This window comes from Cicer arietinum, chromosome 5 (genome assembly GCF_000331145.2).
Source record: "Cicer arietinum cultivar CDC Frontier isolate Library 1 chromosome 5, Cicar.CDCFrontier_v2.0, whole genome shotgun sequence".
Taxonomy (NCBI): Eukaryota; Viridiplantae; Streptophyta; class Magnoliopsida; order Fabales; family Fabaceae; genus Cicer; species Cicer arietinum.
Genome location: NC_021164.2, coordinates 70,608,856 through 70,669,923, shown reverse-complemented (window position 1 = coordinate 70,669,923; position 61,068 = coordinate 70,608,856). Strand labels below are relative to the sequence as shown.

Sequence of the window (61,068 nt, the reverse complement as noted above, 5' to 3'; positions counted from 1 at the left end):
ATCTCTTAAGTTAGATTGAGTGTGATGTAATTTTTTTTTCTAGTTTGAAATGTACTTGTAATAATCTTTTCTAGATTTAGATGTGGTTGTAGAAATTTCTTTCAAGATTGAAAGGTGAATGTTGTAACTTATCAAAAAGTGATCAAGAAAAATAATGCAAGACACAACGTTCTGGTGTTGAATACATTAGTGGAAAATCTCACACATTTCGAAAACTGGACATAATCCACCTTGGGTGAACCATAATATATTTTTGTGTGTTATTCTTATATATTCACTGTATTTAGCTTACAATCACTAATCACAATTCAACTGCTTATAAACTAAATTATTTGTTATTTAAACTAACACATCTAGAATACCATGGAGATTAACTTATTTCAATCAAGATTGTTATTGAGTTAATTGAAGTAAAGTGTAGGAATTATTTTTTTTTTTAAAAATCACAATTTAAACTTCCTTTTTTTATTGATATTGCTACTTCAAATTTGAACCAAATGAACACTTTAACAACATATAAAATAAAACAATGTTGCATAAAGACATAGAATAAAACAACATTGCAACCCATACAACAAAATCATGGTAAAACGCAAAATAAAAATTAAATCTATATAAATATAATTTATTTAGAATAAAAAGGGAGAAAAAATGGTGCAGAGAGGTGATCTTGAGTCAAAGAATAGCTCCGAACAAATACTCTATTAATTACACATCACTAAATATAATTTGATGATACCGTTTATTTGTTTGGAGACTTAGAGTAACTCTTGTACTCTTAATTTATAAATATATTTTTTTTATAAAAGAAGAAGTATGATTCTAACCTAACTATTGAATTTGGATTAGTCATAGTGAATTGAGTACCTCGATTGTTCATATTGAAGATAATCTACTATTTGCTTCATTAAGTGGTCCGTTAGATGTAAGACATCGACAATTTGACCTAACACAAGATATAATTTACGACTTTATCAAAGTGAATGTGTGTTTTGTTGAATAATAATATGGTGACACATATGAACTTCTAAATACGACATATCGAATATCTAATTATCATTTGATATAGACAAATATACAATTATTTGAAAGATCTTCCAACTCTGAGTTAACTATATGTGTTAGACTTTTATGATTAAAGTTTTGATTCCATGTTTATGAATTGTAATTACACTATATAATCAAGACGACGTTTGATGCAACATCTATTACAAATGAGACTTTGCTAGAAAATTATTATAAAGTTAAGAGGTTAATGTCAAAGTAGGGATTAGATGTTAAGAGAAATGATTGTTGTGTAAATGGTGTATGTTGTATTATGACATTGAGTTTGGCACAAACGATGGTTTCCTAATTGAATGTAAATTTTGTCAAGAAGTAAGATATTGTATAAAAAATATTATAACAAGTAAATAGTAGATAAATATAGTTTTATTTACTTATTATATCAAGATTGTAAAAAATGTTTTTAATAAAGAGATATGACATTGTGAAAATAGAAGACAATTAAGAGATATGGAACACTATGACAAACGGACTCTATATTTCTATAGGTGGGAGACCAAATTAGAAAGAGAAAGATAATATAGAGAGGCGAGTATAGTTTAATTTATTTATGAAAGTGTTGGGTGTATAAAATAAAAGCATTAAAAAATGATAAAAGAAGTAATGCATGTATACTGCAGACTATATAGAGTGTTTGAAGCATTCAAAATAGTAAAGCTAAAATAAGAAGATTGGTCGATCTTAATGAAATGAAATAGAGCGATTTTCACTACGAGCCACGCTTGCATGGTTTGGCCGCTAAGAACGCTCCCCCAGTCACAAAACACAAAACACAAACAGAGCAAATACTAGTTTATGCCAATTCTCATCACATCACATCACATCACATTACCCCATTCATATTCGCACCATGCAATCCTCTCGCACCGCTCTAAACGACGACGAACCGGCCGGTTCATCAACGAACCACATCACCCCCGTCTTGCGCTCTCTCTCAACCTGCAACCGACCCGGTCGAACCTCCTCATCAAACCGCGCGGTTCAACGATCCGCCTCTGCCAGGTTGGCTCGTCAAAATACCACACGTGAGGTCATGCTTAATGACCTCGTCGGTAACGGAATCTCCGGTATATTATATAAATGGGTTAATTACGGCAGAGGGTGGCGTCCTCGTTGGTTCAGCCTCCATGACGGTGTTCTCTCTTATTACAAAATTCACGGTCCTGATAAACTCATTCTTAATCGTGAACTTGAAACAAGATCCAAAGTTATTGGTGATGAATCCCTCCGCCGTATCGCTACCAACCGTCATTGTCCTTCCCGCCACCGCAAACCTGTCGGTGAAATCCACCTCATGGTGATCAAACGATTAATTATTATATCTATTGTTTTTCTTTTCTATTGAATGTCTCTGTAACACGGTTAACGTATACAAGTTAAATTCTCTAATTTCTATACTTATTTCAATTTTTTTAGTGAAAAGTCCCTATCTATTGAAATTCTAAAGAGAGTATAAACACTAATGTGTTTTGATTTTGTAATTATAAATGAGTTCTACAAATACTTTTCACTAACTATGGATATTAATGATTGGATTGAATTGCATGAATGGGGTAGGTGTGTTCGGTGCGTGAGAACAAATCAGATGAGAGGAGGTTTGGTATATGCACAGGAACAAAGAAGAGGATACATTTAAGAGCAGAGAGTAAAGAGGACAGAACAAAGTGGATGGATGCAATGAAAGCAGTTAAGGATATGTATCCACGATTACCCTCCACTACTGAAATCATGTCTCCCTCACTTTCAGTGATAACTTCCACTGACAAGTTGAGGCAGAGACTTTTACAAGAAGGTCTGAATGAGGTTGCTATTCGTGAATGTGAGGATATCATCAGAGCTGAACTATTTCAATTGCACACTTACATTGTAGCTCTCAAGCAGAAACAAGTGCTACTCGTGGACACACTTCGTAATTTAGAGGTCGTTAAGTTTTTATTCAATTTCATTCATGTTATATAGTTTGTTTATATTTTTGTAAGTTTAGTGATTGGTGTTAATTTGTTAAATTTGGTTGTTCTAGACAGAGAAGGTTGACTTGGAGAACACGCTTGTTGAAGACCAGAGACAGTCTAAGGATGAAGGGGATCCTTATCTATCAACACATGAAAAGTATAGTGGTATGTACATTCGTTTTACCCTTAATATCACAATAATATGCATTTTTGTTGTTTAACTAGTTCATCATTGTGTAGATGCTCACTTTACTTTTTCATTAATTACAATATGGTTGCTCGCCAATAAAAACTCTTATTCTAGAATATTTGAATTTTGAACACATGACAGATGGAAGTGGAAGTGAATATTCAGATGAGCATGATAGGAATGATAATTTTGAAGATGAGCACGATGCATTCTTTGATACATACGAAATTCTCTCAACAAGTTCAATGAGAAGTAATGGCTCATCTGATTATTTGAGATCCAACCATGATTCTGAATGTGAGGACACATCGTCCAGTCCAACAAGAAAATGTGATTCAAATTCACCAATTGGACTTAACTATCCTCATATCAATAGAAGAAAAAAATTGCCTGATCCAATTGAGAAAGAAACTGGAGTTAGTCTATGGTCAATGATAAAAGACAACATCGGAAAAGATCTTACAAAAGTTTGTCTTCCGGTTTATTTTAATGAGCCCATCTCCTCATTACAGAAATGTTTTGAAGATTTGGAGTACTCTCACCTCTTAGATCAAGCCAGTAAAGCGGTTAGTTTATATTATTTGTATAACATTAATTAACGTCAGTCTTAAATAGCAGCTATACTGGTGTTATAGTGTTTTAACATAACAGATTTTGAATTGTGATATATTATTTAGTACAAACCGTTATCAAATTACGGCTAAAACGAAATTATAAATAACGTTATTGCATAGTAAAATTTGAACAAATTGTTATTTCTCACTAATTTTTTTTAAACTATTTAATAGGCAGGGCAGCCTAATGTGTACACTCACATTTGTGGTATTTATTTATGGACAGGACAGTCTAATGAGGGTACTATATGTGGCTGCATTTGCAGTTTCAGGGTATGCTAATACTAGTGGTAGAAGTTGCAAACCATTTAATCCATTATTGGGTGAAACATATGAGGCAGATTATCCAGATAAAGGCATACGCTTTATCTCTGAGAAGGTATAACCTTATACTAACATGTTGATGAAAAATGCATTTGCACTTTTTTACAATCAAATTAGGCAACATCTATTCCTTGAAAAATAAAATGAGATGAGTCATCAATACTTTTGTCTGGTGTTCTAAGAGTATGTCACTAACTAACATTATGAAAATTAAGAATATTTTTTTCCTTACATGAATGGGCACTTTAATTTCCTCTATAAATTAGAGAATAGTTCCTAACCATTTTTTTCCTTTTCCTGTCTGAAGATTGAGGAAATGCTATTTACATTTGCATAACCCCGATTCATTTTATTTTTAATTAACTATGATAATAAGAAATAGAAATTGTTGATTATTATATAAGGTTAAATATGTTTTTCTAGTCTCTAATTAATAATATTTGTTCTTTGAATTTAGTCTCAATAAAAGAATTTATCCATTTTTGTCACCATCAATTTTAAAGAGGGCACTAAATTTTATTTAGGTGAAACCAAGGTTGGCTTTGAAAAATTGTGGGTTATCATCCAATAAAAATTAATTCATAAGTAAATGTATAAGTGGTACCTAAAAAATTTATATGTACTCCCCTTATAAATTTACTTAAGTGACATTTTTATTGAATGTTGAGTAAAAATGTTTAACATGGTAGTAATCATTTTAGAATAATAGACATGAGTGGTTGTAATGTGTTAACACTCTAAAATATTTTATACTGTTAATGTATGATGTTAAACTCTTTTATTTATTCTCTATAAATGAACTAAAAAACCTTATTTTTATTAAAAGTGATGACTAAAAATGTATAAACTTATTATTGAGACTAAACTTTAAAAAATCATAAATTTATAATAACTACAAACATATGTTTAAGCTTTGATTATAACTAAATTAGAAGGTAGAGTAGATACATCGTGGATCAATGTTTAAAAGTGAAACACTAGCCACGATCAATATTATTTTTTAGAAATATAAGTTAATAGTTTTCTCTATCTTTATATTTGAGACGACAACATTGATCAAACTATTGTCTCGTCCATAAAATAAAAGAGGAATGCTCTAAGAAGTATCATCGATCTTGTTAAAAATTTAAGTGATTTTTATAGATTAATCCATGATGGAATATAGAGTTCCCCTTCATTCATTATATATTTGGCATATTTCTTTGGTGGTTGAAGTGATCATACTTACACTATTCATCCTGATATAGGTCAGTCATCACCCTATGGTTGTAGCATGTCATTGTGAGGGTCGTGGGTGGAAATTTTGGGGTGATAGCATTTTAAAAAGTAAATTTTGGGGGCGTTCAATTCAGCTTGATCCTATTGGTTTATTGACTGTGGAATTTGATGATGGAGAAGTCTTCTATTGGAGCAAGGTATAGTTTTGCTTCATATATTCCAAGTATTTAAATTTCAACAATCTCCTCCAAAATTTTATATAATTAGCTAATATATATTCTATCATCAGGTAACAACATCCATTTACAACCTAATTTTAGGAAAACTCTACTGTGACCATTATGGTACAATGAAGGTAGAGGGGAATCGTGAGTATTCATGTAAGATCAAATTCAAGGAGCAATCAATCATTGATAAAAATCCTCATCAGGTACCCTTTTCTATATCTTATTAATAATATTACTTCATTGAAAAAAGGACATTAATATCTTTCTTTGATAGATATATAATTAAGGACATTAATAAGAATTATTTCATATGATTTATTCTATTATGTATAGTTCATAAACATACTACTAGTATGTAACTTGTGATCTGCAATTTAAGTTTTGTTGTAGGTTCACGGCATAGTGGTTGATAAGAACGGAAAAACAGTGGCTACTCTATTTGGGAAGTGGGATGAGAGCTTGCATTATGTAATTGGAGCACATTCTGGGAAAGGAAAAGGGTCCAATGCATCATTTAAATCACATATGTTATGGAAGCGAAACCAAATACCAGAGCAACAAACTAGATATAATCTTACAGAGTTTGCTATTACACTTAATGAAATTACAACTGGTCTTAAGGTAATTATTTGAATATTCAATCACTTTATTTTTTTTTTTTTTTTAGTCTAGTAGTTTAATGGTTTGACTCACACACTTTAAATAAACTCATACATTGAGTGACTTTAATATAGTATGTTTTTTTCAATAATAACATTTGTACACAATTTTTGTTATAAATGTGAGTATGAAAAGAGTGAACACATTACTCTACAAGATAATTTTTTTTAAATCATTTTTTTTATGTAAGTACATGTTCATTTATCTTCATTTAGTTTCGTTCAACTAATTAAATCACACCCAATAGTCATGCACATTTTTATGAAAGCTCTCCATATCAAAAAACATTTTCTATGAAAGCTTCGTATGTGTTTAGTACTAACATTTGAAGTACAAACAGGAGAAGTTACCACCAACAGATTCAAGGCTAAGGCCTGATCAAAGATGTTTAGAGAATGGGGAATATGAAATGGCCAATTCTGAGAAATTACGGTTGGAACAAAGACAACGGCAGGTAGACAGTTGTTCCATTTGAAAATTCATTAGATTATACTTTACCATTCTTTAAAAAAAAAAAAATATTGAATTATAATTTAGTCAATAAAAATTGTATTTAGTTTATAGACAATTAAATTATAATTTAGTCAAAGTTGACATATTTAACTAAATTACAATTCAATTATCTAAAGAGTGGTGGTATTAATGAAATGCATGATAGTGGTTAATATGTTCGTTAATAAAAGTGTCATACAAAAAATTTCAGGCACGAAATATGCAAGAGAAAGGTTGGAAACCGAGGTGGTTTGCAAAGGAAAAAGACAGTAATAGTTACCGTTATGTTGGTGGATATTGGGAGACTAGAGAAAAGGGGAATTGGAATTCTTGTCCTGACATTTTTGGCCAATTCTCAAGTGATGATAATCATGAATTCAACCCAACTTCATAAATTCTCAACTATTGATCGTATATTCATAATAACCATATTTATTATCGATACTTATTTGAGCATTTAAGAAAATGGTTTATTAAGGCCTGATGTGCATAGGTGCATGTAGAGAATGCAATGATTGTTCTTAACAGAGTACTTTTTCGCGTTATGAGATGTTTAGTTCTTAGTGGAGTTCCAGATGTAGTTGAATTTGTAATAACATATATATGTTCAAACAGATGATTATATAATTTTAAATTTTTGATAGATAAATATTGTGTTTTGTCAATTAGTCCTTCGTATATGTATTAAAATAATATAATATTTATGAGAAGCACTTATTTTTAAAATATTATAATTACTACAATGATTGATTAAATTCAAAGCAAGCCAAACTAAAATACATATATTTTCTTTCGATTTTTTTTATAATAAAAATGTAGGATGAGAGGATGAGTCATGAAAATTAGAAATAGGTCAAGTTAATCCATAGAAATTTACGGTTTAATTTACATCAGATTTTATCAGATTTTTTTTTTAAATAATAATATTGAAACATCTAAAATTATATTATAGGTTAAGTCTTTTAGATATGTCAAATCGATCTATTTAAATAAATATAAATAATATTTTTTTACTGTTATAATTATTATATTAAATTTTAATATTTTTTATTAAATATTTAATTTTTAATAATTTATATATATTAATCATATTTAGTTGTTAATCTATTTAAATGTATTATTAATTTACTGATATATTTATTATTTTTCTATAAAAGAAAAAATTTATTGTTGTAGTCACTTCAAAAATAGATTGCCATGATGGTTTATGAAGTGACACCACTATGGATTGCAGTGCTACATTCACTGTGACAAAGGTAATTTAATATCACCGGAATGAAAATCACACACTAAAGTTTAAATTTTACAGATACTTGTATTTTAGGGATACGATTTCTTATTGAAAAATAAAAAAAATTAAAATTTATAGATAATTATATTATGAAGATGTGATTTTATAATGCGTTATGTGGTTACATTTCGAAGATATAAAATATAACATTTTAATATGTATTTTTCAATGTGATGTGTAATAATTTTTTTTAAAAAGGTATATATATATATATATATAAACCACATTTTTATATTCATTTTGATATTTTAAAGTAGAAATATACACTCTTACTTAAGGCACGAGGACTAAACTCTGCCACAAAGACTTTGCGTTCTTGACTAACTACAAATAAATTAATATGAAAAGACTCATAAAATTTAAATTGCGTAAAAGTTCTAGAAAACTCAATTTTAGTTTTGTTGGATAAATTTATTGAATATTACGATCTTAAATTTAAATTTTTTAATATTGTTTTAAAATGAAATATAAAAAGAAAAATGTATTTAAAGAAAGATGATGCCTCTATTAGATACATTAATTTTTTAAATATTATTTTTAATTATATTTTATTCTAAAGAGAATATAAACTATATTTTATATTTAAATTTTTACATTGATACTCTATCGTAATTATTCGAATCGAATTTGTCACATCATAATATAATTTTTAAATCAAATGGAGTTATTTTTGTAGTTGTTGTTGTTATGAATTGTCATTAATAGTCAATGTAAAATAATTTTATATTAACAATACAATTTCTTTATTTTTAATTTATTTTATGTTTTTCGATTGTTAGGTAACCAAAGTGTATTTATTGATCTGTAAAACACTGATAAATGTTATATTATTATAAAATTATTTTATGAACTCGTTGATTTTAGATTCTAGGCCCAAATTGAATGTATAAGGTTCGTCATACACGGGAACGAATCACACACTTTTCGCATCATTTGACACCAGTATATATTAGTATATGTTTGCAATTTGCAAATACACATCCTCTTGCTTGATCCCAAGGCACGAATCAGAGTTTCAAATTTGTATTGACTTTTGTCATACTGAGATAAAGATTAAAATTTGAATAGAGCAACATATCATCCCATCACTCCGTTAGCGATTTTTAAATTTAACAAGTTAAACACCTCCATGATTATACGTGATGCCAACTATCAACTCTAATAATAATATTGTATTAATTAGACTAATTCTATAAACAATTTAATTAATAAAAATTGTCAATACTTCATAAGATTCTTCTTAAGATATACACTTTAAGAAATAAAATGATAAAAGATAGCCCACATGATAGGAATAGAGATGAAGATGATATAGAATATTAAATGAGTATATGAAAATAAATTAAACACATGTATTATTGTTGTTTAATAACATTTATTGCGAAATGATTTGTCTAAATTATATTTACTATAAAAGATAAAACAAAATAAAATTACTTTTTATAAATTGCTTTTATAAATTATAATGAGAACTTATAAAAATTAGTTGATAAAATTTTATGATTATTGTTACAAACTCTTAGATCAACAAATATTTAAGTGTGAGATTGTTTCACTTTAATTTAGTTACTTATATCATGAAATTAAACATATACCAAGCATATGCATATTTAGATAATCACGATTCAAATAAAAATTACAAGTCTATTTAATTGTTGTGACTACTTTTTATATCCACATAGAACTTTATCAATTAAACAAGTAATTGGATCCAAGTTTCCGTATTTATGATTGTAGGAACTATACCTTATAACTTTTACGTAATTATGTGTATGTATTTTCTATTGGTTCGAAACATGTTATAAGTGATTTGATAAATTTAAATCAACCAATCAAAAAGTAAACTCAATAATATATGTTAGAATATGCACTTTTAGAATTCTTACATAAAAATAGAAAACATTTTGGACACTTCTAATTCTTCAACTTTTATTTTCTCTTCTATCATTACTTTTGTATGAATAAAATTAATAATATAATATATATTTGAAATAAAATGTCAACTAAATAGATTAACGATTTTTTCTTGTAAATAAGAATGGAGGAGTAGCATATAATTCTCATTTCTATTTGGAAATGTGTATGGAATTTATTAGTGTCCACGCGTCATATTTGAAAAATAAAAATAGGAGAGGTTGGGTTTTTGGCGGTTTGACTTGCATAGCAACAAAGAAAATGCCTGGCTGGCTGCTGTACCTAGAAAAAGAAAAGAAGAAATAAAAGGAAGAAAATATCTACCAGCTGTTGGCATAAAAGTAAACAGAACCGTAGGAAAGGAATTGTAGGTGAATGAATAATAAAGCATACCCTATGAATCCATTCCATTAGATCACACAACAAAATTTGAGGTCCCGAGGAGGAGGACAAGGAAGGGACGATGAGAAATTAGCACAATCCACTACTCAAATTCACGTGGAATATTGGAATTAGTACATTACACTTTACACCACTACCCACAAAAACATACTCCACTCCAAATCTCAAACTTACAAATTATTGCTATTAATTAATTAAATTAAAGTAAAGAAAGAAGAAAGTAGTGCTTCTACACTCCTCCTCCAAAATTGCCAATCTTAGCATTTACCTGTTAGTATATTATTATTATTATTTTTCTTTTCTTTTGTTCAAACCACTCTGTCTCGTGACATTCCACGCTTCAAACGGTAACAACAGTAACCACCGGAAAATGTCGCCTCCGCCGCCGCGGTGACCATTCTCCTCCGAAATCGACGCATACAGAAACAAAAAGAAATGCAAGAGACACTGCTCACTGTATCAGAAGAAAAACGAGAAGGAGTAAAAGAGGAGATGGAAGTTGTAGTAGTAGCAGCACCGTGCCGTCGACCACCGCGAACACGGCGCGTGACACCAACAACAGTAGAAAAACAACTTCCAAACGGCGACGTATACAGCGGAAGCCTCTCGGGAAACGCGCCACACGGCAAAGGAAAATACGTATGGTCCGATGGATGCATGTATGAAGGAGAATGGAAGAAAGGAAAAGCGTGTGGTAAAGGAAAGTTTTCGTGGCCTTCAGGAGCAACTTACGAAGGCGAATTCGTCTCTGGTAGAATGCAAGGTCACGGAACATTCGTTGGTGTAGAAGGCGATACCTACAGAGGTTCGTGGATTTCTGATCGGAAACACGGTTTCGGAGAGAAATGTTACGCTAATGGTGATGTATATGAAGGATGGTGGAGGTTCAATTTACAAGAAGGAGAAGGTAGGTATATGTGGAAAAACGGTAACGAGTATGTTGGAGAGTGGAAATGTGGTGCTATATCTGGTAACGGAATGCTGACGTGGAAGAACGGTAACCGTTACGAAGGTTGTTGGGATAACGGAGTTCCAAAAGGGAAAGGTGTGTTTACGTGGCGTGATGGTAGTGTTTCAGCGGGGAATTGGGGGAATGAGAATGGGAATGAAAGGAATGTGAATAAGAGGGTCTCTGTTTCTGTGGATGGTTCTAAGAGTGTCAGTTTTCCTAGGATTTGTATTTGGGAACTTGACGGTGAAGCTGGGGATATAACTTGTGATATTGTTGATAATGTGGAAGCTTGTATGTTTTATAGAGATGGTAGTGAATCAGAGAATGGTGGTGGAGATTTTTCAGGGTTTGGATATGGAACTTCAAAGTTTTTGCCCAAGAGTCCTTTTTATTCCATCGACGGGGATGTTAAGAAACCTGGTTATACTGTTTCTAAGGGGCATAAGAATTATGATTTGATACTTAATCTTCAATTGGGTATTAGGTGTGTTGTTTTGTGTTGTCTACATTGTTGGTTTTAGTGTTTTGCAGTTTAATTTAGTGTGTTTAATTTGGCGTTCTCATGAAATTTTGGTGTTGTTTTTGTTTTAGATACTGTGTTGGGAAGCATGCTTCGGTGCCTCGAGAGCTTAAGCAAGGAGATTTTGATCCAAAGGAGAAGTTCTGGACAAGGTTCCCTCCGGAAGGCTCTAAGTTTACGCCGCCGCATCAGTCTGTAGACTTTAGGTGGAAAGACTACTGTCCCGTGGTGTTCAGGTGTCTGATTTTTTCGATATCAATTTTGTTTATGTTGAATGTTGATTGATATTCTAGTTTCTGTTGAATGTTGATTGATGTTTTATTTTGTTTCTTTTTTAACCTTTTTTATTTTGATCTCTAAGCAAAGCCAAAGCTTTTCAGTGCATAGTTGCATACTAATTACGTCCTTATCTTTGTGGGAACTTGTTTCCTTGTTGGGTATACAGGCATCTGAGGGAGTTATTTGCGATAGATCCTGCGGATTACATGCTTGCTATTTGTGGCAATGATACATTGAGGGAAATGTCTTCTCCTGGCAAAAGTGGAAGCTTCTTTTACCTTACTCATGATGACCGATTTATTATCAAGACATTGAAGAAGTCTGAAGTCAAGGTTAGTTGCTAGCCTTTTGAAGAAGCATTATATTTGATGAGAAAACTATAAAACCTATAATGTGCAAGGTGAAATCTCACTTTCCAGCTTTTGGCCACCATGCTTTTTTTATCTGTTTTTCAATGATTAGTTGGTGGCCATGTCAGGTGCTCATTAGGATGCTTCCCAGTTACTTTCAACATGTTTCTCAGTACAAGAACTCGTTAGTTACGAAATTCCTGGGAGTTCATTGTGTCAAACCTATTGGAGGTCAAAAGGTTTGGATTATCAAATTTAAATTTTGCACCAAACTTCAATACTATATGAATGTTTGTCATAATATAATGAATACTTTATGGTAAAACAGACTCGGTTTATTGTGATGGGCAATGTGTTCTGTTCGGAGTATCGGATTCATAAACGGTTTGACCTCAAAGGTTCTTCTCATGGTCGTACAACAGATAAACCTCGTAAGGAGATTGATGAGACTACTACTCTCAAAGACCTTGATCTTAGTTTTGTTTTTCGCTTGGAGCAGTCTTGGTTTCAAGAGCTTAAATGGTACAGAATCTTCACTGTGGCCCTGGTGGAATATTTTGTTTACTTTTAGCATTTTTATGATGTTCTTAGAGTTGGTATTTTGTAATGACTTTTTCTCAGGCAACTTGATAGAGACTGTGAGTTTCTGGAAGCAGAGGGAATAATGGATTATAGCTTTCTCATTGGCCTTCATTTTCGCGATGATGACTCAACTAACGAAACAAAAAATCCATCCAATGGGTTGTGTTCAGGTATATGTCTTCTTAATTCCTCCTATCCTGTTTCCACATTTCCTTTCATGTGAATTAATTGGAACCACAAGAGTTAAAATAATTTGTGGGATTATGGATTTGGCAGGCCAGAGGGACATGCAAAGCGACGGCATGCAGGACATGAAGTGGATACCTATAGGCCGGTATGCCCTCCTCTTTATCCCCATATCTGATTGTTTTTGTTGTTTCAACATGATAAATAAATCCTTATGAAATTGCAAAAATGAACTGCTAAGATTGTCCTCCTTGAATTTTCCTTTTATAGTCCCAAAGAGACAAGGTTTGGGGATTTAAAAATGCTGATACAGTTCTATTATTAGCGTAAGCTGTTATGTGAATTCCAATCCATAGTTGTTGTAGAAATTAAAGTCACTAGAGGGAATTTGGATTCAGGTGACATGGGCCATTTTCTATTGCTACATTTTATTTTATGAAAATATTATTTATTTGGGATATAGCATTTTGTCTCTACCACTTGCGTCCATTGCTAGTCATTTCTTTCACTTTTATACATGTGCCGTGTTCTTGAGCTTTAGCCTATCTGGACCCAGGCATAATAATACAAACAGAAGCAAAATGCTTCCACCCTAAACTAAGGAATATGGCCCATGTGCATGCAAATTACAAAGAATATATGACCACTAATCATGTAGAAAAATAAATCTGTGGCAGATGAATTAGCAGCCTCCATTCCTCTCTATCTATGATTTAGTAGTGGCATAGTTGTATCCCTTTCTGAATATGACCCTGTTGGTTGAGATGGACCACATCAACTTGTGTTGTCACTGCCAAGTTATATAAGTTTTGTTGACAACAAATGCTTGAGCTGTCGTTTGATCTTACAGAAAAGGGCAAAACCTTCTTTGCAAAGCTATTTGTTAGTTGAAATGATATTGAGGGAGCAATGGTGTTTGCTAGGATTTAGGCTTAGGAAATATATTTGTGGGCCAGTGACATATAAACATTGTCGTTGTTTCTGATATGCATTAGTTTTTTTTTAAAAAAAAATTCTAAGATATAATTACAGGGTTTTAATTACACTTGACTATCTAGTCTATGCAACAAAGGAAATTAAAAGTTACAATTTATTTGAAAAAAAATTTAACTCAAGGTTTAGAATCTAGTTACATCCTAATTATGCAAATATTTGATTTGAATTATCAACTATGATTCTTGATATACCAGGGGACCTCTAATCCGGCTGGGAATAAACATGCCTGCAAGAGCCGAGAGAGTGTGTAAAGCTGGATTGGATCAGCACACAAGTACTGGAAGTAGCAAATCTACCCCTTCAGAGAGTAGTGGTGGTGAGATCTCTGATGTAATCCTTTATTTTGGTATCATTGACATTCTCCAAGATTATGATATTAGCAAAAAGCTAGAGCATGCATACAAGTCACTACAAGTGGACCCCACCTCCATCTCAGCCGTTGATCCCAAACTATACTCCAAAAGGTTCAGGGATTTCATACACAGAATCTTTGTAGAGGACAAATAACATGCTTGGAGAGAGACACAATAGGAGAATTGAACCAGGACCAACTTCGGCATGGGGACACCTTAATTAGCATCAGAATATATGAGCTGGTACTGCAAACATTGGTGATTTAAAAAAAGCTCAAAAAGAAATGTTGCTGTTAACATTTTGGAAAAGAGGCTTTGGTATTTGTTATTGGTGGCTAAATTTTTCTCATAGCATTAGCCATTGCAAAATGGATTGAGGTCCCACATGCACGGATGCTTTTTTTTTTTTTTTTTTTTTTTTTTTTTTTTTTTTTTTTTTTTTTTTTTTTTTTTTTTTTTTTTTTTTTTTTTTTTTTTTTTTTTTTTTTTTTTTTTTTTTTTTTTTTTTTTTTTTTTTTGGGTTTTTTTTTTTTTTTTTTTTTTTTTTTTTTCCCATTAGGAGGGAGAGTTTGTCAACAATAGTTGTACTTGTACATGCAATGCATCATAGGGCATGTGATGAGAATTTTTTTTATTGCTTTTTGTTAATGTTGTGGAGAAGGGTATATAGGGAATAGAAAAATGTGTATGCATGTGGAGTGGAAGGATTCAAATTTGACCGTGGTGGGGATAAACAACTGTACATACAGTCAAAGATGGACACTGGAATTGAATTGAATTGAATGAATGATTTTATTAACATCTTTGGTTGGATTGGAGAAAGGATCAAAAGGAGATGATTTGCCTAGTGAGCAAGAAAGAAAAGTTCCAAAAGAGGACCCCTCATTCTGTCAGTTTCTACCTTTCTTTGTGGTGTGCATTCAAATGGGCGTTTTCACTTTTGCAGTGAGTAAAGCATAAAGCATAAAAAGAAGAGAAAAGCACAAGAAAGAGTTGGGTGTTTCCTTGGTTCGTGTTCTTTCTTTGTCACTCTATAAACAAAGTTTGAAAAAGCAGAATGACAATAATACAAGAGTATGTCCTTTTTGCTTCTTTTGAACAATACCAAGAAACGATCAACGCGACAAAGCAATAAATTTGGGCACGTAATATGAATAGGTTCGGTATGTGAGAGCGATGGCTATCCATGCCTCTTGTGCTTTTGTATTTTAATAATTCAAAAAAATAGAAACTTGGCATAAAAGAGAGGGTCTTTTCTATTCAAATGCACTCGAGCTATATAAGGTTGATTTTGTATTTTAGGTAAGAAATTGAATGACTAATTTTATAAAAAGTAAAATAAAATGGATGTCGAAGCATGTGTTTAGAAATATGTCATTCTTCAGTGTGGACTACTATTGGGCAAAAGCTTTAATTTGTTGTTTCTAAAATATGCGGCAATTAAATCGTCAGGAAGCATACCTAACACTAACTTTATTTAATATGTTATTGTGAGAGTTTAATTGATGAAGTGAAAGACATCCAAACATTATAAGAAAGATGTTATAGGATTAAATTCAGAAAAATTAATTTAATAATATTTTAAAAAAATTATTTAACATGATAGCTCTACTTTTTCATGCTTGAATATATTAGTAACCATTTATTTATTTTACGATGCCAACATAGGAGTTAATTTTTTTTACTGTTGTTTTTTTTCGAATTATTTGATTTTTGTATGTTATTTACTAGTTCACTTTTCAACACCCATATCTAAGATAAATAGAAAATATATATATATATATATATATATATATATATATATTACTTTTCTTGTACAAAACAAAGTTTTCTTTTTTTGAAAATGATGAAGTTTAAAGATGAAAATGAGAGTAAAAAGATTGAAAGTAATATTTAAAGAAAGATGATATAGGAACATCTACATATTTATTATTTATTTTTATATTGAATTAATAAATTAATTCTTCTGTTTTTATTAATATATTTATTATTTATTTTTATATTGAGTTAACAAATTAATTCCTCTGTTTTAATTTATAAGACTCTTTTTAATTTTTATTTTATTTTGTGTTTTGCCTTTTAGTATAGGACTCTTTACAAAATAATTACACATGTGTTTGATATGTTGTTCTTTTTCCTTTGATGTTTACTAATAAAGTTTTGTTAGGTGTTTAGTTAACAGATTAAGTTCAGATTAATTTACATTTTATATAATTAAGTAAAAAAATGAATTTTTGTGACAATCAATTAAGTTCTATGTATTAATTTACAAAATAATTTTTTATATTTTACTTTATCTTACAATTTCTCTTAGTTTTTCTTATAGACCCTCACTTAAAAAAATCAAAATAAATAATAAAGTCAATGTCATTGTTTCAAACGATAACATTTTGTTTTAATGGCATACTGCTTCATCCTATATATAAATATACTATGATGTGATAACTTTTTTTAAAAAAACAACTTAAATTGATTAGGAAGAGAGTTTGTCTTAAAAAAAATAGAAAGAGTATAAAAGTGGGCTATATTCGACTGTTGGGTGATCGTGCGCCTCTGGCCCGCTGTTCTGCGACTCTGCCTGCTGTGATTCCGAATCTGCCATGTCTAGTTGTATTGCTGTGACTGTGATGGTGTCTCTTCGTTTTTATTTTTTCCATAAAACATCGGTTTTGTTTTACACAAAAAATTGATTATATTATCGTATATGGACTATGGACAAATAAAGTCGAATACGAATACATGTGCAATCACTGAATTCACTTATTTTATTTTATTGGTTTAAATACCATATTTTACTAGTATTTCAAATCTATTACAAACGCGACCTGTACTAAGTAAGCATTTTGATATTTTTCAAGTTTACTAGAGTTACTATTTAAATTTCAAAATTGTATATACTAGTAATTCTGTAAAAGAATCACGAGCACACGGACACTGTACTAGTCAGTAGCAAAAGTGATAGATCACTAGCAGTGTATCTGATTCATTTTGAAAGGTGCGAGATAGATAAGAAATAAAAATACTATATAAAGTGAGATATGGAGTTGGTAATTCGCTCCTTGTGATGGTGAAAGATAACATAACAGATAGTAAATAATTATGAATGGCGTGGGTGGGAACAGGTGGTAACAGTATGGAGGAAGAGACACAGCAACAACAAGCAATTGACAACACCAAGGAATTAGTTGGCACTTCGCAGACATACATTGACGTGGGTGGCTGCTCCTACGAATACATGTTTCTGTCTTTCTTACGAGACATTTCAGTTTCACATTTCTGAATGCAACAACAGTACTAATTTGGGTCTGAGGTTCGGCATACGCATACCAAAGGGCATTGGCCAATACAAATACATACACCAATCTCTCATCAACTCCTCATTCAAAATAAAAAAATCTTATCTTATTTATATTGTGTAACCAAATATAAGTAAAATTAATCATTTATATATATTTATTAAAATAATTAATTATTCACAATTTTATTTATTTATTTCATTTAAAAATTCAATTGTATTATCTAAATACCATTCTTCTTATTTAATTGAAAAAAAAGTCATTATTTTCCCTGACTTTGTGTACGTTAGTAGATCTTGATATTAATTTATCTCTCATTATTTTGAATATTTACATGCAAATCATTAGAATTAGATAGACAAGTGAGCGTCTCTTTGAGAGTATTATTAAGCGTCAAATAACTAGTTTTTTTTTTAAACACCATATCAATTTTGCAACTTTAAATATTTTTTGACAAATTATAATTTGGGTTTAATGCACGTGTGGGTACACATTGACTGTATAAATAATTTTTTCAGTTAATTAATATTAACTATTTATTGTTTATTTAATAATTAATAAAAGTTACAATTATGTAATATAATTATATGATCAATGATTCATATTATTGTAAAATTGATTTATAGGTGGATGCATAATCTTTTTCTCTTATAACTTTTAGTCTTTATCACTTATAACTTAGCAACTTTGAAGAGAATAATCACCAATATTATGAGGCTGGTCAAAGTCATATTATTTAAAGAGAGAAGATAAGAGAATTAGAGGATAATAAAAAGAAAAATAAGAGACTAAAAAAAGTAGACAAATGATAATGTTAGTGTCTGTCTACATTCTACACATTAATATGTATAATAACATACCAGGTTTTTAAAAATATTTTTGTGTAACCATTTTCACGTTTAGTAATGGTTATAGTTTCAAAATGAGAAAGAAAACAAAAAAATAGAATAAGAGAAAGAAGATGAAATGAAAAATGAGAATCATATAAACGCGACCAGTTAAAGACTTAACCGTTAGCAAAAATAGGGGTGTCAATAGTAGGCCATTAGAGGGAACGAAATTAGATAGACGCGTCCAGCCCAATCCAATACGAAGCAAGTGGGTCCCATGGCGCCACAATCAGAAAAAATGACTTGTGTTACGTCTACACCGTGGTCTGGTATAGTAGCAGAGTCACGATTTCAATGGCCGCAGAAATTTGTGGCGGGACTCTATCCTTATCCGTTAAAACTGAATTGCAACGCCAACGGTTATTCCTCCATTCTCAACGAACAACCACCACCAGATTCCACTCATCCAAACCTCGTTTTTCTTTTCGCTCTTCAAATGCCTCCACCTTTCGCCGTCGCTGCTCCTCCGTCTTCTGCCGTGTCGCTACCGATACAGTCTCCGACTTCGATTCCGTCTCCAAAGCAGGCCAGGATCGTCTCTCTAAGGTTATATTCTAATTTGCCCTTCCGCTCTTAACTACTTGTAATTGAAAAACTGTAACTAAAATTGGAACTCTTCTTAACAACTTGAAACTTGTAACTGAAAATTGGAACTGTTCTTAACAATTAACTAACTAGGATTGGTTCAGGTGCCGGTATCTAATATAAGGAACTTCTCAATCATTGCTCATATTGACCATGGCAAATCCACGTTAGCGGACAAATTGCTTCAGGTTACTGGCACCGTGCCACAGCGAGAAATGAAGGAACAATTTCTCGATAACATGGATTTAGAGAGAGAAAGAGGCATCACTATTAAGCTCCAGGTTCCCGTTTTCGTTTTCTTATCTTCATCGAGTTTATAGATAATTTTATATTCTCATATTCACTCAACACTCATCACTATAGTTTCTATTTACATGTGATATATTTCGAGAAAGGTGATGTTAGAAATAATGTACTGTACTCACAATTTTATTTTATTTTTCATCGAATATATTAAGATTAATTTCCTAGTAAATTAGTTTACTGTAACTTTCAGCCTTATTTTTTTATCCTACCAAAACCTGTCCCTCCATTTTCATTCATTCCAAATAAAATGAGAGCTCTCTTACTTTTTGTATTTTCTTTCTAGACATGGAATAGAAAATTGATTATGATGTTCTGAGTATTTGTTTAGACTTTGGATTAGTTTAGTTTGCATTAAAAGTTATTTATCAATTTTTTGTGAGACAGTAAAAAATGTAATTAAAGTTTTTTTTTCGTTTCAAAATAATTTAAACCAAACATGCACTACGTAATGTAATAAATCTTATATGAGAAATGGATGTTTTTTCCCAGTATTTTGGAAAATATGATTTTCAAATTATTTCTGGGAATTGAAGTTTGTATGCCAATCATTTACCTAATTTTGATCATGGCAGGCAGCTCGAATGCGTTATGTGTTTGAAAATGTGCCATATTGCTTAAATTTAATAGATACACCGGGACACGTTGACTTCTCATACGAGGTATGTTAATGTCGTAATTACATACTGTTATATTCTTTATCTTGTAATATTGCAGCAACTATTTCTCTCTTCCTTTCTTCATGTTTCAAATTTGGAGCCATGATCAGTTACAACTCTTATATGGACTTGGAACGAAAAACTAGAGCCTCTTCTCTATCTTGTGTAGTAGTAATTTCAGGAATTTATTTGTAAATAGCATGTTTATGAAAATAAATTGTTCTCTATGTTGGAAACTAAAACCAGAGATAAGGTGACAATTTGGCTGCCATTCTATTTGAACCCCCTCTCTTTTCTCATTCTTCATCACAACTTATGCAAAACCATTCAGGAAAAATACTGTCTTTGGCAAGGATTTAAACTGCGGCCACAGTGGTCCAAAAACCTTGACGTTGTGGCCGCAATTGCTGTTGCAACCCCCTATTTAAAATTTTAAGTATTTGGTTATTAAATCAATTGGATTTCGAACTTACTATTTGGCCATTTGACCATGTCATATTTTTTGATTGATTTCATTTTAAGTATTGGATGTGATTAATTATACAAATCATCCCCTACCAAGAACATTCTTTCCTTCTTATTTTGGTTAGTAACAATTCATCAGAATATTATCAAGGTAATATTATGATTTTGACTATTCATCTATGGCTAGGTTTCTCGATCACTTGCTGCATGTGAAGGTGCTCTCCTTGTAGTAGATGCTTCTCAGGTGATGCTCCTTGTTTTTAGTTTTCTTATTTCCTCTCTAGGTTTATAAATTATAACATTTATGATATGAGGGTGCTCTTCTCACTGTGAGCTGGTTTTTGCTTTGTCGTGAAAATTTGTTTTTCAAATAATAGGGTGTTGAAGCACAAACATTGGCTAATGTTTATTTAGCTCTGGAGAACAACCTAGAAATTATCCCTGTAAGTATGCTGTTCTAGTCTTCTGCTCTTAACTTTTATTTTAATATACTGAGAGACTCATTATCCTTTATAAATGATAATTTTGAATTAGTTAACTCAAATGTATTTTTTATTAAAAAGGTCAGTTGCTCAATTGATATGTGCAATTGATATGTAAGACCATCTTTCAATCAATGATACAAAACAATTGTGTTCTATTATTGCCACAAAGCCCAAAGGATTTTTCTTTTCCAAATTGTAGATGGTTTTGTCTTCTTGTTTTGTTTCTCTAAAATTGTAAATTTATAAAATATGGTTAGTGGACATGCATGCACATCCATCTATTTAATAATAACGCCAGATATTCTGTAACAGGTTTTGAACAAAATAGATCTTCCAGGTGCAGATCCAGAGCGAGTTATCAAGGAGATTGAAGAGGTTTGTTTATCGATTAGACCCTTGATGTCATCATACTCTTAACCTTTGTGTTTCAAGGGGAGTCTACAATTCTTCTCGTTTATGTTTGTTATCTTATGTTGCCATGATTTATTTGTTATTTGACTGATGCAAATTTGTACCAATCACTCATTTAACATTCTAAACTCTCACAATTCCAAGCCTAATTCAAAGTAATTGGAGTGGTTATATTTACACATTAGGTGATTTGAAATTTGAGAATATGTTAACTAGGGTTTCTTGCATTAGCATTGCCTTTTACTTTATTCGTAATTCATGAATCATGCCTACCTATTCATTATTAAATTTATAAGTTGAATTGATTTCTTGTAGGTTGTAGGTCTAGATTGTAGCAGTGCCATTCTCTGCTCTGCAAAGGTCGGTGTTGTTCGTTTATGTCCTTGGTTTTGTCTTGTTTACCACTTCAAATTATATTTAATTCTGACTATGATACTACATATTCATATATGGTGTGCAAACAATGAAGTTACTTTCTTTTGTAGGAAGGAATAGGTATAATGGATATTCTCAATGCAATTGTTGCAAGAATTCCCCCACCTGCTGATACATCAAAAAGGCCATTGAGGGCTTTAATATTTGATAGGTACTCTTTAGAATTTGTAAATATTATTAAACCATTCAATTTGATGATGAAATGAAGACATTTTTATCACATGGACACTTTTTAAGATTTGGATGACACTGATACTATTAACTAATTTGGTAAGCCCGTTGATCTCAAAGTTGTCACATGGACACTTCAACTGTAATTGATTGACTTAATTAAGTCCAAATATCCCATTTTCGTGTCTGAGGTTCTGCCCATGATTCTTTTGTTTGAAAGTTTCGTTCTCACAAGGCTTAAAGTTCAAGGATCTTCTGTTTCATTTTTTGCAGAACTACAGATAGCTTCCATATAATTACTATACACAGTTACACACACATAGATGCTGAGTATTTTACATGCATTGAATATTCCTTTAGTTTGTGTGGTAGTTCAAACCTCCCTTGCATTTGGTGTCAGCCAATATTCATTTACATGTGCTATTTATCCTTCTGTTACTCATATAAATTGTTTCTATGAATCTTAGTGCAGTTACTACGATCCATATAGAGGTGTTATTGTATACTTTCGAGTTGTAGATGGCACTATAAAGAAAGGTGACAGAGTTTATTTTATGGCTAGTGGTAAGGTAAAGTACCTTTCTTATTTTATGATCCTTTCCTCTGCTAACTAAGATTAAGTTTGATGGGGATGAACTTCCTCAACAGTTGCCTATTCATAATTTCATTCTTTAAATCTTCAATGTGGCTGCAAATAAATTCAAATAAGTATAATCACTGGTGAAAACATGGTTGTTGCAGTGGCTCATAATATTCTCTAAAGTAATGTGATTATTAAACTACAGGATTATTTTGCTGATGAAATTGGAGTTTTGTCTCCCAATCAACTTCAAGCTGAAGAATTGTATGCTGGTGAGGTAAAGTAATACTTCTAAATGATTGATTTGCAGGACATATTTCATATTGCCTGCAGTGGTTACTACTATTTTAGTTCTATTAAGATGATGAGATAAAAGTATTGGTCATGGAACAAGATATCACGAAAGACGAAAGGGTTATTTTCATAAACTTTTTAATGATGATCGTGAATTATTTGAACTCAAACAAACTTAATGCTAGAGAGCAGGATCCAAGTTACTCCTACTACTGAAGAATTCAAGAATCTGAGGTAAAAAACATTGAAGAGAATGACTAATGGAAAGGTAGTTGAATCAAGCAATATATCTATTGAAGTATGATTGCATGGAACAGTCTATAGATCAAACAACATAAGATGGCTTACAAAATTGTTTAACAAGATTATGAGGTCCATGAAATAAATAAAAAGTCAAGAGAGAAATAAATGAAAAGTCAAAGATATAAAGTCAGAAAAAGAAATAAATGAAAAGCCACAGATATGGGAGAGAAATATCGGAAACATGATTTCTGCAGAAATAGAAGCAACATAAAATATATAGAATGCAAGTTTAGCAATAGATACAGAAATCCGGACCTAGAAGTGAAAACTGGAGAACATTTAGTACCACCGGCCTCACGTTTTATGTACCCTAGGTCCACCATACAAAGTGGTGGGAAGAGAGAAGGAGATCAACCATAGGATCCAAGCAAGGTGAACAAGACCCACAATGTTCTATGGAAAATAATAATAGGCTGTAAAAAGCGAACAGGATAGTAAACTTAGTTTTGAAGAGATGCGAATGATACACATCGATGGGTGGTTACAAAATATAAGTCAAGAATAAAAATACAATCATTAGAGAGAAAAGCGGGTAGTCCTAATTCCAAAAATGTGGTAGAGTTTCATCTTAGGTGGCTTGTACATGTGTGTAGAAGACATATAGAAGCAACAATGAGGGTTTAATCGGATAGAGATGAAGTAGGCCAAATATTAAGAAAATTGAGTAGTAAATCGTCTATCTTTGGACCTAGTACAGGGAAAGGCTTTGTGGCATTGATTGATCCATGAAGTTACTCACTCTGTGGGAAAAAAAACTTAGTGGCTGTTGTTGTTGTATTGTACTTTTGTTGCTCATATCCCTTCCTCCTTTCCATCTCTTGTCCCATGTGAAGCATGGAAATAGATAACAGATAAATGACTTTTAAGTTGACTGTTGACATAGCAAATATGATGAGACATAATGTATGACACTAATGTATTGTTTCTCAATATTTTTGTGTTTGTCTATGCATATTTTTCTGGCTTGACAACTTTGTTCAATGTTGAATTCGTTCTTCTGTTGCTTTTAACTTTGTAAAGAAAGATAAAAGATGTTTTAATTATTTCTGAAAATTTATATCTCGTCTTATTATGCTCTAATAGGTGGGCTATCTATCTGCATCGATAAGAACAGTAGCTGATGCCAGAGTGGGTGATACAATCACTCACTATACTAGAAAGGCAGACAATTCACTCCCTGGATACGAGGAAGCCACTCCTATGGTGTTCTGTGGCCTGTTTCCTGTTGATGCTGACCAGTATGGATATCTTGTTTGCATATCTTTTCTTTGTTGAACAAAGAGAATTGTATCATTATCCATGAATGTTGCTGGAGTTAATTTTTTTTTTGGTCTATTGGCAGATTTCCTGATCTACGAGATGCACTTGAGAAGCTTCAACTCAATGATGCTGCACTGAAGGTTGCCTTATACTGATATGCTGGAAAATAGTGCATCTTTTGTTTTTAAGCTTTTGGCAAGGGGGCATAATTTGCGTTTTTCTTTATATTCTATCATCTTTCGGTTGTAACTTACTCTTGAACGTTATTGTTCTTGTTTTAGTTAGAATATCTTTAACTATCAATTCACCTTTTCTTTAAGTTGTTTGACTTGATATCTAAGTTAATTATTCTGTTGCACTTTTGAATTAGGTTTCTTTCATGGAAGAAACGTTCATATCAAATCTGCTAGGCATAAAGTTAACTTAAATTATACTATGTACGATTTGAATGCATGGTTTCTCATGATATATTTTTTTATCTATCTCAACTTTGGAACCATACATCCTTGTTCCCTAAAATCTAATTTTATTGCCATTAAGCTGACATTAGTGGGATTTTTTTAAATTATTTGAAAAGTTTATTTTCTTTTCTGGTTTTCAGTTTGAACCTGAGACCTCAAGTGCTATGGGATTTGGCTTTAGATGTGGGTTTCTGGGTCTTCTCCACATGGAAATTGTTCAGGTTTGATTCTGTTGAAGCATCAACTCTTTGAATTGCATAGGAAATTCTTGAATGTTCTTATGTTGCTTAGTTTCTAGAGATATTGTTTTAAGTTCTGATTAACTTCAGAATCCTGGTCTTATATGTTCAAGCTCTTTATACTACAGGAGAGACTTGAGAGAGAATACAATTTGAGCCTGATAACTACTGCTCCAAGTGTTGTATACAGAGTGAACTGTGTTAATGGTGATACTGTAATTTCTTCTCATTCCTAAACTCCGTTTCTATGTAATACTTTCTTTTGGTGAACTGATCATAAAATTGAATCTCCTTTGTATTTTTCAATTGTGTAATATTGACACCACCAATTTGTCCAATTCACATAATGCTTGAAGGTTGAATGCTCAAACCCATCTTTACTTCCTGAGCCTGGAAAAAGGAAATCAATTGAGGAGCCAGTTGTTAAGGTTATTTCTTGCACTTGTGGTGTTTATTGTTCACCTTTTCAAAAATTGAAGCAGTTCAGCTTAAACATATTAATTTATAATTACAAGTATTTTGTGTACACACATATTATATTGTCTTTACTTGCAATTAATGTGTACAGATTGAGATGCTTACGCCAAAGGACTATATTGGTCCACTTATGGAACTGGCTCAAGATAGAAGAGGGCAGTTCAAAGAAATGAAATTTATCACTGAAATTAGGGCGTCGATCACCTATGAATTACCACTTGCTGAGGTAATTGTTTGCTTCAGGTCTTGCCAGTTTACCCTGTAAATAATGCCCTCTGTTTATGTAGCTTGGGCTGCCATGTATCTGAATTTCCTTTTGTATCAATTTTGTAGATGGTTGGTGATTTCTTTGACCAGTTGAAGTCAAGAAGTAAGGGTTACGCCAGCATGGAGTATACCTTTATCGGGTAAATATCTGAAAACCTAGTTTATTGATGATAGTCGTATGGAATTCCGTTGGAATACAAGATGCTGTTGAGCGTTGACTATTATAAAATCCTCGATTATATGGTGTAATCAAAGTAGTTTTCATAAATAATTACATGGGAAATTCCTTTAGTTTGAATTTATCATCATGGTAATGAGAGGTATGAATGGTCAGGGGCTAAGAGAATTTCTCTCAAGCAATTCCAAAACATTCCGATATTCAAGTTAGTATCAGGGGCTGATTCCAATCCAGGATTCCAGGAATATATGGGTAACAGCTGCAACTATACTTAATGACACTTTAAAAAGGAAATAGAAGATTCTATTTCTAAATTACCAACTGGAGGCCACTATTGGCGTTCAATCTTGAGTCATACTCGTACCCTCTTATACAACAACAAGCTTTATCCAATTGGGGATGTTTGACTTCATGGATCAATTGAAATCATTTATATCAAAATCTGAACATTCTGTAAATCCATTTAAAGCAAGTCATTCTTTTAATGGTTTCTCCTAGTGTTTCTTAGGTCATCCTCTAACTGTATGTACAGTATCTTCTATTTGATTCATTTTTCTCACTGGAGCCTCTATTGGTTTTCTTTTTCACATGACCATATCACCTCATTATTCTCATGTATGAAACTTAATTGCACAACATTCATTATTAATAGAGGCTGTGACCAAAAATTATAAAACATTTCTCCATTTCATCTATCCAACTTCAGTACTTCTCCTATGTGTGATATTACCATCTATCTCTAAACCATGCAATTTTTGGTATGATGTCATCCCAGTTTTCACCTCCAAAACATTACTAATTGTGTCTTATTTGACTCGCATACCATATACTTCTTACTTTAACAGAAACCTCTTGATTCCAAAGCTTCTCTTCATGACTGAAGTTCAGAAGTTTCTGGTCTTGACTCGTGTAATACTACTACTATACCATCTTGTATGTCACTTATTGTAGATACATTATTTCAGAATTCAGACACCATGTACTATATAGCACCATTTTACCTTTTTATATACCTTGTACTCTACTGGAAGAGGACGACATTTTTCCAATTTGAAGGGCATTATAATTATTATGTCTACATTTGTAAAGCTATCTTTGTCTCTTGTTAAATGAAATCATTGTGTTATGTGTGAGAAGGCTGTCGTTGCCAAGAATCCTCCTAGTGTTCTGATACTTTCTGTTATTTAATTTTCAGTTACAAAGAAAGTGATTTAATTAAACTCGACATACAGATAAATGGTGAATGTGTGGAGCCATTGTCAACGATTGTGCACAAAGATAAGGTAGCTTGCAAGTTCTCTTTTCTTTACTCTATTTATGGATTGAATATTTTGTATTAGAAATAAAAAAAATTGAATTGCAAGTTTTTGTATTAGACATTAATTATTTTTTTTTAATTTGACATTAAATTAAGGTGTGGGAGTGTTCGCCTTAAAGTATCTGAAGTTAGACATTAAATTTTATGTAAGTTACCTTAAGGCGAACACTCCTACACCCTCTACTTTGGTTGGATAGTGATACCCAACTGATGTGGCATCCTACTTGGCAGGAATCGTAGACAAAATAATTTGTATCAATACCCAACCAAACTAGAGGGTGTAGGAGTGTTCATCTTAAAAAATTGAACTCTATGCTTTCTTGATTTGATATTAGTCTATTTTTAGAAAACTAGAAGAGGTTTATCTGCAGTTAGCAGAAAACTAGAAGAGGTTTATCTGCAGTTAGCTGTCATCTCTGAGTAAAGTATGTTTCCCAAATTGTCTTGTTTTGCATGAGCAATGCTTCATGTGTTATGGACTGTACCTTTATAGTTAAATTTGGCTGCCTATTCATGATTATGTTTTTTATTTTATGCCTAAGCATTGTCAGAAAATCAACAGAGGCTTGTATTTTCAGGCATATTCTGTGGGAAGAGCTTTAACTCTAAAGTTGAAGGAGCTTATACCACGGCAGATGTTTAAAATACCAATTCAAGTAAGAAATGTCTATTTGTAGCATGTTAGTTCATAAAAAAAAAAATTAGTCTTTTTCTTCTATGGTTTTTCTGCTTTATATATGCCCTCCATTGTGTTGTTTACTTTCTCGTTCTCCCCCTCCGATTCAATTATGAAGAGTTGTTTAAATTTTGGTAATAGTCATGAAACTAACCACAATAACACATCCTCGGTATTTCTGTTCTAGGCTTGCATGGGAGCTAAAGTGATTGCTAGTGAATCTTTATCTGCTATTAGGAAAGATGTATTAGCCAAATGCTACGGTAAGACTAGTGGAAAACCTTGGGAGATCTTGCATAAATAAATAGTTTTAACCATAACGTTTTTGGTTTTTCCCAACGTTTTTAGAAGTTTTCTTGTCACTATGGTTCTCCATTTTAGAAAAGAAAAAATCTTCCTCCCAGTAGATATTTAGTAAATATGAAGGGTAACCTATTTACCTATTTTATATAATATTGTTGTTCCTTTTAACTTTATTTTCCTTATCCTGTTCTGACTTACGATTTCCTGGGTTGCTCTTTTTTTTTTTTTCTTTGATGATATTCTTCTAGGTGGGGACATAACGAGGAAAAAGAAATTGCTTAAGAAACAGGTACAATTTTGTATAAATTGACAAATACCATATTTTAATTTTCTCTCTTTTGCAGTGAAAATAAGTAGGTTTTTATTGGTAGTTTTGTTTCTCTTCAATAGTATTTTGCTCAAAAAAGATAATGTTTTTAGTTGCATTATAGCAAGAAGCAGAAATATGAAATTTATACATTCATAATTTTACCTTAGATTGCCCAGAATAGTACTAACGTCTTTCTCCAACCAGGCCGAAGGAAAGAAAAGAATGAAATCTATTGGTAAAGTTGATGTGCCTCAAGAAGCCTTTATGGCAGTTTTGAAACTTGAAAAGGAGGTAATCTGATCATGTTTGCATAAAAGTTGCAGCATTGTATGAAATTGTAAATATATTGGGAAATGTTAGAAATTTGTTGTATTATTTGGTTATTATATGATGCAAACGTTTCTTAGCGCATATGGAATTTTGAATTATTGATTCTATTTGACCTGAAAAAGGTGAAATATGTACACAAATGGGATGATGATTTTTTGAGACTGATGATGATTAAAATGAAAATGATAATAATATATATTTAGTATGCATATATATTCAATCTCAGGATCCAGCGAGTAACAATTTTTCAGTCAACAGGTTCTTAAAAAAATGTTAGGTCGAAAAGATTACAAACACATGTTTTAAAATATGGTTCTTAGGATATCATTATATTTCTGTCATTTTAAGAGAATAAATAATTGTCGGTAAAAATATTAGTTTCATTATTTTTAATATATCCTTTTATTTACAGTTGTATAAAAAGATACAAATTTGTATTATAATTAAAAGTTCTAGAAGACAACAGTAAATTAAATTAATTGACTGATTCTAGATCATTCTAATTTATATGATGTATAAAATATTCAATAAAAGTGGAATTTTATCACTTTTGGAGGATTCTCACTCAAACTTCAAAAGTATTGAAAGATTTATTTTATTGTATTTAAAAAAATTATACAATGTTCCAACTAATATTATTTCATTATGTTTTTTTATTTTCCAAATAATTACATTTCGCACTTCTAATTCTTAAATTAGGTGTTATTACATATTTTTGGACAAACGTGCTAGCTGCAAAATTCTTCAGATGTTGGTAAAAAAAATGCATCATTTTTTCTTGAAAGTGATAAAAGAATGTTTTACCATTGATATATATAGTCCACAATCAATCGCATGACGAACTTAAAGCTATGCATATATCCATCCACATTAACTCATTTAGTATATACATAACATTCTTAAGACTGAACACCAATTCCATCATGCCCCAACCCGAGTGGCCACTGCAGTCACATTGATGCTCGAATGAACGTCTATCGCCTCAACAATTTTGGACGATGATGTATCTATCTACATCGTGGAACTTCACCAAAACAATGCATCCTAATCAAGCCAAGGGAATCAGGGTGCCATAGTTGCAGCAAAAATAATGGCATTCAACACTTGCACAGAGTATGATATGTACACCCAGATATTCTACTCTTATGTTCAAGTGTCCTGTTACTTCTCTTCTCTCCATTAATTTCAAAAGCAATCAGTAAAACTGCAATTATCTAACCAAATCTAGTCTGTCGATTACGTTCAATGCTCGTTCTTTGTCAATATCAAAATCAATCACAGGAAGCTTTGACAAAATCCTATTAAAAGATAATTGCTTGCTTTCACTTGATGAAAGACTGTTACTCTTGGTCAGTCTGCACTTTTCACTCATTGTTGGCTTCATGCTGTCAAAGTCCAAGCTTTTACTGATTCCTTTTGTTTTTGTTTTCTTAATTACATCCTGCAACATGTTTTGCTCATCAATTGTTACAATTGGTAATAGGGCACTTGTAGACTGCTTATTTGTTTTTTCCGAGGTACCGCCAACAGAGGACTTGATGGCAGACCTGACTTTGCCAACATCACTGCCAACCTTGCTTTTGATGGCCAAGCGGTGAAGCCATAAGAGAAGTTCAAGAATATAATGTTCTACTTTGTCTTTATCGGCATAGTGAAATGTCTCAATCCTCATTGCACCACCATGGAGAACTTTCATATTCACCTCAGAGCTTCAAGAACCAGGAAGTATTTAAAGTCAGAAAAGATTTGAAGTACAGAAAATATAAAGGTGGAAAACATACACATTTTTAGTTCAAAATAGAACAGTAGGGACTAGCAGCTACTTACCCTGTGTTTGCCCACTCTCCTACCCAGCCAAAACCATGATGTGCTCTGAACCAATTTTGAAACACCAAAAGGAAAGGCCAAAAATAATTAGGTTATCTTATATGTAAAGTAATAAACTGATGATTAAAGATTATTTTCCACGTGGCCAGTAAGGAGTTAGTTGACAAAGAGCCAGAGATCTTACTTGGATGTGTTTGTGGCAATTGGAACCAACCAATGTAATGTTTTCTCCATCTCATTTTTTATATCTGCTACAGTTAGCTGTGTAACCCAGACAGTAACCACAAGAAAGAACAAAAAAATCAAATAAAAGAAAAAGATTTTCTTCTTCAGTAGGATGTATATAGCTCTAAGGGCAGAAAAAAATTAATTTCTAAAAATTTGTAAAGCAATTTCTTAGCATTCTAATTGCGTATGATGTTTGCCGCAAGTTTAACAAACTACTAAAGTACGCAGGCAAGTCATCTAAGAGAAGTATCGGAAAAAATAAATCAAGGGCATTTATTGAGGATTGATTGCGGTGGGTGGCTATTAAAATGTTAATTAGGTGGTTAATTGGGTAGTTGACTACCAAGTCAACTAAAATCCCTCTTCAGTGGCGAACTAGAGGCAAAGTGTGCTTCAACCTAAAACCTTTCTGTATCTATTCTAAATTGTCCAGACCCGTCATTTTTTCTGCCTGATTTTTCAACAAAGGTAATAATAATAGAAATTATAAGTGGTTAATCATACCTCTTCTACAACATGAAAATATGGTAATTTGGAACGCAAAGTTGATTTTATATTAGGGGGCAAGTTTTGATATAATGAATCCCTTGTATTTGCAGGCATAGAACTAGACCTGGCTACCTGAAAGCATTCAAAACCAAAACAATATTCACAAAGGCCTAAAACCCAAGAGTCGAGATCAAGACTTCAAAAAGAAATATGAATAATTTACACTCTAATCTTATTTATATTACAAACATAATCACTTTAAGAGATACACACCTTGATAATGGGCACACTATCACAACCCACAGATTAGAAAAATTCTGCCGTTAGAAAATGTTCATATAACTTTCTTTAAGTTTTGAAGATCATCCCATTTTCACATTAAAAATAATATTAATATCCACTTCTAAAACCAGGTCACAGACATGTGGCAACCAAAAAGGCAATTAGTACCAGAAAATTTTACAAGTGACATTTTCCACAAAAAACTGCACCATGTGATATCAATGGAAGCCAAATTTCTGAAGTTAAATGATCAGCTTTACTGCAAAACAGATTTGTGGTTGATTTTATCTCTTAAAAAAAAAATGATTAAAAAGTGAAATTTGCAGTTAATCCTTCAACATGAAATCTGAAATTAACAGAAGGAAAGTAACAGAGAAGTAGACAATTAGCACAGAAGTAATTCAATACTTAGACAACAATAAGAGAAGCATCTCTAGAAACTTCATTATACTTTCACCTGATTCAGGATAAGGTACAAAAAAAGAACAGTAATGGAATGAATTAGATACAAAAACATAGATTGACTTACAAGGGTATCAATTTGAAGCACTATATTTGCATAATGCAAAGCAAGGCCTGCAGGGCCCAATCTTTGACGATTGACTCCAATTATTGATTTGGGGCCATCTGCAGATACCCATGGATAAACAACATTAAAAGTGTGAAGCATAATACGACTTTCATTCCAAACTGAATATTATTTCTTATTGCTGCGATGACTTAACTTTCTATTCCTTCCAAATTTTTAAATTTATCAATAACAAAGTAAGGCAAACAGAATAACATGTCTAAGATTTTCACAGTAGCAAGCAAAGTGTTAATTAAGCCATCGCAATGATAAGAAATAATAATTCTTATTACATTAAGTGACACTAGAACAACATAAATCAAGTGTAGCAAACATTATATATGGCTTTTGGTGGGTACAGACCTGCATTCCCAAAAGTATTGCTTATCTCCAAATGTAAAAAATGGACAATGTCTACAAGCTTTTCAATAACCTGCAATCCATTAGATTATGAGTTATACTTAACTTTTCTTGGTTTTCGATTTGTGAATAAAATGCACAGGATGAACCCACTTCTACAATTAAAAATTAATTCCCTAGACTATTACCAATCTACATGTGGATCAGACACATCAATAGTAATAGAGAATTAAACAAATAGGGAGGAATATACTGAGGGATGAGATAAACACATCAAGAAGTAATCTTTTGTTACCTCCTCCAAACTTCTAGACCAGAGTGATTTTTTCTTTAAATGTTTGATTTGCTTCTTTTGACTTTTAATTTCTGCTCTCAAGAATGCGAGGTTATCACCTATAAGGAGAAGAACGATACTGAAGTTCAAATTATATATATGAGATAAGAGACTAACATGAACAAATACTGCTCAATATACGGAAAAGTCAAACTTATAGGTAGCTTGACTTTTTCTTCAAAAGTATGTAATAGCAAGCAATTGTGTAGCCTTTCAGAATTGCACTCTCATTTCTCAACAATAATACATTGTTCTGGTTCCAAAAAGTATTAAAAATATCAGTGAAAACCATATGTAGGTGATTTGGTAGTCACAGTCTGTCTATATAGTGTTACACATTAATAAGAATGACTTTGAAATTGAATGAGACCTGATGACAAATAGAGAAGGCATTAGTAACACAAAGACAAAAAAGGATACAGCTAGATATAGGAGAATATAGATATCGAGATCTTTATATCCGAGTCCTTGGTTAAAAAGTAGTTTAATACTAGCATACATCTTTTTCAATATTTCAGCACCAATTACATGATCAGTGTGAATGTAGTCCTCAGGTTCCACACATTTATCACAATCTAATTGATCACTCAACTTTGAGGGGGAAAAAATCAAATCAAAATTATTCTTCAGTTATAATTATAAGTTTATAACTCAAAAAGATATCCGGGTTTTAGGTTAAAAATTCATCACAAGCAAAAGTTTAAAGGTGCATATTTTATCATGGCCCATTGGTGATATTTTCATATTCCACAATTACCTCTTTCATCCTCATCTTCACCCTTACGCTCAATATCTTGTTCAAATCTATCCAACGCATGAAGTTCGTGGTACAACTCCTGTGTTCAGAGAAATATTGATTTTTCACAATTGTTTACAAATAAATCTCTCATAAAAAACTATGTTGAATAAAAGAAAAATGCATAGAGCAGCAACATCACTGTATACTAAAACCTAATAAAGCATTCCACTCGCAGCCAGATAAAAAACCTTGAAGATAGAGTAAATGCAAAACAGGATCAAGTGTAGATAAGTAGACGCTAAAAATGGTGGAACAAATAGGATGCTTTACACCTCAGGTTATTTAATAAAAGCATCACTTTATAAATACTGTAAGAATATTAGAAAACATTTTATAATATCTTTTATATTATATTAGAGTATCTTAAATTATTTCTTAGGATCAATTTATAATCATAGAGATATCTTAGAATATCTCTCATTATTATTATGACTAATTCCTTATTTATGATTGAGTCTATGTTTCTCTATAAATAGAGATTAGTATTGAGTCTTTTATAATCAAGTTAGCATTAAGCTATTAGCAATAATATTCAAACCCTTATTATTTTCTCTTCCTTTTTTTCTAAAATCCCACAACTTCAACACGGTATCTAGAGCCTATTTCGATCCTCCTTGAACGATCCCGCCTCTATTCCGCTGTCGAGTTCCCACCAATTAGGGAATATAATCATAGTTTCTCTTTTCTAACATTCCAACATTCGGTGAGATTTTTTTCAATAAACCTTGTCTCAATTTCGATTTACCCATTCTTTGTAGCTTTTCGTTTATTTTCAGCAGATCAGTCGCAGCACTGTTCATCGCACGGTACTGTTCAAAAAAAAAAATTTAAGTTTCTCCGCCATATCCCTTATCCGTTCTGATCACCAGCGGGTTTATCCTTAGTCTATTTAAACACATAAGCTTTCTGGCCGTAATCCTAAAACCTTTTTTTTTTCACGCATCAAAACCCTAATTTTCGATCTGTCAACTTTTGCCCCTCAGAAATTCTAAGATAAGATTGAAACTATTGTCACAAGTTTGAGTACAACTCACAATCTAGATTTTCAGTTTGTGAAATAATCTTTGTATTGTATACCTCAAAAGATGTCTCAAGTAATTATCAACGACAACGAAGTTGACATTGTAATTGGTGCCCTACACTGTGACCTCACAACTCTTATGAATGAATGAATGGAAGCCAGTTTTCTCTCGTTTCCACCTGATAATAGTCAAAGATACTGACCTCAAGGAAGAACTCCAAATTCCAAAGGATTTAGTGCAGATGTCTATACAAAATCTGCAATTGAGCAAGGGGTGGGTTCCTCCACTTCCATTCGCTTCTCTGGCTATGCTTGTAGATATTTCGGCTTTCTAGTTTCAAAGAAGAAGTATGTTGTCTGTATTGATGATGATTGTGTTCCAGCAAAAGATAATGCGGGGAATTTCGTAGACGTTGTGGCTCAGCATATTGTGAACCTCAAGACTCCTGCCACTCCTTTCTTCTTTAATACACTATATGATCCATTCTGTAGGGGTGCAGATTTTGTTCGCGGCTACCCATTTAGCCTTCGAAATGGGGTTGGTTGTGCTATGTCGTGTGAACTATGGCTCAATCTGGCAGACCTTGATGCACCAACTCAGGCTCTCAAGCCAGCGCAAAGGAATTCACGATATGTGGATGCAGTTCTGACAGTTCCTGTTATAGCGATGTTGCCAGTGAGTGGAATCAACATTGCCTTTAACCGAGAATTAGTTGGCCCAGCATTGGTCCTAGCTTTGGTGTTGGCAGAAGGAAAAATCAGGTGGGAAACTGTGGAAGATATATGGTGTGGATTGTGCGTGAAAGTTATATGTGACCACCTAGGCCTCGGTGTGAAAAGCGGGTTGTCGTATGTTTTGAGAACAGAAAGAGGAAATGTCATAGACAACTTGAAGAAAGAATGGGAAGGAGTGAAAATGATGGAGGAAGTTGTTCCTTTCTTTCGGTCTGTAAGGTTGCCACAATCAGCTACGATAGCAGAGGACTGCATGGTCGAGATGGCCAAATCGGTGAAGGAACAACTGGGGAGATGCATTACTAGTGTTGTTTTGATGAGAGATGCAGATGGTAGGTCATAGTGTTTTGGTTTTGTCAATTTCGAAAATCCAGACAATGCTGCTAATGTTGTGGAGGCATTGAATGGGTGTCTTGATTTTGATTCTGAGAATAGTGGGTATCCTGATTCTGGGAATAGTGGTCGCACAGATTGTGGTGTCCTTGGGAAGTGGACCGTGGGATCATATTTTTGGTGGAGGAAACTCTCCAGCCTTTGTCGTGGCAGTTGTTGCAGCCCTTATGAGTGGGCTCTTAGCTGACAGGTTTGGAAGATTTGCAATTCAATTGATGGGATTCTTCTTGGTGCACGATTATTCGCTCTTCGATGGTTCCAGATTACTCTCCAATTTGGATCAACGAAAATATGTGTCATTGTTCAAACAGCCGTTATCTCTCCTGTTTTTGATGCATTTTCTTACTTTGTTGATCGATCATGGCTTTGTTTCGTTAGAGTTGCGCTGCTTCTTCTTCAGTGTTTGTCATGCAATTTAGTTCTTATTAATAGATTATAATAGTGGCTTAGATTCCCACCGACGATCATTCTGGCGGTATCCCTTTTTCCACATATGAATCATATTAGTGATGACTTCTTCTTCCGTTGATAGTTATTTTGACCATCTCTTTTATTTTCATGACTTACTTTATCTTGGCAATTGGTTCCAGATGTACTGGCCTTGCCTTTCTCTCCTTGAAGCACGCCTCTCTCTCCTTGAAGCAGATTCAAGTTTAAATATTTTGAGTCTCCATTATTATTGGTTTGAAGCTTCCAAATGCAGTTTTTTAGAAGATCAGAGCTTGCTTTGTTCAATTGCTTGCCATGAATTTCTCTCAGGCTGATGATCAATCAGATTATCTGGCTAGGCTATATTTATAGCAATTCTCTCCAACTTCACATGCATCCTTGAGTTGCCTTTCCATATTTTTTATTATTTTGTGGAGCAAAACATTGTTTTCTTGTAGCAAGCTAAAGCTTAGTAAGCTTTAACTTGAGGGGGAGTGTTAGAATATTAGAAAATATTTTATAATATCTTTTATATTATATTAGAGTATCTTAAATTATTTCTTATGATCAATTTATAATCATAGAGATATCTTAAAATATCTCTCATTATTATTATGATTTATTCCTTATTTAGGATTGAGTCTATGTTTCTCTATAAATAGAGATTAGTATTGAGTCTATGTTTCTCTATAAATAGAGATTAGTATTGAGTCTTTTGTAATCAAGTTAACATTAAGCTATTAGCAATAATATTCAAACCCTTATTATCTTCTCTCCTCCATTTTTTCTAAAATCCCACAACTTCAACAAATAACATACTATATATTTCCAAAATTATATATAATAGGCATCCCTTCAATAACAAACGATCTGTAAGTACGACAATAAAATTAAAATCCAATCCAGAAGAAAGTACACCTAATCCTTCTATTGCTTTTATTTTAAAACATGTATAATTATGAAATTTTAATGCATACTCAATGCCACATTTACATGATAACAAGTTTTATTGTAGGATGATAACAGAAATCAAAATAAACTGTACCCGCCGGAGATTACTACATAGCTAAAGTAGTATGTTTTTACTGAACACAGAGCTAAAGTAATTGAATTCAGAAATTCCTCATTCATAATTGAGCATAAATCATGGCACGTGGAAAAGGTATCAAGACACAGAAAGTGATGGAGAAAAAGAAAATTCTCTTTGCAATTGATGTGTAATGCAAAATAGATTGAAAACCTTCTATCAGTCTCCCTTATAATACATTGTTTGAATAATTAAACGAAATGAATTATTCTAAAATATTTCCTATTTGGGAACAAACACTAACTCAACTGGTAATGAATTATTCTAAAATATTTCCTATTTGGGAACAAACACTAACTCAACTGGTTAACAATATTGAAAGAGGGGAATAATAAGCAATCATCTATAAACTTAATTTAACCCCTTGAGTAATTGCTTTTTATATTGAAAATACTTTTACCAATGATTCCTTTGTTTTTTTTCCATATATTTCCTTCTTCAGTGCAACTCTCAGTCTTCAAGCAAAACTAAGTTTTTTATACGGTGACATAACGAAATACACTCACAGCTGTAAATTGGACCGATGTCATCAATTGTTGCATTATTGATTCTGCCTCGTCTCTTGAGAGTCTTTGAGCATTTGATTCTCTGCTAATACAAAAATGTAAAATGAAAAAGATGGTTAAGAATAAATATATGAAAGGCAAATATGTTTTGCAGACAACTGAAAAGGCTAGATGAATGAGTAAGTACAATTTATATTACTTCTCAAAGTATCGGTCTAAGTTGTGCCACTGGGGATCCTTCGAACGATTTCCAAAACGAATCACCTCATCAGAAAAAACTTTCAACTCCTGCCTGACAACAAAACCAAAATCATATATGTCAGAATTCAAAGTATGATTATTTATATTTTGACCGTACAATTTCTAGGTTCATTGGTAGAACTTCTTGTCAAATACAAGTTCCTAGTATTTGAATGTAATTATTGTAACCTCATTATAAATAAAAGATGTGTGATCTTGTTTGAGACACACAAGAAACACATAAAACATATTTTACATGGTATCAGTAGTGGTTCATCCTAGGGTTGCTCTACCTTTTTGAGTTGTGCCATAACCTTTTCATTTTTTTTCCTTTTCAAAATTATGTGTTCCAGTTGTGCTTTTCCATTCCAGTTGTGCGTCTACTATTCTAGTGCAACCCACCACCACATAATCCTTTGGCGAACACGGTGACATTTTTTTTTTGCACCGCCAAACTCCGACGCACGCGTCGCCTCCTTATCCGGACGTGAGACCCACACGCCTCCACCAACCCCGCGTGTGACACATCTGGCCACCAATTTTTCAACGCCAGCCGTCGCTCAGGGCCTTACGACACATTCTGAGGTCCTTTTCAACTTCTGGTGATTTTTCAACATCTTTTCTTCTCTTTCACCTAACGTTGATCGTCGTGTCCAACACCGGATTTGCTGTTGCCTCCTCTTCCGTTTTCAGTTTCACTACGCTTCCTTTGATTTCGTGCGAAAAATTGGTAGGTGCTGCCAATTACGCAGGATGGGCAGCTGGCGTTGAACTTTGGTTTCAAGGACAAGGTCATAAAGACCAATTGCTCAAACAGTCCAAAGATGTCGCTGCCAAGGATCAAGACAGTTGGAAACAAATTGATGCCTCTCTATGCAGCGTTCTTTGGTTTTCAATCGATGTCAAACTTCAATCTTAGTTTCGCTCGTTTAAAATATGTTATGATGTTTGGGCAAAGGCAAAGAAGACATACTCCAACGACGTTAATCGTTTATACATTGTAGTCTCTAATCTTATTTCCATGAAGAAACAAGAAATGGATATGCAAAGCTACATAGCAAAGCTTGATAGTTTGATTGTTGACTTTGATCCACTTATGCCCTATACTGACAATGCCGAAACACATGTTGAACAACGTGGAAAATTCTTTATGGTTCTGGCCCTTGCGGGTCTTACACCAGATCTCGATTAAGTTCGCAACCAAATTCTATCTAGTGCTACTGTTCCCTCATATGAAATTGTTTGTGAACAATTACTGCGTCTTTTGGCCCCTTCAACTCTTGCTCCAACTCTTGCTTCTCTCAATGTGCCAGTTGAATCTACTGCATTCGTCTCTAATTCTTATCAACGAGGTGGTAAAGGAGGAGGACATGGACATAATCGTGGTCGAACTCGATGCAACTATTGCAACCGTTTTGGCCCGTGGAAGCACAATGTCGCACCAAAGCAAATCAACTGCAACTCAGAGTCGCCGATGTTGCTCAAATTAAGGCCTTTGACACAAGTGATCAAGTCACGCTTTCTACCACATAATATAATGAGTACATCAAGCTAAAGGCGCAAATGCAAACTACCACACAAGTTGCCTCTGTTGCACAGATCGGTAATCCTATTGTCTTTGTTACACAATCTTCTTCACTTGGACTTTGGATACTTGACTCAGGCGCCTCTGATCATATGTCTGATAATAAATTGTTTTTCTCATGTTTGACTTATATGGACACACTACCTAGTATTACTTTGGCTAATGGTCACAAACCAAATGTCAGGGTATTGGCCGAGCAAGTCCCCTACCCACACTCTCTTTGGACTCTGTGTTTTATGTCCCTAATTGTCCATTTAACTTAATATCCATCAGTAAACTCACTCGTACCCTACCTTACTCTATTACATTTGCCATTCTTGTGCAGGATCGGAGTGTTGGGACGACGATTGGAGTAGGGCATGACTCTCAAGGCCTATATTACCTTTCAGCACCTACAACGCTTATTGCATGTTCCGCCGTCGAGACTCCACATATTATCCATCAACGTTTGGGCCATCCTAGCCTTCAAAAGTTGCATCTTATGGTTTCGAGTCTGTCAAAAGTGTCTACCTTAGAGTGAGTCATGTCAGTTCGGAAAACATACTAGGAATTTATTTCCTGACAGAGTCAATAAAATAGTTGCGTCTCATTTTGCTTTAGTTCATTCTGATATTTGGGGTTCGAGCCGTATTGTTTCATGTTTGGGTTTTCAATATTTTGTTACTTTTATTGATGATTTTTCCCGATGCACTTGGATATTTTTAATGAAAAACCGTTTAGATGTTTTCTCAATTTTTCAAATCTATTGCTCAGAAATAAACACACAATTTGATATTCAGATAAAAATATTGCAAAGTGATAACGCTCACAAATATTTGTCTACGTCTTTACAATCTTTTTTGACTTTACAAGGTATCCTCCATCAAACTTCGTGTGCTCATACCCATCAACAAAACGGTGTCGCTGAGAGAAAGAACCGACACTTGGTGGAAACGGCTCGTATCATGCTCCTTCACAATAATGTACCTCCTTGTTTTTAGGGAGATGCAATTCTCACAGCTTGCTACTTAATCAAGTGCATGACTAATGCCTTCCTCTGTACTTGGAAAACAAGGTACCACATTCTATTTGGGCTTGATGGAAAGATTGATCGCTTAAAAGCTCGACTTGTGGCAAAGTGATACACACAGATATTTGGCCTCGACTATAGGGATACCTTTTCTCCAGTTGGCAAAATCGCATCCATCTGACTTTTTCTTGCCATAGATGTTATTCACCAGTCGCCTCTCCATCAATTAGACATAAAAAAATGCCTTCCTGCATGGAGAGTTACAAAAGGAGGTGAATATGGCACAACCACCAGGCTTCACTGTTAGCAGTACCTCTCACGTGGTATGTCGATTACATCGATCTCTATATGGCCTGAAACAATCTCCTTGTGCTTGGTTTGGGAGGTTTAGTATCGTGCTTTAAGAGTATGGTATGACTAGATGTGAAGCTGATTACTCGGTTTTCTTCATGCACTCTTCACCAACCACTTGCATCTAACTGCTTGTCTATGATGACGACATCATCATCACAGGTAATGACCAGGTTGGATTCATCAGCTCAAACAACATTTGTCTCAAAACTTTTAGACTAAAGATTTGGGGCCGCTAAAATATTTTGAGGATTGAGGTTGCTTAGTCAAAGACAGGTACATCAATTACACAGCGGAAATATGCCTTTGATATACTTGAAGAAACAGGCATGTTTGATTGTCGCCCACGTGATGCTCCTATTGATCCCAATGTCAAGCTCCTACCAGGTTAGGGGAGCCATTGCAAAACCCTGGTAGATATCAACGACTTGTGGGCAAACTTAATTATCTTATAGTAACTGGACCTGATATTACATTTGTTGTAAGTTTAGTCAGTCAATTTCTAAATGCCTCATGTGATAGTCACTGGAATGTTGTGATTCATATTCTTAGGTATATCAAGAATGCACCAGACAAAGGATTACGTTATGAAGACAAGGGTAACACCAAAGTTGTTGGCTACTCTGATGTTGATTGGGTAGGGTCACCATAAGATTGAAGATCCACTTTTGGGTATTGTGTCCTTGTTGAAGGTAATTTGATATTGTGGCAGAGCAAGAAGCAAAACATAGTCGCAAGATCGAGTGCAGAAGCAGAATATCGTGCTATGGCTGCAACGGCTTGTGAGCTTACATGGCTAAAACAGTTACTCAAATTAGGAGATGTCAACGTAATGAAACTAATTTGTGATAACCAAGCTGCACTTCATATTGCTTCCAATCCGGTCTTCCATGAGAAAACAAAGCACATAGAGATCGATTGTCATTTTGTAAAAGACAAAGTTTTTTTCAAAGAAATGACAACTTATATTGTTGGTTCAAATGATCAATTGGCTGACATATTCACTAAGTCACTTAGGGGTCCTCGAGTTGAATCTATATGTAACAAGTTTGGTGCATACGATATGTATGCTCCAGCTTGAGGAGTAGTGTTAGAATTCAATTAAAATTTCCTAGGTTCATTGACAGAACTTCTAGTCAAATACAAGTTTCTAGTATTTGAATGTAATTATTGTAACCTCATTATAAATAGAAGATGTGTGATCTTGTTTGAGACACACAAGAAACACATAAAACATATTTTACAGTATACAATTGACTTTCAAATTTTAAGGAGTTGTGGAAGTGCAAAACAAGACACTTCAGTTATTTAATTAATTCAATACTTACCTTTTGTCTGCGGCAACAATCCAAAGAAGCTCGTCTTTATCCTTTGACACTAAATCTTGCACAACTTCTGAATGAAGCACATCTTCTTTTAGATGCCTAATACTTTTTTTGGAGAGAGATTGCAGAAGATGAAAACCTTTGACAATAGTGTTTGCAACCTCAAATGCTAAGATGGAAATTTCATTCCCCTTTATTGCAGCTCCAGAAACAAAGCCACTCCCAGCATTTAAATTTGCCATGCTGCTCCCAAGATTGTCCAAAACCTCCACTGCCTTCCCCAATCCAGCTCTTCCCAAGCGTGAACTCACCTCCGAGACCTGAAATAGAAATATCTTAGTAGATGATATTATCATTTTTTTCGTATATAATTCCATTTACATAGAAGCCGACGAATACAGTTATAAAGCCTCCTCACACGAGCCCTTAAGGATTGTTTCATAGACAATGCACAAAGCTCATACACCTTTGTTAACAGATCAAAGACTAACTCTCTTAAAATCTCCCATAAAATTATATAACTTGTATGTCTAAAACAAAGCCGATTGGCATCCAACCACTTAAGAAGAACAAGCAACCTAATTTTGAGCCTCAAACTTTACATAAACAAGAACAATAAACACAATTTGAAATAAGATAAACAACATAAATCTAAAATTCCTATATAGTAATAAACAAGAGAAAAAGGAAGATTCACTATCAGCGTAAACTAATATTACACTAACAGTGAATAATAACCCTTTTTATCAGTGTAAAAATATTTCCACTAACAGTTTATGGTCATTACACCCAATAAACAAACCCTAAATCCCAATCAAAAACCCCCACCTCCAAAGGTAATTACAAGATTGTATACTCAAATCGCACCAACACTCAAATTTAGTGATTTTTTGAGTTTCCATAAGCTAAAAACCTTTGTAATCAATTAAGTGATAATTGATTAGGATTGATTTATAGGTAATGCACAAGCCCATTATGTCTTTGTTAACAGATCAAGAACCAACACTCCTAAAATCTTAAACTAAGGAGATGAATCCCATAAAATTATATAACTTATATGTCTGAAACAGAACCAGTTGGCATCCAAACCACTTAAAGAAGAACAAGCAACCTAATTTTGAGCCTCAAATTTTACATAAGAACAATAACACAATTAGAAATAAGATAAACAACATAAATCTAAAAACTCCTATATAATAATAAACAAACTCTAAATCCCAATTACAAAACCCCACCTCCAAAATAATTACAAGAATATAAACAAAAAATCGCATCAACACTCGTATTTAATGATCTTATGAGTTTCCAGCAGCAAAAAAAAAAGACATTACTAATCAGTTAAGTGATAATTAACCAGTTCAAAGAGGTTACTCTGTTAGGAATTTGAATCGCGTTGCTTCTATTAAGTGACACTAACAAATAATTAAAAATTATGATCCTCTTCGGTCTCTTCTAAGAGTTGAAATCAAGCGATTCTCACTAAACAAAATCAAATAAACTAATCACGCTGCTATAATAAATGATCCGATATTATCCTTTTCAGATATATTAATTAACAAATTGACAGTAGAGAAATGGGTTAAACTACCTTAGATACAGTAGCTTGCTTTGACCTAGACTTATCGGAGTATCGCGGAATTCCGTCGTAGAAAAGTTCGTCGGTGGCAGGATTCCTATCCGTGATGTGGTGTAACTGCGGCGGGGAGGTGAAATGAGCGGGATGATTAGTGTTAGTATTAGGCTTATGAGCAAGATCGGAATCGGCATCGGAGTTGGCGAAGACGCGGTCAACTTCAGCGGACCTAGAACAAAGACCTCCCATGAGTTGAGAAAACCAAACCAATAATTGAATCTTTGAATTCGAAGAAGTTCTTTCCATTATTCATTCATATTAGTTGGAGGATGCAGTGAATAATAGTAGTAGTTGTGGCGAAAAGATAAAAACTAGTGTCTAGTCTACTACTAGTAGTGATGTGGTAAGTGTTAGGGGTTGGAAAAAGTTTCAAACGATTTGCTTTCGATATATGAAGAAGACAACAATGAAAATGAAAGAATGAAGACTGGCTCGTGACTTGTCACATGGGTTTCTTTTTTAGAACAAACCAAAAGTCTACCCTGCGTAACCTTTCCTTTTTCCATTGGGCGCCACGATATCAAAACAAGAGGGGTAAGGGTAAACAAACCTTACAAATATATTTCATTCAAAATGTCTTCAAAAATTGTATGTTCGTCTTTTTTAAATATGAAAATGTGTTTCTTTTTTTTTTTTAATGTAAATCGTCGTTTACTTTATTAAATGAAAAAAAAATTATTTTTACGTAAATAATTCAAAAAATAAACTTTTTTTTAAATGTCAATATTATAATATTTTGTTAATAATTGTTAAAATTATATTTAATGTAAAAACTAAATTCTTAATTTCTTTATTATTTTACTAACAAATGTTTTTGAATAATTTTATTTTTTAAAATTATAATGTTTGAAGATATTCAATCTATCTTTTTTATTATAAATAAGTCTAGGTGATATTTTATTAAAAAAATTAAGTTGAATTTCAAAATTATCAAAACTTCATCGATTTAAGTTGGTTTTTCTCAACCTTTTATGCTTGATTTGTTCATAATTGTAGTTTATTCTAATGATTTATTATTCGACTACTGAAAACAAATAAAAAGTTGTCATAAAAATTAAAAATAAAAAAAATATATTAAATACTATTTTAATAATAATAATAATATTTATTTTTTATAATAATAATATTAAATAAAATAAAATAAATAAAATTTTACTTATATTTTGATTCATCAAATTATATTTGAATTTAGGGAGTAAGAGTAACTAATATTTTTGTCTTTAATTATACATATACAATATACAATGTATTATTTCATATATAGTAAAAAGAAAAAAATAAGAAATAAATTATGTATATTGATGTTACAAAAATACTCTTAGTATTAATATGTTAAACTTTGTCTTTTTATATTATAAGATAAAGTAGGAGTGTTAATAAAAGATACAATTAAAATAATAATAATAATAATAATAATAAATATACATTAAATTAAAAGATATTTATACTTATAACTCAATTGATAAAATATTAATATTATTAATTATGTCTCATATTTAAATTTTAAATTTTGCAATTATGCGTAAATTTTTGGAAAAAACTTATATTTAAGAATATATTTATAAAAAAAAGTTTTTTTTTTTTTTTTCGAAAGATGCTTAAAAGTAGACACATATTAAAGATGGGTATTGTTTTTGGGTTGCTTGTGAAGTTGTGACAAGTGCTAAAGAAATGTTAAAAATAAGTCTTACAGACCCATAAAAAAATATGTCAAATAAGTAAACTCTCATTTTATTTCTAATAAATATAAACATTTTTATTTTAGTATTTAATTAAATAAAAAATTTAAATTAATTATTAAATCATCAAAATATTAAATTGTTTAATTTTTAACGTTATAATGATTATGAATAAATTTAATGGTAAATTGTATTTCATAAACTTTTAAAATAATAAATTATATTTTTAAATTATTTTAATAATTTCAAGATTAATTTAATTTTTTTTAATTAAATCATCAACATCTAAAAAGAATAAAAATAGTAGTTTATCTAAAACTATAAAACTATATTATGATTATAGAAAGCGAAAGCCATGTGGGTTGGAGATATGGCGTGGCCGCGTGGTAGACGTAGTAGGGCTCATAGTTGACTTTACTGCATTCGGTCCAACCATTTTGTTACCAAGGCCAGGGCTAAACACAATGTAGTGTACGTTTTTTTTAGTACATGCTTAGGGGTAGCAAACAAAAATTTAATTTTTGCATATGAGTTAATTATGATTAACTACGTCAAAAATATTAATTATGTTTAACTAATTTAAAAAAAATACTGTTTGATTAATTCAAAATTTAAAGGTTGTTTGTTTATAATTAATAAATATATAAATCTTTACTCGTATTAGTCCACCTTTTAATTTAATTTTTTTAATTCAATTGATCTTATTATTTAAAAAGGGTAAACTACATACATATAAAATGTTTTCTATTTCAATTTAATAAAAAATTTAAATTATTCATCAAACATTAAAATAATTTATTATCATAAAATATATTAACAATACGATTTATTTTTTTTTTTAAATAATCTAAATTATAATTTACTATCAAATAATCGATATTTTAATGATTTAATATCTGATTTGAGAGATGAAAATAATCCATTTTTATATTTTTAGAAATTAAAAGAAAGGATTAACCTTGAAAACATTTTCAATAAATTCTTTTTTTTTTTTGGTTTCCGATAAACTTTCAATAATCTTCGATTAACTTATCCGCGTGTTTTGCGAGTCTGTCATTTTTGGCTCGAAAAAAGTGTTCGGAGTAAGGTTGGAATTACTCGTTGAAACTCACTCTCCAATTCAAAGTACTGTAACTGGTTTCGTAAAAAAAAAAAAAAATCCTAGTAATCGGTCCCCACTAAGAAACATAGGAAGGGGGCGCGACGAAGACAGAATCTGATTGATGCGCGACAAAACGAGAATAAATGAGTTTGAACTTTGAATTTGTCTCTTGTTCATTCATCGACGATCTTCTAAATCAAAATTCTAATCCATCTAGGGTTCCAAATTCCAAATCAAATTCCAAATCACACAATTCAGTGAATGCAAAACATCAATACATACATAAATAGATGTACTCCAGTAATTTGACTGGTTTCATATTAGCCGTTGTCTCCGGCGCTTTTATAGGCTCCAGCTTCATCATCAAGAAAAAGGGTCTCCAACGTGCCAGTCTTAACGGCACTCCTGCAAGTTAGTTACACTTTTTTCATCTCTCTTACCTTCTCAATGACGCCGTTATCTTTCTAACTAACTATCCGTTGCAGGTGTCGGAGGCTATGGTTATCTTCTACAGCCTCTTTGGTGGATCGGAATGTTTACCAGTCAGTACTACTTAACAATTTTTTTCAATTTTGCTAGTTACACCATTTTATTTCCGATTACACCCTTTTAGTGAGTTCGCGTAAGTTAGTTGGGTTTAACGGGAAACAAAAGATGAAACTAGCAAAATTGCAACTTTTTTTATTTTTACATTTTCAACTTTCAATTTTCCCCCCTTTTTGTTTCTGATTTTTTACGAGGATCCTCTCGTTATTATTACAGTGATTGTTGGAGAGATAGCGAATTTTGTAGCATACATTTATGCACCTGCGGTGCTTGTCACGCCACTTGGTGCTTTGAGTATTATTGTTAGGTAATTACTTTTAATTCTGCAGAAATTATGCTTGTTTACTTTTTAAGAACGTTTTTAATTTTCATTTTCAACTTTTACTTTGTATATGAGTGGTTGAATTGATGTGGCATTTGGTTATAGATTTTCCTTTTTAATTACAACAGAGAGATGACGAAAGCTGATTACCTAGAATGCATTTCTAGAAACATTGCAATATTGTGAAAGTTTTCTTAATTTTCAAAAGTACTCAATCTATATTTAAAATACATTTTGAATAACTTCTATAATCTATTCGCTGATGTTTATTTTATCGGTGAAAATGGAAGAAGCAAACACTAGAAGCCATGTTAGACAAAATCCCAATCCAGCATGTAGGATCACACGATTTTACGATCTCACACCCCTTCCCCTTTTGCTTTTTCAATTTTTAATTTTAACTCGATCTACTTTTGTTTGTTGCTGGTGGAAATGGCTAGTGTAGTGCTGTCTTGGCTCATTTCATGTTGGGTGAGAAGTTACAGAAAATGGGCATGCTTGGGTGTCTTTTATGCATAGTAGGATCCACTGTTATTGTGCTCCATGCACCTCAAGAAAAGTCTCTTAGTTCTGTGCTAGAAATATGGCTTTTGGCTGTTCAACCAGGTATGCTGCCGCTGAGGGTTTTAGCTGTTTATTATTATTTTTTTTAAATCAGATTTTCACTTAATTATGATATTGCTGCTTTCTGTTATGGCTTCCAGCATTTCTCTTGTACACAGCCTCGGCAATGGCTGTGGCATTCTTTTTGATTTTGTATTGCGCACCTCGCTATGGCCAAACTAATATCTTCATTTATGTTGGAATATGCTCCATAATTGGATCCTTGACTGTAAGTGACTCTTCCTATCCAGTTCACCTTGAACATTCTAGCATTCAGTAGTGGAAGTGACCTTTTGATTTACGCTTCTGAACTGATAAATCCTGTCTCAGGTCATGAGTGTAAAAGCGATTGGCATTGCTATAAAACTTACATTGGAGGGTGCAGATCAGTTTGTCTACTTTCAGACATGGATTTTTACAATGGTCGCCGTTTCTTGCATCATTACTCAATTAAATTACCTTAATATGGTTAGTATCACCCTTAGTATTTTTATGTGTATATTTTTGGGTATATGAAATAAAAGTTAGAGCCTTACTTTATCTTCCATTCTTCCCTTTAGTAGAATAGAATGATACAGCTCTTATGTGTCATTTTTCTATTATTATATTATGTCATATGTGTTTCATCTGCTTTTTATATAGTATGAGAAAGCATTTTATGTTTGTAGGAGGTGATCCATAATCCAAATAACATCATGTAAACCTCTAGAGTATGTGCTAATTTATGAGTGCAACAACATGTAAACCTCTAGGCCAAATACATCCGTGTAATGCTTGAACTGGGCAACCAAAGCTGATAATCTCGAAGTCCCAATTCCAGAATTTTCATTTACAAGATTGTTTTCCATGCATTTCAGTTGTCATAATTTGCTTGTTAGTTGGTCTGGGATCTGTGCTTCTATGTTGATCAACTGTTGCATGATTGGCATTGCAGGCATTGGATACTTTCAACACAGTAGTTGTTTCTCCTATCTATTATGCGTTGTTCACATCTTTTACAATATTAGCCAGCGCAATCATGTTTAAGGTTGGTATTTTATTGGAACAAAGTAAAAAATACATATAAGGATACATCTTTTTGATCAATTGCTCAACTATCAGTTGTAATCCTGCCTTCTGTATTCTTATCATTTAGGACTATTCTGGTCAAAGTATAAGCAGTATTGCATCGGAGCTATGTGGTTTCATCACTGTTTTATCTGGAACAACCGTATTGCACAGTACCAGAGAGCCAGATCCTCCAGCTGGTACAGGTAAAGGCTTAATGCACTTAGGCGAGGATTCCTTTGATGATGTAAGGTCTGCATAATTATATGTGCCTTTGCATTGAGCTGCAAACTTTACTAGTATTTGGCAGCCTGACCTGTGCTGAAGTATGATTATGACCAAAGTCTAAAACTTAATACAAATTTTAGATGATGTAAGAAAATTGCTTATATTTCCTTGTTCACTGCTTGCTCAATTTTGATATATGAGTAGCCATGCAACTAGACATTTGAGGATATCTTTTTCATATAAAGATGATGGGAGCCTTGGTGCAGCAGTTGGAGTCACTACCATGTGACTACAAGGTCACATGTACTTAGCTTCTTGTAAATGCATGATTAGATTGCCTACAATAAATCCACAACTGGTCTGGCCCTTCCCTAGGCCACACCATGACGGGGCTTTATAGCCTTAAGCAGTCATTTTTTTTCCAATTAAAGTACTTAAGTAACAAGGGAAACATTTAATGGTGAAGAGTGATGAAAATAATTATGTATTTAGTGCAATCAGTGTGTTTTTAAGCCTAGTCCTTATTATAGTAGAAATATTTGATTTTTCTTGCTTAAGATGCTCAAGTTCTAATATAGTTGATAGATCTATGGGGTTTTATTCTTCAATGGAAATTACTAATGTAATATAGTTTTTGTCATGATGGCTGTAAAATGAACTAAGCCTTCTAGTTTGAGTTAAAATGTCTTTTGTGGCTGTTATTCAGAGTTGAATTCCTTATATGCTTAAATCCATCACTTTTCCAATCAAAGACTTATTTTCATTTTCACTTTCTAAATTGAAAAGCACCTCTAGCTTCAAATTATAGTTTGCACAAATGGATATGAAGTGATGAACCCACATCATGGCAAATGAGCTATGCTAGAAAAGGAAGGGTGATTAAATTTCTAACAAAAATGTTTGGGTAGAGGGCACACAGTCAGCATTCAGGACAGACTGGGGTTTCTTAGCATTAGTAGATATATTTTGACGTGAGATTATAATTTGTTCACTATTTTCTAGATATGATTAAGTTGATCGGCTAATGATGTTTCCATAAATGCACATTTAACCCTCCCTTCTTAACAAACTGCGAAAATTTGCCTAAATGTTCATCACATGCAGATGTATACAGTCCCTTGTCTCCAAAAGTATCATGGTATATCCAAGGCAATGGTGAACCTTGGAAACAAAAGGAAGAAGATGGACCACCCCTTAATTTAATTACAGTTATCCGGCAAGACCATTTCAAGTGACGCTGAAGTCTTAAACTGGTAGAACAAGAAATTAAATCCATTATTGCTATCCTGCCATTGAGTTATATACATGACCGTATTTTCTAACTTCTCATTGTCTGAGCTTTTCGGCTTAGTTACACTATGAAAAAGAAATGTTGCTGGCTTATTATGTACATTATTAAGCAAAAGAAATGTAGCTGGTTATAGGGTTTGGCTCAGTGACCCCATCCATTTGGTTTAGCAACACAATGTACAGCAAGGCAGAGAAGAGACTGCTTTTTTCGTGTGGTTTTAATCATTGGTAGCATATTCAATGAAAGCTTGGGTTCAATCATCTGAAACTGAGGAGGTGATGTTTCTTCCAGTTTGTATTAGAATAGTAGTAGTAGTTGTTGTACTACTTGTTATTAGTTATGTACTTATGTAGTTGTACATTGTTTTTATGTTTTAGCCTCTTCCTTTTCCCAAATATATTTTTCTTTTTACCTTCACCCTTTTCTTTTTATCTTGTTAAGTTGACCAATTTATGTAAAAATCAAAGTTAGCTATTCTGTATACGCTAGTCAATGTAATTTAAATATTTTAGTGGTCGAACCTTATCGGTAGAATAAGGTTGCAAGGATATCTATAATATTTAAGTTGTTATACAACTATTGACCCCTCCAAAAAAGCTGTTATACAACTCTGCTTGGAAACAGTTAAACTTCTGAAACAATTTTTTTGGGGATGAAATTGTTTAAGTAACATGTTTATTTGTATTGTACAAAACAATTGCTTGCATATAATATAGCATCAAATATATGAAATGATTTTAATACTATTTGGAGGATAAGGAAGTACTCTTTTTATCCAAGTTATGAAAAAAATCAAATGTAAAGAAAAAATAATATTTTTTAAGAATAAAGCTATTTTTTGTGTGAAGAGTTAGTTGACAATGAATCGAATATAGTACGAAATTATGTTGTAACAAGTTAAAATAGCTTTTATTCTGCCAAAAGAAAAAAATAGCTTTTATGTTTTTTAAGATAACTATTGAGGCGTTTGAATATACAGCATAATTAAGTGTGTTTACTGTGCAAAAGAGGCGCAACCTGTTTTTCCAATTGAAGAGAAAATTATGATAAACTTATTTTTTTTATCAGAAATTATGAGAGATAAACTTCACATGAGTTGAAAATAACTTATAAAATTAAGCTATATATTACAAAAATAAGCTTAAACCAACGTATATCTCATAAGTTATTTTCAAAAAAATTGAAACACTCGAGTCTTTATCTCAAATGTCATAGCCGATGTGAATAAGGTATTTTAATTCAGATGCCTCCTATGAGACATGTTATCTTTTTACAATAAAACTCATTACATATTACATTCAAATACTATTTTCTAAAAGTCTATAACTACTCGTCAATATTTATTTTTTTGGCATAAAAAAACCGGAAAAGAGCCACACCATTATACAAGTTTTTATTTTGTTTGAAAACGCGTCTTGTCACAAGCATGTATGTTTTAAGGATATTTCATGATTGCAAACTCAAAAATAATTTAAAATGGTGCATTTGATTTTAGTTAAATATAAAACGCAAAGAAAACTTTCATCGAAGTGGCTGTAGTTTAGTGGTAAGAATTCCACGTTGTGGCCGTGGAGACCTGGGCTCGAATCCCAGCAGCCACATGAACAGTACCTTTTTTTTTTTGAGTTATGTTCGCTTTAATATAGTCAAAGTCATTGCAAATGATATGAAATAAGTTTTTTCAATAAAAAAGTCATGTTTTTCCAAATTAAATTATTATTTTTTGGGTACAAAATTAGATTAATTTTTGTTGTAACATTAGTAGACAATACTACTTTAGAGATAAAATTGAAAAATAATGTAATACTGAAAAAAAATACACTTTTTTTGTATACATTTTATATGATTGCTAAAATGACACTTAATTTGAAACAAAAAATACAGCTTTACAAACAAATTATCTTAAAGTTATATGATTTAAGAATTAGGAGAAATTATGAAGGCACAAAGATAATTTTTATATTACATCCATAATATTAAAGACTTATTATTAATCATGTCATATATATTAGAAATATTAAATAGAAGATAATCTAATTTAAAACCATTGTTAGCATCAAAAAGTGTTCCATGTAATTAATTCAGAGTGAACGGATGTTAAAAATCTCTCTAATTTTCAAAGTCGTACGACATTATCATCTTAAAGTAAAAAAGTTTATGGTTTTGTATGTTTTGGCTACATGATAATAGATTTAACAAACACAAGAAAATAAACATAAATTGCATTTTAAGGTACTAAATTTTTCTTCTTCTTCTAAACTAACATTAATTAAGTCGTTAAAACAAGTAATTTCACGAGCTTCTACAATTCTACTTAAAGATAGCAATACTGTCGTTAAAACAAGTAATTTCACAGGCTTCTACAATTCTACTTAAAGCTAGCAATATTGTCATTAAAATAAGTAATTTCCTATACTTCTATAATTCTGTTAAGATAACAACATTGTCGTTAAAACAAGTAATTTCCCAGACTTCTACAATTCTAATTAAAGATAGTAACATTAACTACAACTGCAAAGAGAGTTGTTGAATAATTTTAAATTTAGACGTACCGAGTAAGATATAAACTAATTACATGGAAGACATTAATAGTGCATCCATGATTACCGCCTTACATAACCATAGAGAAAATCAAGTCCAAAGAGTAACTATCATCCTTTCCTATTGTTGTGGTAGTACATCCAAAAACGATGGGACTCTCCATGGCATGAACTCCCCTTCATGTGATGCATTCTGATAGCATAGAACAACTAATTATGTAAGCCATAAATAAAGATAATGGTTTCTTTTTGTACTCATCTTCCCTAACAATCTTGAGATATAAGCTAATAGTAAAATAGAGAATATTTTGATGTCGTGTCAGCATAAAACTTTTTACAATGTCAACCAACCAAAACCACCATTTGCAAGACTTTTAAGCTAGAAATAATAAAAGTCAAACTATTTTAAAAATATAGAGAGGCAAACATTATCAATTGGGAATTGCTTGAAGAACTAACAATATTAAAACATGTAGTCAGAAGCTCAAGTATCATAAGTAAATAAGATACTTACTTTTAACCAAAAGAAATATCCACGTAGAAGACTCAGAACTTTGGGATGATCATCGCCAGCTGCTTCTATTTCCTCTGCAAGATCTGCAACATGAGCACATATCTAACACTTGCCAAGTTTCAAAATAACAAAAGCAAGTTTCTGTCCCAATTGAGTAAATTGTTGCATCACATTTTTGTAGAGGTTTATCCTCTTTCACCATAACTTATCATTTATCAAATTTAGTGAACTCATCCAAATTCAAAGTGAAAAAGAGTAATTTTACATAAGCATACACAAGTATTGGCAAGCACATCTGAGAATTTGTTAGTTCAATGTCCTGACCCATACCACTAGAGTACACATTTTGAGACATGGCAAGTACATTAACTCTAGTATGTATATAATATATAATGTAATGCAATTCTAACACAACAAGTTGTATACTATTATTAATTAAAGAGAAACGCCAAATCCTACTAACCATAAGTATGATCATAAAAAGACTTTCCATCATAATCTTCCTCATAGATTTTGATACGCCCACGGAGATCTTTATAGTTTTGGACCGGCTTTCGAACCTTAAAGTCACGCAATAGTCTCTGACACTCTTCTTCACAGTAAGGCCTATTAAGTTCGTTCAAGAGTTTTCCTCTAAAATCATCACCCTGAGAAGCAACACAAAGAGCCAACAAAAACTAGATAGATAAGGAAAGTGCATACACAACATAAAACAAAGAGAAAATGTTCAATACAACAACAGCAAAGTATTGTCCCATTGAGAAAGGTTGGCTACAATGACCCTATAATGTTCTATCATGTATTATATCTCTATATGCCTTATTAATCTCCATTTTTTTCTTAATAGTTTCTCTTTTAGATATCAACTCTCTTTGCCTCTCTCTCTAATGTTGTCTTTCCTAATCACATCTTGTCTAATTTTTTCACACTTCACGCAACATTCTTATATATGCTATGCTTATTTTATAGTCATGATTTATTTACCGTCCAACACTCCGTCTGTTCTATACAACATTGTTAGTCTTACTGTTGTACCATAAAATCTTGCATTCAATTTGAAAGTGCCGAATGATATTAAGGAGTTCCCTAAGTTCAAATCCGGAAAACTAACATAACCACTAATATAACATTTATATATAAAACAATTAATAACAAATTCATGAGTTTTAGATACTTACAACCAGACTTTGCACAGGCCTTTCTATTACAATCACATCATCATCATCAACATAATCATAATCTGAAATCTCATCTTTCACTTTCACTACTTCCATGCAAGATGGGGTATCAGATTGTTCACCCTTTTTCCCACTACCAATGTGTTGACCCTCAGTTTGTTCAAAGCATGCATCTTTCACATTTGAAGCACCTTCTCCATTCACATTCACAATCACATGATTCATTTTTACCCTCTTTCTTTTACAGTTACCACCACTGTTAATCTTAACCCCACGTTTCTTAGCAGCAAAAACTTTTGCACCTTTCAGTTTCTTACCCTTACTACTACACTTCTTTGAATCCGATGATTCATCCTCGTATTTTACAAAGACGCCATCCTCAATGATTTCTAGTAAATAAGATTTTCCACAAGGCTTCAAATGATTCAATAAATACCTATTATGTTCCTCCTCATCCTCTGTGACGTTTTCTTCAGCAGTGTTTTCTCTGTTTTGGTTCTGAAGATGAAGCAGCAGAGATTGTAGAATGCTGGATGAACCATCTGTGAACTGCATCAATTCTGAGTCAGCTTTTGGATTCCGAACAACGAATTTCTGAAGAAGGGTATTAAAGTGGTTGAACATGAAGTCGTTAGTTTGTGTTTTGAGGACAGTGTTGTTGTTTTGAAGGTAAATGTATAAATCATGTTCACGGTCCCAGGTTCTGTTTCTGGGTTTGTTGTCTGAAGTAGTGAGTAGCATTCTGCTGTGAGAAATGGTTGTGATGTGAAGATTTTAGATGACAGTGTTTGAAGACGAGAAAAGAAAGAGGAACTGTGAGTGTTGCGTGTGATGTTGGAGAAATGCAGATTGCAGAAAGAGAAACTTTATAGCGATTGAAACGGGGAAATGACATGAGAAATATGTTACGTCTTGATTGAAGTTCAATTCAAATTAACCATTGAATTTAAAAGAAATAAAACTAGGTGTTGTTGAATTAGTAAATGTTTTTTTGAGTTTGAAAGTCTTCCATAAAGTTAAATAAACTGATTTAATTGAGTATTTGTTTGATTCATAGTTAGAGTAATTTTGATTAAAAGTAAATTGAGTTAAATTAATTTATGTTTAAATACATTTAAATAAGTGATTTTTATCAATTTTTGTTGATTGAATAATTTAGTACAAATTATTCCTATAACTGATTCAACCTTTCAAGTATATATTCTACTATTAAATTTAACTATTTAACATTATTAAAACTCTTAGATTAAAGTGGTAAAAACTGTTTTATATATTTTTTAGTTATACATATTATATTAACTTTTAGATGCAACAAATATTATTTTAATTATTTAACAAATACTTTTTTAAGTTTTGTTATTTAAGTTAACATGATTGTTAATAAAAGAGAGACAATGGGCTCATATAAAATGGGCTTTTAATTGGAGCCCGATTTCTTCTTCTTCTCTAACCTAGAGAGTGTTGCAAGTTCTGCAACCTGAAACAGAGCACCGAGAACAGGGACTGCAAAATTGTTTTGTGGAAAAGGGCAAATCTGATAAATAACGCCGAGTTTATATAGAATCGATTCACAACTGAACGTAGAAGCTAGGAAATGTTACTTAAAGTAAAATCGATTTCAATGGACTGAATCGCTTTCTAAAATGAAATCCAAACACCTTCACATCTTGCTGGAAGTGCGTCTGTTCATTTAAACGCGCGTTTAGCGCTGCTCGATGTGGAACCAAACAAGTTATCGAATCAAGCAATAGGAAGCGCTGTGGTGAGTGAGTAGTGTAGGGTTTGAGGATGGGTCGTAGTTTGTCACGTTCACCTTCGTATAGAAGAAGACACTCTCGTTCTCGATCTCGATCTCGATCTCCTTCTCATCATCGCCACTCTCGACGCCGCAGAAGACATAGAAGCAGAAGCTCTTCTTCACTCTCTCCTCCTCCCAAATCACGTACTCCCATTCTCAAACACAAAAAAGACCATCAAATCACTCTTAACAAAACGTATCTAATCTTTCTTCTCATTTTTCTCCTTATATTTATTACCTTAGGCTTTGTTTAGCTTTATCTATTTCTGTTACTTATACTTGTGGCCTTCACTGTATTAGTTAAACTTTCACTTCGTCTTCTTCTTCTCATCAGTTAGTTAGGTTTATTAGTTACCTTTTGTTTTTCTGTTATCAATCCCTTTTCATATATAAAAAGGTGCTTTTTGTATTCAACAAATTCAATTGAATAGAATTCACTTTAAGATACTTACTATTCAGAAATTTCATATGTCAATTTTTCTTCTTGCTTTGTTCTTATTAGATTAGCAGTTAGTTGATAGTTATTTCTCCTTATCATTCATTAGTTAGTTTTCTTTCTGTTATAGTCTGTCAAGTGATTTTGAGAGTTATTCTCTTTTCCTCATTTAGTAACAGTTTTCTTGGATGAACATTTGAGAGTTCATCTCTTTACTACAATTTATGATGTTTTATGGATATAGAAAATTAGAAGTTACATGACTTGATTATGCATTTTTTCATTTTCATCCATGGCCATTTATTTATGTCCTTCATTTTTTGCATCTAGTAGCAGCAAGCGTCAACACGAGGAAGAATTAAAACTGCTGGAAGAAGAGACTGCGAGAAGACTGGAAGAAGCTATCAGGAAGAATGTTGAGGAGAAGCTTAATTCAGAGGAAGTCAAATTAGAAATAGAAAGGCGTGTAGCAGAGGGCGTAAAGAATTTATTTGATGATGTTGAAGTTCAACTTGAAAAAGAAAAGCAAGATGCTCTTAATGAAGCTAGGAGGAAAGAAGTAAGTATTTTGATTGGGTCTTAGTCTTGCACCCTTTTCCTATGAAATGGCCATTGGAGGGTAAATTATTGATTGATCGTTCTGCAATCAAATTTGAAGAGGGTTTCATGTATCAAAACTGTTTTACATTTCGAGTGATTGATAATTTTAGTATGAATGAAGTCTTAGTTTGAGTCTTTGAGATACCTTATAAGCATCTTTGTCTGGTAAATAAGATGCAACCCTGCAGGACCTAGGATCTTTGCCCCATTGGTGACAAATAGTAATCATATCATAAAAATGTTTTTACTTTTTAGATCTTCAATGGGACTCCCAAATTTTATTCAAGATTTGTACTGAAACATTAGGCTTAAATTTCCATATCTTTTGAGTTTTGACTCAGGACTATGATCGATAATAATCAAGTAACTGTTGTGTTGAATGAGTCTCTATAATTGAAGCCTAACCAATGTACGATTTGTGATTTACATCTAAAAAAGAGCATACTACTTTTAACGTATAGATTATAGGGGGCAGGCTGAAGTCTTAATCATGTAATATTCCTTTTTTTTCTTTTTTTTCTAGTGTCCTCATTTGAGGTTTGTGGTGCGTTGTTTATGTTCTGCAGGAACAAGCTCGAAAAGAGAGAGAAGAGTTGGATAAGATGCTTGAAGAGAATAGGAGGAGAGTGGAAGAGTCTCAGAGAAGAGAAGCTCTAGAGCTGCAACGGAAGGAGGAGGAACGGCAAAGGGAATTAGAGATGATTCGGCGACAGAAAGAAGAGTCTGTTCGGAGAAAGAAGCTGGAGGACGAAGAACATGCTAACCGGATCAATTCTACGGGTAAGAACAAATCTAGGGCTAACTCGTACGGTTTGTAATTACTATTATGCGGTGTCATTTTGTACCCCAACCTTATCTGTACAACTGTACCCTTGTTAGAAGCCGTATGATCTTGAATGAAAATTTGATACTCCTACAGTTGAGCTTGCAACTTTATTACAACTTACAAAATTAAAGAAATTTGAAAATGATAGTTTATTTGAGTACTACTGTCTTGAGGTTTATTTGCTTTACATTACAAGATGGTCTTCCTCTTTCACTGATCTTGAAATTTTTATTCTGGAGACAGTAGTCAATGATTAAATATTCACTTATAAAAAAAGGTTTTGTAAAGACTCCCAATCATTTCTGTTCAAGGTGCACTACTGATTAAAAATTGGTTGGTCCACCTTCTCCACTTCCTAGAATTAAAACTTTCAAAGCAAACATGTAAGAGCTGCAGCCATCAATGCCTTGAATTTTAATAGCAAGAAGTTGTGGAGTCTTGTTGTGTTATAATGAAGACTTGCAAGAAACTGGTAATTGAAATTTGAATGGTTTGGTGATTGAGGATGGCCACATTAATCATAGATGGCCACGCACTACCAATAATCATATCTACATCATGCTATAATTGAGTAAGGGACAGTTTTACTCAAATGGAACTGATCAAAGTTGCCTCATAGACCCACTACCTTTTTTAACTTTATTATTGTTTTGGAATAATAATATAGGCAATCTTTCCAAGAAAACTTCTTTTCTCACCCCCCACACACACTGTGGAAGTATACATCTGGAGAAACATTTTTTTTTCCTTCCGAGTGTGTAGTTTCGGACAAAGTTGTATTGTATATAGTCACTGGATTGGGTCATTTCAAATCTATGTAACACCTGCCTAGCTAAGCATTACTAGATTTTGATATTATGACACTTGAGCATCTGAAGTCTGGTAAATTCTTTTAAAGTTAGAAAACATTTTATCCATAAACTCAATCAACATCCTAATTCTAGTTTTGTAAATAATTTCAGAGTCTTAGAACTTCTTGGCAATTTTGCTGGTTTTTTTGTGATAATTTTCATTCACTCGTTTGAAGTTTACATGGTTGCTAATTGTCATTCAACGGTTTCAATTTCTAGTGGTTCATCATCAAAGAAAAGCATTCTTCAGTTTTCTTTTGAACACTGAAGTCCAGTCTTCTTATGTTCCTTGCAGTCAAATAAGGTTGAGTCATGCCCTTTGAATCTTGAGTTTGATGATAAGGACTTGGTATGATTCTCGGTGATTGCTTCAAAAATCATCTATCTTTGAGAATTTTGTTGTTTACAATGGTTATGACGTCTCGAATTACTATGACCATAAATCTTTTGAAGAACTTGATTTTGTTGTTCACATAGTGATTTTGATTGTTTATAGGTTATGTTTCTGATCCTATGCAAAAGTCATTCCTATGGAGCTAAAATTTAACTTTCGCCTTCTGAGAAGATTTAGATACCAACAAACGACTTCAGCATTGTAGTAGGGGATCAGAAACATAATATGTAAACAATCAAAATCACTAAGTTAAATCCAAAACTATGTGAACAATGACACATTCTTTAAAAACTGAGGTCATACTCATCGTCAGTAATAAAAAATCGAAGATTCAAAGGGCATGGCATAAACTTATTTGGACACAAGGAACATAAAAAAAACTGGCACTTTTGTGTCTAGAAAAGAAGAGCAAATAATGTTTTTCTTTGTTGTGAACCACTAGTTGAAATTGATAATGTAGAATGACAATTAACAACTATATAAACTTCAAAACTGAGTGAGCTAAAATTATCACCAACAAAATTGCCAAGAACTGCTAAGACTCTGAAATTAATGTTTGTCTAACTTCAAAAGAATTTAACAGACTTCAGACCTTTTTAGTGTCATAACATCAAAATCCAATAATGCTTAGCTTGTTAAGTGTAACATA

At 32.5% G+C, this 61,068-nt stretch overlaps 7 protein-coding genes, 1 non-coding gene and 1 pseudogene across 11 annotated transcripts; 7 read left to right on the top strand and 2 right to left on the bottom strand.

Annotated features, from left to right (window-relative positions):
- The first annotated feature begins 1,714 nt into the window (after positions 1 to 1,714).
- On the top strand, positions 1,715 to 7,391 carry LOC101508571 (oxysterol-binding protein-related protein 1C-like). The gene is made up of 10 exons (XM_004502952.4): positions 1,715 to 2,362; positions 2,623 to 2,985; positions 3,086 to 3,182; positions 3,349 to 3,773; positions 4,048 to 4,200; positions 5,393 to 5,560; positions 5,653 to 5,793; positions 5,981 to 6,211; positions 6,591 to 6,704; positions 6,954 to 7,391. The coding sequence occupies exons 1-10, from the start codon at positions 1,916 to 1,918 to the stop codon at positions 7,134 to 7,136; spliced, it is 2,322 nt and encodes a 773-aa protein (XP_004503009.1). The 5' UTR covers positions 1,715 to 1,915; the 3' UTR covers positions 7,137 to 7,391.
- A 2,813-nt stretch (positions 7,392 to 10,204) lies between these two features.
- Positions 10,205 to 15,370, top strand: LOC101507936 (phosphatidylinositol 4-phosphate 5-kinase 1-like). Its single transcript, XM_004502950.4, has 8 exons — positions 10,205 to 11,785; positions 11,893 to 12,057; positions 12,267 to 12,432; positions 12,579 to 12,689; positions 12,779 to 12,972; positions 13,072 to 13,202; positions 13,309 to 13,366; positions 14,409 to 15,370. Exons 1-8 carry the CDS (start codon positions 10,785 to 10,787, stop codon positions 14,719 to 14,721), a joined length of 2,139 nt encoding a protein of 712 aa, XP_004503007.1. The 5' UTR covers positions 10,205 to 10,784; the 3' UTR covers positions 14,722 to 15,370.
- A 3,639-nt stretch (positions 15,371 to 19,009) lies between these two features.
- On the top strand, positions 19,010 to 29,476 carry LOC101508251 (translation factor GUF1 homolog, chloroplastic). 3 transcript variants are annotated; one of them, XM_004502951.4, is made up of 22 exons: positions 19,011 to 19,299; positions 19,443 to 19,619; positions 20,217 to 20,303; positions 20,953 to 21,009; positions 21,143 to 21,208; positions 21,563 to 21,625; positions 21,977 to 22,021; positions 22,147 to 22,247; positions 22,740 to 22,836; positions 23,053 to 23,124; positions 24,528 to 24,682; positions 24,787 to 24,844; positions 25,306 to 25,386; positions 25,533 to 25,619; positions 25,761 to 25,832; positions 25,973 to 26,107; positions 26,215 to 26,288; positions 27,522 to 27,609; positions 28,223 to 28,300; positions 28,508 to 28,583; positions 28,872 to 28,912; positions 29,138 to 29,476. In XM_004502951.4, the coding sequence occupies exons 1-22, from the start codon at positions 19,048 to 19,050 to the stop codon at positions 29,231 to 29,233; spliced, it is 2,058 nt and encodes a 685-aa protein (XP_004503008.1). In that variant the 5' UTR covers positions 19,011 to 19,047; the 3' UTR covers positions 29,234 to 29,476. The 3 variants fall into 3 exon arrangements, with proteins under 3 accessions (XP_073225447.1, XP_012571949.1, XP_004503008.1); XM_073369346.1 differs by lacking the exons at positions 28,508 to 28,583; positions 28,872 to 28,912; positions 29,138 to 29,476 and adding an exon at positions 27,741 to 27,790 and having other exon boundaries at positions 19,010 to 19,299; positions 28,016 to 28,289; XM_012716495.3 differs by lacking the exons at positions 28,508 to 28,583; positions 28,872 to 28,912; positions 29,138 to 29,476 and having other exon boundaries at positions 19,010 to 19,299; positions 27,741 to 28,289.
- A 538-nt stretch (positions 29,477 to 30,014) lies between these two features.
- On the bottom strand, positions 30,015 to 44,980 carry LOC101507619 (protein PSK SIMULATOR 1-like). The gene is made up of 12 exons (XM_004502949.4): positions 44,420 to 44,980; positions 42,835 to 43,151; positions 38,521 to 38,613; positions 38,322 to 38,403; positions 34,109 to 34,187; positions 33,313 to 33,410; positions 33,021 to 33,090; positions 32,619 to 32,716; positions 31,823 to 31,939; positions 31,275 to 31,351; positions 31,091 to 31,135; positions 30,015 to 30,972 (listed from the first exon to the last, which is right to left on the bottom strand). The coding sequence occupies exons 1-12, from the start codon at positions 44,708 to 44,710 to the stop codon at positions 30,474 to 30,476; spliced, it is 1,866 nt and encodes a 621-aa protein (XP_004503006.1). The 5' UTR covers positions 44,711 to 44,980; the 3' UTR covers positions 30,015 to 30,473.
- LOC101507311 (probable UDP-arabinopyranose mutase 5) lies at positions 35,236 to 36,361 on the top strand (annotated as a pseudogene).
- Positions 44,981 to 47,399: 2,419 nt separating the features above from the next.
- LOC101506981 (probable magnesium transporter NIPA6) lies at positions 47,400 to 51,363 on the top strand. Its single transcript, XM_004502948.4, has 9 exons — positions 47,400 to 47,656; positions 47,731 to 47,787; positions 48,008 to 48,098; positions 48,559 to 48,719; positions 48,818 to 48,945; positions 49,047 to 49,184; positions 49,651 to 49,743; positions 49,852 to 49,969; positions 51,096 to 51,363. The coding sequence occupies exons 1-9, from the start codon at positions 47,536 to 47,538 to the stop codon at positions 51,224 to 51,226; spliced, it is 1,038 nt and encodes a 345-aa protein (XP_004503005.1). The 5' UTR covers positions 47,400 to 47,535; the 3' UTR covers positions 51,227 to 51,363.
- A 1,448-nt stretch (positions 51,364 to 52,811) lies between these two features.
- TRNAH-GUG (transfer RNA histidin (anticodon GUG)) lies at positions 52,812 to 52,883 on the top strand. Its single transcript has one exon. It is a non-coding gene; the product is annotated as a tRNA-His (tRNA).
- A 765-nt stretch (positions 52,884 to 53,648) lies between these two features.
- On the bottom strand, positions 53,649 to 56,451 carry LOC101507098 (uncharacterized). The gene is made up of 4 exons (XM_004503017.4): positions 55,515 to 56,451; positions 54,800 to 54,983; positions 54,337 to 54,419; positions 53,649 to 54,015 (listed from the first exon to the last, which is right to left on the bottom strand). Exons 1-4 carry the CDS (start codon positions 56,253 to 56,255, stop codon positions 53,944 to 53,946), a joined length of 1,080 nt encoding a protein of 359 aa, XP_004503074.1. The 5' UTR covers positions 56,256 to 56,451; the 3' UTR covers positions 53,649 to 53,943.
- A 475-nt stretch (positions 56,452 to 56,926) lies between these two features.
- Positions 56,927 to 59,334, top strand: LOC101506435 (uncharacterized). Of its 2 annotated transcripts, none has more exons than XM_004502947.4 (3): positions 56,927 to 57,508; positions 58,082 to 58,307; positions 58,915 to 59,334. In XM_004502947.4, exons 1-3 carry the CDS (start codon positions 57,303 to 57,305, stop codon positions 59,164 to 59,166), a joined length of 684 nt encoding a protein of 227 aa, XP_004503004.1. In that variant the 5' UTR covers positions 56,927 to 57,302; the 3' UTR covers positions 59,167 to 59,334. The 2 variants fall into 2 exon arrangements, with proteins under 2 accessions (XP_004503004.1, XP_004503003.1); XM_004502946.4 differs by having other exon boundaries at positions 58,079 to 58,307.
- Positions 59,335 to 61,068: the final 1,734 nt, after the last annotated feature.

Bases quoted from the DNA above. Each gene is read 5' to 3' on its own strand.
- LOC101507619 (XM_004502949.4), bottom strand. From the start codon at position 44,710: ATGGAAAGAACTTCTTCGAATTCAAAGATTCAATTATTGGTTTGGTTT. The intron at 31,352-31,822 runs GTATGATTAACC...TGGGTTACACAG, and splicing joins ATTTTCATGTTGTAGAAGAG to CTAACTGTAGCAGATATAAA. The intron at 30,973-31,090 runs GTAAGTAGCTGC...TGGTTCTTGAAG, and splicing joins GGAGAGTGGGCAAACACAGG to CTCTGAGGTGAATATGAAAG.
- LOC101508251 (XM_004502951.4), top strand. From the start codon at position 19,048: ATGGCCGCAGAAATTTGTGGCGGGACTCTATCCTTATCCGTTAAAACT. The intron at 22,248-22,739 runs GTACTCTTTAGA...ATCTTAGTGCAG, and splicing joins AGGGCTTTAATATTTGATAG to TTACTACGATCCATATAGAG. The intron at 25,387-25,532 runs GTTTGATTCTGT...TTTATACTACAG, and splicing joins TCCACATGGAAATTGTTCAG to GAGAGACTTGAGAGAGAATA.
- LOC101507936 (XM_004502950.4), top strand. From the start codon at position 10,785: ATGCAAGAGACACTGCTCACTGTATCAGAAGAAAAACGAGAAGGAGTA. The intron at 12,433-12,578 runs GTTAGTTGCTAG...TGGCCATGTCAG, and splicing joins TGAAGAAGTCTGAAGTCAAG to GTGCTCATTAGGATGCTTCC. The intron at 13,203-13,308 runs GTATATGTCTTC...TGGATTTGGCAG, and splicing joins ATCCAATGGGTTGTGTTCAG to GCCAGAGGGACATGCAAAGC.
- LOC101506435 (XM_004502946.4), top strand. From the start codon at position 57,303: ATGGGTCGTAGTTTGTCACGTTCACCTTCGTATAGAAGAAGACACTCT. The intron at 57,509-58,078 runs GTATCTAATCTT...TTTTGCATCTAG, and splicing joins CAAATCACTCTTAACAAAAC to TAGCAGCAAGCGTCAACACG. The intron at 58,308-58,914 runs GTAAGTATTTTG...TATGTTCTGCAG, and splicing joins ATGAAGCTAGGAGGAAAGAA to GAACAAGCTCGAAAAGAGAG.
- LOC101507098 (XM_004503017.4), bottom strand. From the start codon at position 56,255: ATGCTACTCACTACTTCAGACAACAAACCCAGAAACAGAACCTGGGAC. The intron at 54,420-54,799 runs GTTAGTAGGATT...CTCATGTTGCAG, and splicing joins TTTTTATGATCATACTTATG to ATCTTGCAGAGGAAATAGAA. The intron at 54,016-54,336 runs GTAAGTATCTTA...CTATGCTATCAG, and splicing joins GATATTTCTTTTGGTTAAAA to AATGCATCACATGAAGGGGA.
- LOC101508571 (XM_004502952.4), top strand. From the start codon at position 1,916: ATGCAATCCTCTCGCACCGCTCTAAACGACGACGAACCGGCCGGTTCA. The intron at 2,363-2,622 runs GTGATCAAACGA...TGAATGGGGTAG, and splicing joins TCGGTGAAATCCACCTCATG to GTGTGTTCGGTGCGTGAGAA. The intron at 4,201-5,392 runs GTATAACCTTAT...ATCCTGATATAG, and splicing joins TACGCTTTATCTCTGAGAAG to GTCAGTCATCACCCTATGGT.
- LOC101506981 (XM_004502948.4), top strand. From the start codon at position 47,536: ATGTACTCCAGTAATTTGACTGGTTTCATATTAGCCGTTGTCTCCGGC. The intron at 48,099-48,558 runs GTAATTACTTTT...TGGCTAGTGTAG, and splicing joins GCTTTGAGTATTATTGTTAG to TGCTGTCTTGGCTCATTTCA. The intron at 49,744-49,851 runs GTTGGTATTTTA...CTTATCATTTAG, and splicing joins CCAGCGCAATCATGTTTAAG to GACTATTCTGGTCAAAGTAT.